The 72,089-nt window shown below is 39.5% G+C and overlaps 2 protein-coding genes across 2 annotated transcripts; both read left to right on the plus strand.

The window, feature by feature from the left end:
- The first annotated feature begins 10,140 nt into the window (after positions 1-10,140).
- Positions 10,141-19,451, plus strand: LOC109079962 (Fc receptor-like protein 5). Its single transcript, XM_042717948.1, has 9 exons — positions 10,141-10,427; positions 11,070-11,105; positions 13,245-13,319; positions 14,393-14,665; positions 14,736-14,867; positions 15,286-15,444; positions 15,541-15,822; positions 18,822-19,091; positions 19,168-19,451. Exons 1-9 carry the CDS (start codon positions 10,397-10,399, stop codon positions 19,296-19,298), a joined length of 1,389 nt encoding a protein of 462 aa, XP_042573882.1. The 5' UTR covers positions 10,141-10,396; the 3' UTR covers positions 19,299-19,451.
- A 3,877-nt stretch (positions 19,452-23,328) lies between these two features.
- Positions 23,329-48,923, plus strand: LOC122136163 (B-cell receptor CD22-like). The gene is made up of 3 exons (XM_042717915.1): positions 23,329-24,354; positions 47,862-47,897; positions 48,558-48,923. Exons 1-3 carry the CDS (start codon positions 24,324-24,326, stop codon positions 48,887-48,889), a joined length of 399 nt encoding a protein of 132 aa, XP_042573849.1. The 5' UTR covers positions 23,329-24,323; the 3' UTR covers positions 48,890-48,923.
- The last annotated feature ends 23,166 nt before the right edge of the window (positions 48,924-72,089 follow it).

A 72,089-nucleotide genomic window follows, 5' to 3' on the forward strand; every position in this document is an offset into this window, starting at 1 on the left:
CAACCAGGTAAGGAATCCAAAACTGAACTGCATACAGGAACTGGGTACATCAAAAAGAAAAAAACAAGATTAAATAAACTAAGCACGACTAGAGCAAAAGAGTCTTAAGGGCAGTGAAACGGATGGTAGCCAAGACACACTGACCGAGAAGCAAGAGAGAAGCATAAGTAGTGAAGAAAATCAATGTGAAATTGAGAGACAGGTGTGTGTGAGGAGAGCTGGAGCACTAATTAGAATAGGGTGCAGCTGTGAAGGCAGAGTGAGTGGAATTAACAACTTAAGACATAACACAACAGAAGGGCTGATGATCAAACCAGCATCCTGACAGTAGTATTTAATGGTTTGTTAAAAGCAAGAATTGAACCTTAAAATTAAATGTGATCCATTTCTATATTTTCAGGTTCTGGATCTAATGAAATTGATTTCTTTTCTTTTAGATTCGGTTCAGGATGATGAGGTTTCTGAATGTTTTATCATCTTTGTGATACTTAGCACTTCATGGCAATAGATTTATCAGTAGGCTACTTATTAGTGATGCAATCCTTCCTGTGCTTCAGAGACTTTGCATGCTAATCTTTGAAAAGCAATGAGCTGATTATACATTGGAGAAAAAAAAAATAGGAAAGATGTATTATCATTTACTTCTGCACAGTGTGTATTCTTATTGCACTCCAAAAAGTCCATTAAAAACAGGCTCTAATGTACTAACTCTTTTCTTTAGGGTTAAAGGAAATGTCCTTAAAATGGAAAATCTCCTTGCAGAAAATTGCTTAAATTAAAGGCTTTAGTTAAAACATGATTGTAGTTCACAAAAGTGATAAATGCAGAGATAAGTTTAAGTTTGCTGACTTGTATTGCTGCAGTGCAATACTTTTTAGAGTAAGTAATAAAGAAATTTAATAGGATTAAAGGTTTTTCATAAATCTCTAACCTTAAGTATGAGCAACAGTAATATTTCCTCTTAGTAGACCTTTTATTGTTTAGTGTTAGTAACATTCTCATTTTGCATGAAACGTGAATAAAATAAGACCAAAAGACTACTGATATGTGCTTCCTTTTCTTCCTTCTGTGCTTTATATTGCATCATGGCACCAGGTTTTTTTTATTTATTTTTTATTTTTAAGTACTCTTCCTCTTTCACCCGCAGTCTCTCAGTTATACATTGACTCATGTCAGATGCAGCCTACTTTTTTTCTGATAAAAACATCTAATTATAGTCATTGTCCTCAGAATTTATTTTTTTGCCTCTTATCCGACTGTGCCATTATTAAATTACAATTGTGAACACAGCAGTGTAGTCCAATTCCCAAACTAATAACATACATAACTTCACCTTTGGCTGGGAGACTGTATTGTGCATCTTTTAGGAAAATGTTTGCCTTGTCATCAACGCTTGAATATGATTTATAACAACATTTCTGTAGAATTTACTTGCACGTTAGTGTGACAATTTCTGAAATTTTACAAGATTATCAGCATTAACTAAAAATGTTCTGTAAGACATGAAGGTACATTTGCATGTCTTTAATCTGTCATGATGTTCCTAAAGATCTGACTGTAGGTTTCAGGAAGTCTTGAGGCTTTAACACAGTCTGTGTCTTTAACCGTCTGTCATCATTCAGTCAGTATGGAGCTCAGTCAACTTCCTCTTGTGCTCTGAGAGTATTATTTTATCTGGATGCATTTCAGTGGATGTTAATTGCTCTTATTTTTCATGCTCCTTTCAGAGTTTCAAATTAAGTTCTAGTCCATGTTATATGAGTGAAAGATAAGCATGAGAGAGAGCAAGTGTGCAGTGCTGCCTATGAAAGTGAAATACACTCTGTTGTGCTGTATGTCATGTTTTTGTCGGTTTAGTTTTGTGCTTTGTAATGGTGTTTTTCTAATTATCTCTTTTGCTTAGTTATTGTCTTTGTTGCCTTAAGTAGATATTCACTAGTACTTTTAATAAGTGTGTCTTTATTCCTCTGCTTCCTCTGTTCAGACTGTTAAAGTTCCCTAAACACAGGGTTTCTGCAGGTCTTAAAAAGTCTTAATTTTCTTAAATGAAGGCCTTAAAAGGTCTTACATTGGAGAAGAAAGTATGAAATTCATAAAGTCATGGCATTAAATGTTGCATAAGAAAGAAAGAAAGAAAGAGAAAAAGAAAGAAAGAAAGAAAAAGAAAGAAAAAGAAAGAAAGAAAGAAAGAAAGAAAGAAAGAAAAAGAAAGAAAGAATTTTTGGACCGTTGCACTGGAGAACAAGACAACTGACTTTCCTTGATTTTTCTTTACTTTGCATGACTCATACGGGCATGGTGAGTGCGTCACTTGTCTGAGCAGCACTCAAGCTGAGACTGTGCTTACCGGCACAGACTGCTCTCACTGCAAGAGCACGAGTCTGGCCTTGCTTCACTTACGGATCACCTTCTTTCATGAAGGTGGTCCTCCCCTGTCTGCTCTCCCATGTCTCCCCTCCCGGGAGCCTCGGCAGAAGAAACCGCAGGAAAACGGGACTGACTTATTGGGCTTGAGTGAACTCTTGCTGGCTTGATTTCCATTGGCAGATCTGAGGAGGAAGCTGTCGCCAGTGACTCTATGTTGCTGATAGCTTCAGATACAGAGGAGTGGGTGTGTTCTGGTGAGGACCCTGGCACCCTTCCTCCCAAGGATTCAACATGGGTCCGCAAGCTAATTCGCATCCTCATGAAAGCCATGGAGATTCTCGGCTTGGACTGCTTTCTGAATAGCCCGCCCGCAGCTGCTTAAACAAGTGATATCTGCAGACAGGATGCCGTCAATGATTCTCCTGCCAAAGGCTGGCCCCATTCTTCCTAGAAGTTCACGACTAACTCACCAGGATGTGGTGCACCCCCTACTTGTTCATTCCTTCACTTCTGCCATTCTCACTACTGTTGACGGCGCTGAAGAAAAAGGTTATGGCCAGGGGCAGAGTCATGGTAGGAACACGGCTTTAACAAAAGTTTAGACAAGAAATGGAGCAAAATTTTTCAGAACCAATCATCACACAAACAGCTTGCAGCACTAATTTCTTCCCAATGTCCATTTTCAAATAAACAACTCCTGATTCACTTGTTGTTTCGTGTCATTCTCGTTCAACTTCTCGCATGTGTTTTCAAGATCAAAATGTGGTTTGGGGATAGGACAGAGTCGTTGGGTGACAGAATTGTTGTCAGCACATGTAGTGTGTGACCCCATGTTGCGGATCATTTACGTAGTGTTGAGTAGTGTGAACACCACAACGACTTCAAGTCAGACAACAAGTCATGTCTGAACAGCACAGTGAACTGCCGATGTGTTAAGTCATGTAGTGTGAACTAGGCTTTAGTGGAACTGAAGGTGTCAGAATAAACCCGAAACACATGTCATCGTTGTCATGTGGTTAGTTCAGGAAATCATGAAACGTGTTGTCATCAGTGCTCCTGCAGTTGCTCTGCATTAGCAACTGTTTCTATTGGCCGATATATGTAAGCTGTCCTCAATATCGTAATGGTCAACTTGACGTCATTCACCATAATAATCAATGAATATTCAAAGATGCCACAAATACTGCACAGCCAATGGTTATAAAAACTGCCAGGATTTAAATTACAGAAATAAAATAAAAAATCACAATCCAACGCATTCTTACCTGTGAAAGCTTATCCCATTTCTTTGGGAATTTAAAGAATTTAAATTTAAGAATGAAAATTTACTGTTAATAGTCTCACCCTCAGGCCATCCAAGATATAGGTGACCTTTTTTACTAACCATTGTCCTTGGCAATTCATACACTTCACGTCTGTGGCTGCCAGTTTTTGAGAGTCAAAACAAACAAACAAACAAAAAAATTCTTTTTAAGCAAAAGTATTGGTCTGTGCAAGAACATGAACATTATTTACTACACTATTACCTGGCAAACGGTTCTCAGCACATTCACGACTGTCTGGAGTTTGAACTTCCTCTGTCACATACTGACATATGCGCGGGCATACTCACACAATGTAAGCTGACGCTGTTTGTTTAAAACGATGAGTGAGGACTCGTGTGCATCAGTAGCTCTTGAATAAAGAAGACAGGAGGAGCTCCAGCCTGGTGCACCAGGCATGCTAAAAGATGTTCCAAAAGGTGAATCAGTATAACAGTAAACTATCCCTAACCCAGCCCTAACCATACCCCCACACCCTGACAGACAGCTTTGTCGACCAATCATGAAGACCTTTCTCCATGTCCCTACCTTTCAACACACCATAACATTTCGCTATGCTCATGGCTCCAGCCTTCTGTTATCCCTACTTGGATTACACCTACCGCTGCCGCTTCTGCAGCAAATGCATTTGCAGGTTTTGAAGGCTAGGTGGCGATTTAACCTTCTACAAGTTATCAGGTGAAAGTGTCAAAGCACATTTTTGCGAGTAGCAGTCAGCCTTGCCTTGCCAATGAGCTAGACTTGATAGTTATGGTTACAACCCAGAAAACCACAGAAATCACATAGCAACACTAAAAACCACTTGAACACCAGTGATCAGTTTGTTTGCACAAAGTCAGTTTGTAAAAAAAATACTCATTAAGCAGGCAGAAAATGTAAAAATCTATTATTATTATTATTATTATTATTATTATTACTTTTATTATTAATTTTGTTTTGTTGGGTGTATTCTTGCTATTCATACGCACACACACACACACACACACACACACACACACACACACAACAGTATCAGATTAGTTGTTTGACAAATGGCTTGTTTTGTAAATAAATTTATGTTGTACCAATAATATGTCCAATTTATTTATTTATTTAATTATTTATTTTCATTGTAGAAAATTCAAATACAATTATAATTTGCATGTAAGCCGGTGCACAAGATAGTACCAGCACTTTTTTTCCCACTTCAAGCACATATTTGCTTTGTTTAGTTCCTTTTTCCAGTCTTGCTTAGGTTTCCAGTTCTTCCAGTGGTTACTGATTAACTACCACCTATTCCTTGTTCAGTTCCTTATTCTCTCTCAGTAGTTAGATCTGAGTTTTAGTTCCCTGTTCTGTCCGTTCTCATTCATGGGCTGCATCCGAAAACTTAGGCAGGTGACTTGCTGCCTCGCTGCCGTATGAGGCAATGACTCTACAGGCACCGTTTTTGCACGAAGGCACCTCATGAAACTGATTTTGGAAAGGCTTCTGAGGCAGAGTAATGGTTTAATGATCTACAGCAAAATATAGAAAGCTTTGGTGATAACTAAGTGGATATTTCATTACTGCAATATTAATTTCTCGCTAGAAATGACATAAAGAGTGGAAACGTTGACCACTGACCACCGACCGCAACTTTCAGACGTCATCTTTATTTTTTGGTTTAACTGTCACAGAATGGAACGCACAGGATTGTGGGATATCAAAGGCAGTGAAGGATACATCTATGCTGCCTTTCAAAAATTGGCCAGATGAAGGCATCTCAGGAGACAGGAACTGAAGCTAACATTGAATTTGGACGTGCCTTGATGCCTTCCTACCTTGGAATGCGTCCTTCAAATTCAGCATTTTTCAGTTTTCCAATGCAGCCATGGTATATTTGCACGGGGTTAGTATTATCTAGGGATCTCAAGTGATTTAGAAATTACCCCGCATTCGCACAGGATAAACAAAGCCTGTGATTTTACTCAAATTTACAGACTTATCTCCCGGATATGATGTCAAGGCTTTGCATAACATGATATATTATAAACAGAACAATGTTCCTTACCACATCCTGCTATGTCATCCATCTCCATCTAATCATTCTTGATTCGCACAGCACTAATATTATCACAGGACCTCAGTGTTCGGCGAAATATGGTAGGTCATTTGCAGGGGAATTTTTACTTTACAAATTACATACATGGCTGATCTGCATGGGATTAAGATCACAGACAACCTCTGCAATTATTACAAATGACTAGAAGTCACTAGGTAATACTAATTCCGGTCGAATAGGGCTTTTGTCTCCAAGTTTGCCTTTGATGTGGAGTTCCTTGTGTTATAAAATTATTATTATTATTTTTTTTTACAGTACAGCAAGCAATTAAGACTTAAACTTCAATCTGACATGAATCTGTTGTGACAGTGAGAAAACTTCAGCAACACCCTGAAATCTCTCAGTATCTCATTCACAAGCTCAGTCTAAGCTTACTTACTATAAAAGTCACATTTTGAGCAGGAATGAATCCTTTGCTGATCGTTCTGAATACAGGAGTCACTCCTGATTCACAATGACTATCCTTTGGGCATAATAATTTACACCAATCATTCTGTTCAGTAGTTTAATTCCCCTGGCTCTTAATGTAGTGTGTTTCCTTCTTGAGCACCAGTGAATATTTACAGCTTTTGAAATAGTTTGTATATATCCCTAAATTATCCTCAGAGTGTAAATATGGATCTCAAAATCATGTAGCCACTGTTGGAAAATATTCAAATTCGCAGAAAATGCTGGAATAGAAAGGAACATGCGGGACATTTGACAGTTTAACTGTTTAGGACAGGGGTGTCCAATCCTGCTGGATTCAGAGTTGTCAGAGGATGTCAGAGCTTACCCTCCACCCAAGTGGACCGTGTTCCAGTAGAGAAATCAGAAAACCAAGATGGACGCATCCATTGTTAGCAATACCAGTTGATTAAAAACACATAAAAAGCAGTATTGTGCATAGATAACGCCATGGTATCATGTCCACGAGTAGAGGTTGGATAGTACTGTGTGCACAGAGTTTATTGAGATACAGGCAAACAGTGCTAATAAATAATATATTATTGTTTCTCTTCTGTTAATGTACTTAGCAGCCATATTGGATTCTGAAGTTGGAGTGTCTTGGTAGTAATGTTTGATCAGAAGTCAGAACTCCATACTTAGCAGCCATATTGGATTCTGAAGTTGGAGGAAGACTTGAAATTTCCAACTTCTGAGTACAAATGGAACTCCGCATTAGCTCCAAATCCAATTAAACACACCTGAACCAGCTAATCAAGATCTTACTAAATCTTACTGTTTAGTACTAAACTTTAGAACTATGGCCCTGTCCACATGAACACAGGTATTTTCAAAACTGCAGCTTTTTCTGTGTGGTTTGGCTGATCGCCCACACACAACGGCAGTATCAGGGGCCTATTCTTCATAGCTCGCTTTGATTTAAATATCTGGATTAAATTGATTACTGCGCATTCGTGTTCCCCGTAAAGGGCAGATGTATCCATACTCAAAACCACGATCAGCGATCCAGTGCAACGTAATGACATCATATGATTAAAAAAGACACCTGACAAAAAACATAAAAAGTTACTGTTACTTTTTTATGGAACTTTATAGTGAAAAAAACTACATATGTTTTTATAATAGATAAATGAAATGTGCACTTCTTTTATTTAATTAATTAATTAAATTTTAACAAGATTCCAAATTATTTATATTCACGATTTCTACTATTTGTGCAGGCTTTACACTTTTATTTCAATGTTGTAATTTGCAATTCATGTAATTTTATCTTTGAAGCAGATTTGTTAGGTGACAGCATTAATTAAAGTTTCTTGGGGGTCAAGATCATGTTATCTGCATCTCCTGCGCTCCATCAAGCCACTCCCATAATAGCTGTCAACACTCAAATTAATGCACGACTCAGATTAACTGTATGTGTGTAAGACTCAAATACATTTATAAAGTAGTTATTTTATCACAAATAAATCTTTCAATGAGTAAAACTGGCTGCGTCTATAGTATTATAGATTACACAACATTATAATATTATTTTCAAATAAATTTTTTAATTATTATTATTTTAAATTATTGTCCCCAAATTAGTAGGGTACTCTTGTAATAAAATAGCAGTGGCTGGGACAGATTTTAAATATCAATTCCACTTTAAAAGATGCAATCTAATCGTGTTCACATGAAATAAGCCTATTCCCGAGCAGGTTTAAATTTACGGACTTGTTGCTATGACAGTAAGTCCAGGATGAGCTTCGAAAAACCAAATAATCCAAGATCATGCCAAATCGTCAATAATCAAATCTAGCTAACTGAGTTAGCGATGTACAAACAATGGGCCCCAGGTCACTGAAACCAAACCTTTTTTGAAAACTTCTGCCAGGGTAAAGATTTTCAGAAACTCTGGTTGCAGTGTTATCGTGTAGCTGATGAAACCGGAGATTGTGTCTTGTGACGGCAGAGTGTGCGCTGTTATCTCCTTTGTTTGATGTCAGATTGTGCGCTTCTATCTCCTCTGTTTACATGAGGCGAGTCTGTGATTGGCCAACATGGCTTTACAGTTAGGGTTACATCGCCACTTGTTTGTTTGGCTCTTGACAGCCCTTCATAGCGTGTTTTTGCATTTTCATGTTTTTTATTTATTTTTTATTTTTTTTAAAGAAGGAGGAAAGACTTGGTTTATAAAAATCCCAGTGTACATGTGGACTAGGCCTAAAAGTGTTCAAGTATAAATTTATTTACTGTTTTATTGATTATATATGAACATCTGTTAATGTTGTTAAAAACATTAACAGATAAATAAAAAACATAAGATTTTGCATGATGTATTTAAACAAAAGTTTAACATCAAATGTGCATTTCATTACTTGTGTTTATTAGCTTCTTTGAAGAGCTTTTCTGTGTGATTTATCAAATTAAAATGTATATTTTTAATTTGCTCTCCATGAATGTTGTAATATAGTGCAAACATACAGTATATAATATATATCTATGTGATTAAGGCTCTGTGATGTGTGTATAATGTGAGGCAGGCAAACATGAACACACATTGTAATTTATTCTTAATTTTATTGTAAGTCTCATGAATTGTTGAAGGCTGTTCCAGTAAAGGAAAAAAAAAAACACACACACATTGCTGCAGTGTCACATTATGTTATTTGTACATTAAAAAGCAAAATAACTATGACCTTTTACTATATCATTCAGGTTTTAAAGGTCAACTTTTAAAAACTTCTACTCTGCACAAATTATTACAGTTAGTGTGCAGATAAAAAGAATACTATCAATTTTTAAACAACCCCTGACATGCATCTCTTGTACAGCCAGTTCACACATGCTTATTTTTACACATCCTGTTTTTCTGTCTGATGTGTAATAATGTTGCATACTAAAGTTCACATGGTAAGAACTGTGGACTGTGGTTACATTTATAATAGATTTTGAATGCTACTGAACATGAACGTATGGTGTCACATACTGCATATGTGTGAAAAGAGTTGTGAAACATAAAGATAGATTTAGTTATGGTTTTGTGTATTGCACTAATAGAAATTACACAGTGGGAATAAATGTTACATTTTATTGTATAGTAAATTCATCAAATCCTTCAACATTGGGATTTGAAATGAGTATGGCATCAACAGACATATTGACTGCACTAAATTGAACCTTGTGCACAATTTTAGAGATTCATAGAGGACAAAAATGTCAGAGAAAATTATTTTTATTTTTTATTTTATTAATTTATATATATGTATGTATATATATATATATATATATATATATATATATATATATATATATATATATATATATATATATACTGAATATCAAAAATATAAAACAAATCAGTATGTTTAACATATTCAACAAACATTGTTTATCCACATAAGGATGCAGTTACTGCTGTTACTAGTTTACACCGTTTTCCTTACCAACTTTCAGTTCTGCACAACAGTAAATGTCACATTCAAAATGGAATAAGACTACCAAAATACTTAATACTCTGTAACACTAGCAAAGCCAGTCAGCCAACAAGCTCACTTTGGTGCTGATAAAACAATAAAAACACTTTTATATAGATGGTAATATTTTAATATGTGAGGAGGAAATTAAATTTTTTATTCATATTATTAGTAGTTTAATTTGCTTCACTCTATTAAGGAGTTTCCTTTCTTTATTGAATGTCTAATTAATCTGCTTAAGTTTGTCATGAGATAGATGAGACCTAACAGGAAATCTACTGTAAGTGCAAGACAAGTGTTGAAAGAGACTAAAAAAAAAATAATGCTACCTTCTTAGACGTCCTGGCTTCTTAGAAACACACCTGAAGGGCATAATTAGGCTCCTTAAATGGACATATATGTTGAATATGCATTATGATTGGATGAGATCAAAGCATCCGGATTTGATGAAAGCATGTTGAGTTGGGTGTTGCCTCTTTGTCACACTCTGCAGCCAATCTGTATCCCTGCTGACCTTTATTGCAAGAAAATAAATCTTCAAAAGACTTTTGTCTCATACCTTTATTCAAATATAAAATTGCCACAACAATATGGTATTACTGTAGAGGGGTAGCAAATTGATGGTTTATTCATTTTTTTAGTATGTCTCTATATAGGTTTCAGGAAGTCTTGAGGCTTTAAAACAGTCTGTGTATTTAACCGTCTGTCATCATTCAGTCAGTATGGAGCTTAATCAACTTCCTCTTGTGCTCTGTGAGTATTTTCCTCTGGATATGTATGTAAATGTTATTATATTAAGAATTTTTTTATTTTTTTTTCATGCTGCTCAGAGTTTCAAATCCAGCTCTAGATGATGATATGAAAGATGAGTTTGAGAGTAAGTGTGCAGTTAGTGCTGTTTATGAAATGTAGTCTGTGTTGTAGATCAGTGTGTGTTTTAGTCATTCAGGTTTTGTGTGTTAGTGTAGTGTGTGTGTAGGTTTGTGTTTTGTAGTGTGTGTGTGTGTGTGTGTGTGTGTGTGTCGGTGAAACGTGTTTTGCTTAGCATAGTGTCTGATTTAAGTAGATATTCACCAGATACTTGACATTAAGTAAGTGTGGTTTTATTCTTCTGCTTGTGATCAGACTGTTGGCTTCAAATTCACAAAACTCTTAAAAATTGTTTGAGACACATGTATACTGTATATGCATAAAATATAACATTATGAATTATTCTTTATAATCAGTTTAATCATATGTTAACCAGATCATCATCTGCACTCAAGTTTGTTTGATAAACAAAGAAATAATAATCTTTATATAGTAATAAATATCTTTATAATATGGCTAATCTAAAATGCACATTATCAGCTCCATGTTCATACTGTAATTTTTTTCTTCTTCTTCTCTTTTTAGTGCTGATTTCAAACATTCATTCTGGACACACTGAAGGTGAGTAAATTTCATCATATTCACACTTACATATTCATCAATATTCACATGAGTGTACACCAATCTGAGAGGATTTATTTATTTATTTATTTTTACTTATTTTTTTGATGAGTAAACGGCTTGGTGAAAATAAAGGTGCATCACTGTGTGAACATCATGACACCTGCTGTGTTTACTAAGCTTTGAAGTTTCACAACACATTTACAATTAATCTTTGTTGCATTCTTATTATTTTAAAATATTTGTAAAAATTCTGATAGGTGAGATTGGTGGGATTTATACTTGGTTTTAATGAATAGAATGTTAACTACACTGTTAATGTGAAGAAGAAAAACACAATAGAATTTTATTGTTTTTTTTTTTTTTGTTATTTTATTTTGGTTGATGTTTGTTTAACCTGGAAAATGTCAACATTAAGTCTAACTGGAACATTAATTAAGCTTAGCTAAATTAAGCTTAGCGTGGTCTTGTATTATTCATCTTATTCATTTATGGTGTAATTCATCTCCCTATTTTCATTATGAATTGTTGTGAATTGGGCCACTTTAACTCTGTTGCTGCGGGTTGTTTTTCATGTCTGTGGGTTGAAGTGACCCCAATAACATGATATTTAGCCACTGGAATGTAAATTTTACCAGGGGAGCCCCCTCGAAATGCCTTTGGGCTAGTATTGAGTAGCAATTGGGTGGGTTTTGTTGTGAAAACCTGGCAACCCTGGCCCCAAACCAGTGTGTGTCATCAGTTTACCTGGCAAGTGTTTGTGCAACTGTGGTGCCCTGTGCAATTCTTACCAATACTGAAGTTTGTGTGTTCTATTGAAAGTGGAAAAAGAGTGAAGTGACATGTGGCCAAACATGGTGAACTCTGAATTTGTGCTCTGCATTTCACCCATCTAAGTACACACACACAGTAGTAAACACACACACACACACACACACACACACACCCAGAGCCTTATTGTTGCAGCACCCGGGGAACTGTTGGGGGGTCGGTGCCTTGCTCAAGGGTCTCAGCTCAGTTGTGGTATTGAGGGTGGAAAAGAGCACTGGTAATTCACTTCTGACAATTCCTGCCAGACCTGATAATCAAACCCACAACCTTCAGGTTACAAGTCAGACTCTCTAACCATTAGGTCACGACTGCGTAATATATTTATCTCTCTCTGTTTGTTTGTTGCTTTTTACACTTTTCTTTGCTACTTTGTATATTGGTAATTTTTCTACGTGGACTGTTTCAACTCATGAGCACTGTAAATAGTGAGGTGTTCACATTGACGCATTACGTGAAAAAGTGAAAGTGAAAAAGTGAAAAAAGTGAAATTCCCAAAGTGCACACACACAGCAGTGAACAGTGCACACACACCGTGAACACACACCCGGAGCGGTGGGCAGTTTTTTCTTTGTGTGGCGGAGGGAGTTCTTTTGGGTTGTTGGTTTGTTGATGGGGGGCTCATTAGTGGTGTTGTTGGCCCGAGACTCGAACCCACAACTTTAGGATTAAGAATCAAACTCTCTAACCATTAGGCCTCGACTTCCCCAAAATAAACCATCACTTTACACTATAACAGCTCTGTGAGTAATCCCATCATTTTTGGAAATTATTTTATTTGTGTGTGTGTGTTTGTGAACCCATTTTTTCACCTGACATTGGGCCTGCGAAGATCCATTGCCTCACAGGTACAAAAGGTTGTAGGTTTGAACCCTACCAAGGGTGGTCTTTGCACCTTTTGTTGTCCTTTAACTCCATGCATTATACTCTAAGTCTGAATGAATGTTGACCTAACTTGTCCATGTAATTGCAGCTAGCAGATTATACTCTAAGTCTGAATGAATGTTGACCTAACTTGTCCATGTAATTGCAGCTAGCAGCTGTATTTCTTACATTGTTTGTGAAATCACTAATGTGGCTAATGATAGTGTTCTTACATTGTTTGTGAAATCAAGATGCGCTAATGATAGTGAGAGGAAGAGACCTTCTGAAAAACTTTAACTTCTGTTTTTGCTGGAGACTCAGTTACTCTGAGATGTGAATTGGATCAAACTGGGGTTAGTTGGGAGTTTCTCTGGATAAAAGACTCAAAAACTGAATTGACTGAAGCTGCATCTAAAACAATCGATTCAGTGAAAGTCTCTGATGGAGGAGAGTACAAGTGCAGAGCACGAAGAGAAGGACATTACACAAATTACAGTGAACCAGTAACTGTGACAATATATGGCAAGTATATTTCCTTTTCGAAGATTAGAATGTTTCAATGTTTGCAGTGAATTAGTAACTGTGTCTGTTTAAGGTAAATATATTTTATTAGAATATTTTTAATTTTGTAATTATTATGTGTGATTCTTCTGTAATATACATGGTATAACAAAGGTGAATGACAGCCCTAATGCCAGCAGGTGTTGCTCAATTAAATAATAAATAAACAGTTAATATTACTGAAATACAAAATACATGGAACTGTTTTAAATAGCCTAAATTTTGCCTACATCAGTATGTATTAGTATGTATTAAAACCAGATCAGAATGCAGATTTCGGTGCCTAATTTCAGTGCCACTTAAATGCACACTGTGTGATTTAGGGATAAAGCCAACTTGATCATGTCAGATCACACATCATTACAACACTTATATTATCGCATTTACAGTATACTGTATATCGCACACCCCAGCCTCAACTTGAGTGGAAAATTAAATCATCCGCAGTTGTGCGCGCACTTGTTTGCACATGAGCAAAGGTGTTTTTAGGAGTCTAACTTGCAGATGCAAGACCACTGATTTATCAAACCTGTTTGCTTACAGTTAGTGTTCTTCTGACTATTTCATCGTAAGTAACGAATATGCTTTGGGTAAATGTATCAGAGTAAAAGTATAATTTTTTATTAGGAAATGTAGTGGAGTAAAAGTAAAAGTTGGCTGATATATAAAAACTTAAGTAAAGTACAGATACTCCCAAAAAAATACTTGTAAATAATTACCAAGATCGTGAAATACATTTATTACCTTAAGGGAAGCACAACTCGGGAAATGAGAGCATCCGAGAAGCATGTGAATGCTATGTATATTTATTTTTAAATATTTTAAATGTTCTTCAATGTTATCCATCATTTTTTATTTTTTATTTTATTTTCTTTTTGTCTTTTATGTATCGGTTCAGGCACCGTTTTAAGAGTATCGATTTGGTACCAGTAGCATCTTTTTTTTTTTTTTTTAAATCAGTTTTATGAAATCATTTAACTGGTTATACAGTAAAACAAAACCTTTTTTCAGTGTGAATTTTTGTCATTATACAGAAAGACCAAAAGCCAAAGTGACCATTAAACCAGATCAACATGTATTGAGAGGAGAGACAGTCACTTTCAGATGTGACACATATTCTGAAGGAGTCCCTGGCTGGCAGTACAGCTGGTATAAAGAAGGTTCTGTTAGTGTTTTCAGTGAACTACAGGAACACATATTCAGTCCTGTTGCTGAGTCTGATGCAGGTAAATACTTCTGTTATGGAGCAGAGAGAGGAGGATCACGCAGATCACAAAACAGTGATGCAGTTACTCTGACAGTATCAGGTGAGTTTAATCATCTCTTCATATACACGAACATTTGACATGTTATTAACGAGCTATTTCTCAATTCCAGAACTCAGGGCAGTTTTAAGTGTTTCTCCACAGAAGTGGTTGACCGAAGGAGATCCAGTGACTCTGATCTGTGAGGTTAACAGCTCCTCTACAGATTGGACATTGACCTGGTACACTGTAACAATTTCATCTGGTATGACAGAATGTGCTTCATTTGTTAATATTATTAATACTTAATGTCAAAAATGTTATTTTATATGACTCAGTCAGCAGTATTACGTTGGGTTCATGAAGTGTCATTTAAGTGCCACAAGTCTTTAAAAACAAACAAACAAAAAGTCAAGGGCAAAAGTTTCCCAAACGAGTAGTCCCATCCTAAATGCATGCAGTTAGCCGACAATACTGTGTCTGACTGGTCCACACAAATGGAGCAATATTTTGATAGAATCAGTGGATTTTTTTTTTTTTCTCAGAAAAATCAACCTATGAATGGCTTGCATATAGTCATCACTGCATATTAGACTGGGTTAGGAGACAGTATTTTAAGCTTATATTTAAAGGGCAAATCAGGTAGACATATGTGTTTATGGTGACATTCTCACTTCATGCAGACTACAGCATTCATCATTATAAGCTGCTCTCAGACAGCAGGAACTACACTGTCAGTTCTGCTGCTCTAAATCACACAGGAGTTTATGTGTGCAGAGCAGAGAGAATAAAACCAGCTTATTATACAACAATCAGCGACACGCAACCACTTTGGGTCACTGGTGAGTTCAAACAGAATTTCAAATATTGGTTCAGATTTAGTAAAGAGAAATTTCATGCACAAATCTGCAACATTGTAGCTGTAACTTTTTTCTCAGGTTGTTCTCCTCCAGTGTCTCTGGTCATCAATCCCAGCAGAACTCAACACTTCACATCTGTCTCTCTCTCTCTGAGCTGTGAGGACCAGAGTAACTCTGGTAAATGGAGAGTGAGAAGATACACAGAGAGTTGGGGGCTGCAAGATTGTTCGTCATCAGTGTGGGGATCACAATCAGGATCTACATGTACAATCAGCTCCACCATCACATCAGACACTGGAGTGTACTGGTGTCAGTCTGAATCTGGAGAAAAATATCATCCTGTTAATATCACTGTACACTGTGAGTCTGTTTCTGTATTTATTCACTTCACTGGCAGTTTACAATCAATGCATAAAGCAAGTTGATTAAACACAAAATATTAGATCGGTGTCTTCAACCATTGTGAATCAAAGGACCAACTGCTGCTATACATATACTGTGTGAAACTGAATAGCTTTTTAAGCCTGGCTTAAAATAACTTTTGTATAGCAATGTATTAATGTATTCACATGCTCTGTGTCAGGAAATATACAGACACAGGATGGAGAGTGAATGCGATCACAGGTATTTATTGATAGAGAGAGTAATCAAAACTCTCAGCTTGTAATAACTTGCAATGTTTTTACAGGAATTTATCGGTGACAAGGGATATTACATAGGAGTGGGAACCAGTGGAGTAATCACTGGAGAAACAGGCAAGTATTAATACGTAAGGCAAAGTCTTAGTGTCCTTGTTTAAGCCCAGATGTTGACTGAGGGTCATTTACCTTCCGGAAACCCTGATGTCATGGCCAACGCTGTCTATGTCTTTTCTTTTGAGCCATACTCCTCCCAGTTAACCACTCCAACTTTGGCAATCAAGAATCACTTGGATTGTATACACCAGCCCATCATCCAGGAGCAGTGGAAAAGGACCATCAACTGTACTGGATTCTGAGGAGGGAGGAGATGAGAAGGTTGATGAAATTTTAAAAAAGTATACATGGAAGGTGGGATGAATTCTGGTAGTGAATGAGAAGCTGTTTTTGAAATGTGACTGCAAGATGGTGAAGGAGCCAACGAACCAGGGACTTTTCCCAAAGAACTTTCGGCTGGGCAGCCTGAATCTGATGTCTCGGGTGGAGGGCCAGACCAGACCATACGACACAACCCAATATTAGTAGGGGTCACAAAGGCTGTCTTCAACTCATCCCCCTTTCAAATTCAGACAGGTTGTATGTGCTGCGCAGGTAGAGCTTTATTAATTCTGTTGCTCATCTAAATAGTTCAAAGGCCACAGTGATGAGAAGGAGTGTATACCAGAACTTGGTGGTGACTTGGTTAAGGGCTCGGTAATCAATGCAGAGCTTCAAGCCTTCCTCAGTTTTGGCAGTGAAGAAGCTCAAAGCGGAATGTGGCAGAGATGTATCCTTGGCATAGAGCCTCTTCCATATACTCCTCCATGACCTTTTGTTCAGATAGAAAAAAGGGGCTTACCTGGTTACAGCTTACAGCTCAATGGCATATTCTCATGGTCTATGAGGGAGAGGTTGTAAGGCCCGTTGTGTACAGAAGACATCCAAGTAGCAATGATGGCTGGCTTTCAATGGAGCAATCACTGGCTGGACTTTTGGCTGTGGTGGCTTTAATCTTGATGAGTGGCTTGAGAGACTGATGTGGAGTAGTGTTCGGAGAAGGTCTAAGAAGCGGGGTGATACAGTCCTGGAAACAGTTCCTCCCCCACGTCAGTATCTCAACAGTCAACCAGGAGAAGATGGGAGAGTTTTGTGACAGCTAGGGACGCCCCAGATTTATATCTGCTGAGGAGCCCTCCAGAACCAGAATAATTTTTTGTGGTAAAAATCCAATTTTTGTAGTTTGACTGGGATCATGTGGTAACTGAAACAACAACTAGAAAATCAAGGGATTTTCTAGTTGTTGATTGAATTAGGAGTGCTGTACTACAGAGGACCTTGAAGATGCGGACCTGGCAGCAGAGGGCCTGGGAGATACATTTACCGGCACAATTGGACTCGAACAGGTCCGTTACTGTTAAGGAGATATAGCCATAAGTAACTTACTTTATTATGAAGAGGTGAGTGGATAACCAGGGAACCATTGATGGGACTCACCATGGGGCATGGAGGTCTAACAGGGCACTCTGCAATAATATGTTCGCCAGCTTCACAGTACAAGTATAAAAGATTAGTTAAGCAGAGCAAGCACTCAGCAGGGGTTAATTGAACATCCATGTACATAGACTCATCCATGGGTTCTGGAGGGTGAGTTGATGATGGGCAGGACCTCAATATAGATTGCAGGGTAGAATGGCCATGGAGGCATGATCTCATGATGTGACAATTGATTGAACAACTTGGACGAATCTCTCCAACCCCATAGTGTTGTCATTCAAAGAGAGATGCAGCCTGACTGTTTGTTTGAGTCCTTGGTGATATTTGGTTAGGAGGGCGAGCTCATTCCAATTGTTCATATCCTGCAGGACCAGGACTGACAGATCAGAGGGTTGTGGCGGTGATGGTGAAGTGGTGGGGCTAGTGAGACCTTTTACAGAGTTGTTGGACCAGGATCCTTGTGAGCATTAAAATCCATTTCTGCTGGGTTCATGTATTTGGAAATCGCTGGAGAATGCAGGTAAATTATTGTGATAAAGTGTGTTAGTATAGGTATGTATGGTTGTCGAGGATAGTTTTTTGGGGTGTGTGTGATAAACAGGTATTTGACCCCCTAAAGAGTTGTTGGACCAGTGTGATCTCTGTTGTGCCCTGCCCCACTTGAAGAGGTGGGCTTGGGAATGGTTCAAATTCTGCATGGGTTCATAGCGTGCACTCGGGCTTGGAACAAGACAGCCGTGTCTAGTGTGAGTATGCCCTTAGTGTCCTTGTTTAAGGCCAGATGCCGACTAAGGGTTTGTGGTGAGTAATTTTTGCTGTCCTTGATTTCATCAGAATTGATTATGAGGTGAGATTGATCAGAAGTCTTGTGAGATGTACCTGGGGCTCACAGACCTCCTGTTGAAGACCCCCCTAATCAAACAAAGCTCATATTTTGTATTTGATTTTACGTGACAGTGCCTATATATATATATAAGGGCTGCACGATAAATCGCATGCAATTTTTAATGCGCATCATGTCAGTAAAGCCGGTTCTGTAATCAGTGGAATATCTCCATCATGTGCGTGCTTTCGCATGGAGCAGCATTTACTACACAGAGCCGTTGCTCACTGACAAGCTGCGCAAAACCACAATCATATTTTGCGCAGCAAAACAAAACGTGTGTGTTTGTTTGTTTGCTTCTGTAGTTTTTGTGATTCTGGAGAGTCCTGTTCATCCTGTGACTGAAGGAGATAGTCTGACTCTACGCTGTTTATATAAACATTCAACAACACAAAACCTCAGAGCTAATTTCTACAAAGATGGATCACTCATCCAGAATCAAACTACAGAGATGATCATCTCTACTGTTTCAAAGTCACATGAGGGTTTCTACTACTGCAAACACCCAGAGAGGGGAGAGTCACCCAAGAGCTGGATCTCAGTCAGAGGAGTCTCAAATAAATGCTGCTGTATATGTAAGCTGATCTATTTCTTCATATGCTCTCATTCAGATATAGTACATGATAAAGTGCTTGTGTGTCTGTTTTTCAGCGTCTCATTCAGAATCTCAGATCTCTGTCCTCCGCACACTCAGTTCTGTACTGGCAGTTTGTCCATATCTGCTAGTGACAGTTGTGCTGATTTTCAAATGCTGCAGGATGAGAGGTAAAACGTCTGACTGATTTATTAGATGTTATAATAATTATATTTAATTCTAATAATCATTATATTTAAACCATGCAGAAAAGAACTCCCTTACTGATCGCTCTGTGTGTGTGTGTGTGTGTGTGTGTGTGTGTGTGTGTGTGTGTGTGTGTGTGTGTGTGTGTGTGTGTGTGTGTGTGTGTTTGTGTATGAAATACAGGAGTTACTCCTGATTCACGATGACTAACCTTTTGGCATCTCATGGATGTTAAGTCAACATGAACCAGAATTACCAGCCCACTTGACCTCCATTGATTTCTTTCTCATTTGATTTTATCCATGATGAACTGACTGTAAAAAGTAGGTTAAACTTTGGAATAGATAGGAATAAGGGTCCATTTTTTATGTAATATTGACTTTAACCAGAAACATGGATGTTAAACTGTTTAACCCAGGGGTTCTCGACTCTGGCCCTCGAGGTCCACTTTCCTGAAGAGTTATATAGTAATACTGTCTGCAAGTTTGATCAAGGCTTAACAGATTTATACCAGGTTTAACCCATTTGGTTTTTGTTATTTTTGACCAATAAAATATTGGTAATGTGGATGAAACTTCTCTGCACATTCCTGAACTTCACAATCTTTAGCATCACAAGTAAATCCCCATCAGTTCAGTTTATATCATCCCAATTTCCGTTTTTATTTTTATCTTTTAATATTTTATGTTTTTATGTTTTGACATTTTCATTGATTTATCACTTAAATGAGTTTAATGTTTCCTTTTTGTTCTACTTTAATATTAAAACACATTATAACCACATTAAAGGGGTCATATGATGTGATTTCAAGGATTCCTTTCTATTTGGAGTGTTACATACAGTGGCCCAGTAGTGCACAACACAACGACATTACAAAATCAAACATAAGCTCACAACACAACGACATCAAGACACAACACAACAACATTCTCACAACACAACGACATTAAGCCACAACGAAAAATGCTCCCGACCACTAGTGTTGACAGTTAAACACAGATATTTCCTCGAGACGCCACTAGAAATTCTCAAAGTAAGTGATTAATATGTGTAATCGATTTTTAAATGAACAATGTGTTTTTATTGAATGTTTTGATTTTGATAATGTATCGATTCATGAATTGAGCAGAAAATAAATCAATATTTTCAGTTTGGACAGTTTAGCTCTGCTCTTGTACACAATGGACTCTATGCACAGTCACAGCCATTGCTCTTTCCGTAGAGCTTTTAAAATGACAAGAGGCGAAGATGATTTTTCATCTTAAAAGAACTTCCCTGGATTACTGTAAATTAATTTCATGGCACGGAGAAGGTATTAAATGTTTCAAGTTACATCAACAACTTTAGGGTGAGTATTGTTCTAGCGTCTTTTAGCAAATCTAGCTAATAAGGCTGGATAACGCTGCTGCACCGATTTGATCAGCACTAAAGTAGCAGGGCTAAGTTAGAGTTTAGCTTTAAACTCATCCACCTCAGCTTTTTATAACTTGTAAGAGTAGAAATAACAGGAGGGCTCCCGGTAATCCACGCTTATTTGCATAGGTGGCTCTGATAGGTGTTTGCTGTAATAGGAACTTCTTCACTTGATATGAAGTATTTTAAATACTGTTGCCATTTTTAGATTGCCATGTATCGTAATAAACCTTAAAGGCCTGTTCACACCATGAATATAAAGACAACAATAAAGATATAGTTTTAAAACTGAGTATAGTTCTCAGTATTAAAAAAAATAGCAGAGTCCACACCAACGCTATAATGATAAAGGCACAGAGAAACGATGTCATTGGAATCACTTTCAGAATTTTTTTTTTTTTTTTTTCAGCTGATGAATAATTAAAAACATTAACAGCCAATCAGAATCCTGCTATAACAAGCTTGAGAATTTAAAGCAGCAGACAAGCGTGCGCTTAGAATAAACAGATTATATCGTTCGCTGGTGTGGACTCTAATATCGTTATGTTAATAGTTATCTTTCTTTAGTCTGACAGATTCTGGCAGTTATTGTTATATTTTAAATTTTTATTATCTGTAACGTGAAGCTTGAATTAATTATTACCATTTAATATAGCAGTTTTCCAGGGATCCCTAACACAAACATGATGAAGCTATTCAGTAAAAAGCAAACAAGATCAGAAATGGTTAAGAGGGATATGGACATCCTTTGAAATATTACTGATCTCTTTACAGTCTATTGGCATGTTTGTAACATTATATAGAATATTAATTATTCTTCATAATTTATTTTAAATATAGTTTAATTTACAATATAACAATTTAAAATGCAACTGAAAGTAATTCAAAATGTATCTGAAATCAATTAAATATGTAACCCAATGTAATTATCTTCACAGATTGTTTTAAAGGACTCCCATCCATACTTTGGTGGTCCTGTTTGCAAGAGAGGAAACTCACTGAGTGGTTAAGGTAGGAGTAGAGTGTCTAATATTGTTACATCATCTTTTCATATCTTGCTCTATTCATAATGTATAACATGCCTATTTGATTAGCCCTAGCAGAAAAAAGACAAAAACACAATCATATTGAATATGGCTCCATTCATAATGTATGCAACATGTAGTGACTGGTGGAATCAATTGTTTTTTTGTTTTTTTGTTTTTTCTTGGTCAATTTACACTATACCTTTGTTTTTCATCTCAGGAGAATGTTTACGGGGTGTCACCAGCGATCTGCCTGACCTATCAGTCCTCCAAGTGGCAGGAGTGTTAAAAAACATAGTAACATACTATCAACAACACTATCACAGTTATTAGTATTTGTATTTTACATAACTATTACACTGTATCAAAGTTTCTAAAATGTATGTGTGGATATTTACACGTTTACATTACACTGGTGAGCAAGAAACCGTATTAAAGTTATACAGGTGCTGGTCATATAATTAGAATATCATCAAAAAGTTGATTTACAGCATTTCACTAATTCCATTCAAAAAGTGAAACTTGTATATTATATTTATTCATTACAGACAGACTGATATATTTCAAATGTTTATTTCTTTTAATTTTGATATTTATAATTGACAACTAAGGAAAATCCCAAATTCAGTATCTCAGAAAATTAGAATATTGTGAAAAGGTTCAATATTGAAGACACCTGGTGCCACACTCTAATCAGTTATTTAACTCAAAACACCTGCAAAGCCTTTAAATGGTCTCTCAGTCTTGTTCTGTAGGCTACACAATCATGGGGAAGATTGCTGAATTGACAGTTGTCCAAAAGACGACCATTGACACCTTGCACAAGGAGGGCAAGACACAAAAGGTCATTGCAAAAGAGACTGGCTGTTCACAGAGCTCTGTGTCCAAGCACATTAATAGAGAGGCAAAGGGAAGGAAAAGATGTAATAGAAAAAAGTGTGCAAGCAAAAGGGATAACCGCACCCTGGAGAGGTTTGTGAAACAAAACCCATTCAAAAATGTGGGGGAGATTCACAAAGATTCACAAAGAGTGGGCTGCAGCTGGAGTCAGTGCTTCAAGAACCACTACACAAAGACGTATGTAAGACATGGGTTTTAGCTGTCGCATTCCTTGTGTCAAGCCACTCTTGAACAACAGACAGCGTCAGAAGCATCTCGCTTCAAAAAGGACTGGACTGCTGCTGAGTAGTATAAAGTTGTGTGCTCTGATGGAAGTAAATTTTGCATTTCCTTTGGATATCAGGGTCCCAGAGGAAGAGAGGAGAGGCACACAATCCACATTTCTTGAGGTCCAGTGTAAAGTTTCCACAGTCAGTGATGGTTTGCAGGGCCATGTCATCCACTGTTGGTCCACTGTGTTTTCTGAGGTCCAAGGTCAACACAGCCGTATACGTTGTGTTGTGAGAATGCCGTTGTGTTGTGGCTTAATTTTGTTGTGTTGTGAGCTTATGTTTGCTTTTTTAATGTCGTTGTGTTTTGCACTACTGGGCCACCATGATTTTCACTGTCAGTAATGGCAGTAATGACCTGCTAACTACATTTTATATATATATGTATATTATGGCTTAATTATATGTTATATATATATATATCAGTTATAAGAGTTTCAGATATATGTTTTGATCACACCTGTTTCCCATTTCTATAAGTATTAATGTTTGAGGCTTAAGTTGCTATGTGCTTTGTTTATTTAGATGGTGGGAAGGAAGTGACTGCATCTTACAAAAAACTTGTGAGATGGAATCTCTATCTAGCCGTACTAATTTTACTATATCTGTATACAAGTGTGACTTTTGTGGTTGAGACCATGTATAATTATAGCTATGCTTCACATGTGTTATAAATATTTTTGTAGGCTAAAATTAATATAAACATCTACATGTGTTATTAATAGCCCCTGCAGTTCTTCCATTTCTTCCACTTTTGATGCTCTGTGCTAAATGTGATAAAGGTCATATACTCTGTCTGTGTATGAATGTACGAGGCTACCAAAGGAGGAATTAATGAAGTTAATGCAAATTTTATGCAAGGCTATAAAAGGCCAAGAAGAGCTTTATGTGGGGCTGCACTCCGATGGTGAAGTCTTACTCGCTGTTACTTTCCTTTTTACTACTTATGAGTTATTGTCTACTAATAAAGCGAAGCCATTACAAATGGTGATGCGTTAAAACTTTATTAAAAGAAATGCTCTGAGTAATTTATTGAAGGATTACATATTATTCTGAAACTGAACAATTCCTTTGAGCCTCAAGAAGCCCGAACTCAGCTGAGCAGACTCTGACGGTATGGAGGATTCCAGGTCTTTTTGCCTCATATCCAGATCTCAGAGGTAAGGGCAAATGAATTGTAGCTTTTGATGAGAATAAGGGATGTGCATTAGATGTTATATCGATTTCCCTCTGGATATGAAACTTAACAAAACGTCACAAGATTATCAACAATATCAAAAGATTTTCTGTAACACATGAGGTACATCTGCATGTCTTTAATCTGTCATGATGTTCCTAAAGATCTGACTGCATGTTTCAGGAAGTCTTGGGGCTTTAATACAGTCTGTGTCTTTAACCGTCTGTCATCATTCAGTCAGTATGGAGATCGGTCAACTTCCTCTTGTGCTCTGTAAGTATTATTTTCTCTCTGTGTATTTCACTAGATGATAATTGCTCTTATTTTTATGAATAGGATAAAGTGATTTTAGTGTTCCTTAATTTTTTGCTTTTTTTTCTTGCTGACATCAGAGTTTAAAATCCAGCTCTAGTTTGTGATATATGAGTGAAAGATGAGTTTGCGAGAGGAAGTGTGCAGTTAGTGCTGTTTGTGAAAGAGAAATGCACTCTGTTGTAATGTAGATCAGTGTGTTTGTTCAGTCATTCAGTTTTGTGTTTTGTAATGGTGTTGAAACAGTTACAAAGATTTGTTATTATTTATTGTCTCTGTTGCTATATTTAGACATTACTATTAGTGGTAACACTTTAGAATACCGTTCCATTGTTAATGAATTACTACACAGGAACAAATGACTAATGTTCAATTAACATTCTAGTTACTACTATTAACTAACAAGAAAAGTATAGAGCTCAGTTAAAAGTGGTAGTTCACTATTAACTAATCAGTAACTACTTTTTTTCATATATCCTGGAAAACTACTAAGAACTACTGTATAATTAATGTGAATTATGAATAAAGTATAATTCATTCTACAGTAAAGATCATGGTAACTCACTAGTAATGACTCAAGTGTTACTATCCTGCTAAAGGAATTACTAATTATTTGGATCAGTATTCTAAAGAAGATCATGGTAACCTATTAGTAATAACTTATTTGTTACCCAATCTAGCAAAAAAAAAAGGAATTACTATCCAGAACCTTACAAAAACCTCAAAAGCTATAATGACTAATTTCTAGGGAGTTATCATGATGTGGCTTGGTGTGGTTGGTTGGTGGTAAAAGTAGTCCAGTGCCCAAAGTAGCGCAATGACCATATCCCAAATATTAAAACTCAAAATATGTCATTACCATATCTAAAATACATATTTATAGTCACAGCTAAAAAGCTTCCAGTTGCCCTCCATCACAAAACCTTACATCTAGTGCATTTGTTTCATAGATAGAATGCAAAATGTTTCAGTACAAGCATTTCAGTCAACTGTAATTTATGCAACATTTCAAACCTTTAAAGGAGTAGTTCACTTTCAAATTTAAATTTCCTGATAATTTACTCATCCCCATGTCATCCAAGATGTTCATGTCTTTCTTTCTTCAGTCAAAAAGAAATTAAGGTTGAGGAAAACATCCCAGGATTTTGTCCATGTAATGAATTTCAACAGTTACCAAACGGTTGAAGGTCCAAATTGCAGTTTCAGAGCAGCTTCAAAGGGTTCTACACGGTACCAGATGAGGAAGGAATAAGGGTGTTATCTAGCGAAACGATCTGGCATTTTCTAAAAAAATAAAAAATAAAATGTATATGCTTTGTCCACCTTATTTTTTCAACGCAGAAATAAGCCATTTTCTGTCAATGTGCGAGAAACACCAGTTTGCAATATCAAGTAGCAAAATGAGCTGTTTTGTACAGCTAAAGCTGAAAGCGGATGGGAACCGGAAGCCAGACACATTACATTCACAAATAGCTGTGCCCACTCTCATGGGAAAAATAAGGTGGATAAACACAAATGCTAGTTGTGCACTAGCTCGACTTCATGCATTACGTAATGACATTGGAAAGGTCACGCATGACGTAGGCGAAAGCACCAACCCAGCGTTTACAAAGCGAACGTGCAAAGAAAGTCAAAAACTTGAGTAAAATAACAATGTCAGTTGATTTTGAAGTTGGAGGTGAAAATAAGATGGAGTTTTTTTGCCCCACCCTACCTTTCTGAACCAGAGTACACAGATGAAGAGCTAACCGCACATGACCTTTCGAATGGGATTACATAATACGTGAAGACAAGCATGTGCAAGCAGAGCTAGAGCAGGATGAGCATTTGTGGTTAAAAAGTATAGAAATGTTTATTGTTTTAAGAAAATGACCAATGGTTTGGATAAGACCTTTATTCGTTGGTTGGGATTGTGTAGAGCCCTTTGAAGCTGCACTAAAACTGCAATTTGGACCTTCAAATGTTTGGTAACTGTTGAAGTTCAACCCATGGCAACAGTTTAAAAGTAGCCCAATTCCATAAAAATAAATAAATAAATAAATATGCAGACTTGTTGACAAACCTGCATCCAACACGATCTGCAGTAGAAACAGATTTCACTGATCACAGGTTTAGAGGAGAGATGGCTGACAAGATCATGCTGACGATCTGCAGTAGAAACAGATTTCGTGGACTTCGGATTATACAAACAAATCATGCTGGCTGCTCAGCAGATCCTGAGCTCATTTACAAATATCTGCTCTTTCTTTACACAGAGCACGCATGATCATAAATTCAAAAGAGATGATTTTATAATAGGAATATTGGTAGTGGCTCCCTGATGCGCAGAAATTATATGCCAAAGAATGTTTGCGGGAGCGGGCAGGACTGGACACAAAAATTGCGGGAGCAGGCTATAAAGGTCAGAAATTCAGTGGGAGCGAGATTACTAAAACAGTCCCGCGCAGGACTGTAATACAAAACGCACACAATAAATGGCGACTTCAGAAAGCAAAAGCAGAATCCCAGACAATTTGGGCGATTTAGAAATCCCAGCCAGACACATTTTTTTGGGTCCAATAAAATAGACAAGTCCTGGAAAAAGAGGACGCATGGTCACCCTATCTTAAGCAGATATTCTCTAGTTTAACCGAGATGTACTTCACATTTAGGCCACGTTCACACAGCAGCAGAATATGGTTGTCAGTCCAGTATTTGAGTCCTTAATACAATTACATTCACACACAGTACTGTTATTTACAGGCGTGACAACCGCATTCTGTAACCAAACTCACACCCATAAATTTTCAGGAATCACAACCACATTCTTAGAAAACCCACACTGTGTAAACGGAGCAGGATTGGACAACTACTTGTTTGTCACATCAGACAGTGTGAGAGACAGTGTTGGGAAGGTTACTTTGGAAATGTAATAGGTTAATGTTACAAGTACAAGTCGATTGGAAAATGTAATAGTAGTGCTTCAGTACTGGAGGTTTTTCAATTACTTTATTAATAGGTAACTGATTAGGCCTTTCCGCCCTGCACGAGTTCTTCATGAATTTATTCATTGTGTTTACCTTTAAAAGGGTTTTGAGGGCTAAGGCTTTCCCGCCCTGCACGGTCCTTCATGGAATTTATTTCATGTGTAATAGTGAAGTTAACTTTTTCAATTACTTTATTAAGTAATGATTACTTCTGATTACTTTTTGATTACTTTTCAAAATTTCTATTGAATGTTTATTTTCAACTGTTAATCATTTTCAAACATTTACACCATGCAGGGTTAACCTTACAGTAGTGATCAACACTTGTCAGACTTCAAAATCCTTCATCCCTTGAATTAAGATAATCAAATTTGAACACATCCACCACAAAATCAGACTTTAGTACTGCCTTTTGCTTTGAGATTGATCTGAAGTTCAGTGCAGATTTAAAATCATAAGAAATAGTTTACTGATACTGTTTTTGAAACCAAATCTTTGCTATTTGAGTAAATACAGGATATAACAATTGTTTGGATGGTTTGAATAAAAATAAAATAAAAGCTTATACATCAACTCAAATACGGTTAACTAATAAGCATACGTCCTATTCTGTGTACTAAACTCCTGAAACATTGGTGTCTTTTTGAAACATTGCTGTCTCTTTATGATATGAGTATGACAATACCTTTCTCAAAAGAAGTAAAATGCTCATGTCAAATCAAGTCCCCTTTATTTATATAGCGCTTTAAACAAAAAAGATTGCGTCAAAGCAACTGAACAACATTAATTAGGAAAACAGTGTGTCAATAATGCAAAATGACAGTTAAAGGCAGTTCATCACTGAATTCAGTGATGTCATCATGCAGCCCAGTTCAGTTTAAATAGTATCTGTGCAATAATTTGCAATCAAGTCAACCTTATCGCTGTAAATGAAGTGTCCCCAACTAAGCAAGCCAGAGGCGACATCGGCAAGGAACCAAAACTCCATCGGTGACAGAATGGAGAAAAAACCTTGGGAGAAACCAGGCTCAGTTGGGGGGCCAGTTTTCCTCTGACCAAAGGAAACCAGCAGTTCAATTCCACGCTGCAGCAAAGTCAGATTGTGCAGAAGAATCCTCTGTTTCCTATGGTCTTGTCCCGGTGGTCGTCTGAGACAAGGTCTTTATAGGGGATCTGTCTCTGGGGCTCTAGTTGTCCTGGTCTCCGCTGTCTTTCAGGGCTGTAGAGGTCCTTTCTAGGTGCTGATACACCATCTGGGCTAGATACATACTGGATCCGAGTGACTGCAGTGACCCTCTGACTTGGATACAGACTGGATCTGGTGGCTGCGGTGACCTTGGAATAAGAGAGAAACAGACTAATATGAGCGTAGATACCATTCTTCTAATGATGTAACAAGTACATCGGGTGTTATGGGAAGTGTTCCCGGTACCAGTTTACCTAATTAATGCAGCCTAAAAATCCTTTAACGATTTGGATATTAGAAGTGTGTTAGTATGTTATGTGTAAACCAGGTTAAAGAGATGTGTCTTTAATCTAGATTTAAACTGCAAGAGTGTGTCTGCCTCCCGAACAATGTTAGGTAGTTTATTCCAGATTTTGGGTGCTAAATAGGAGAAGGATCTGCCGCCCGCAGTTGACTTTGATATTATAGGTATTATCAAATTGCCAGAGTTTTGAGAACGCAGCGGATGTGGAGGACTATAATGTAACAAGAGCTCATCCAAATACTGAGGTGCTAAACCATTCAGGGCTTTATAAGTAATAAGCAAGATTTTAAAATCATACTTCCTGGTTCTAGTAAGAACTCTAGCTGCTGCATTTTGGACTAACTGGAGTTTGTTTACTAAGCGTGCAGATCAACCACCCAATAGAGCATTACAATAGTCTAACCTTGAGGTCATAAACGCATGGATTAACATTTCTGCATTTGACATTGAGAGCATAGGCCGTAATTTAGATATATTTTTGAGATGGAAAAAGGCAGTTTTACAAATGCTAGAAATGTGGCTTTCTAAGGAAAGGTTGCTATCAAATAGCACACCTAGGTTCCTTACTGATGACGAAGAATTGACAGAGCAGCCATCAAATCTTAGACAGCGTTCTAGGTCATTACATGCAGAGCTTTTAGGTCCTATAATTAACACCTCTGTTTTTTCAGAATTTAGCAAAAAATAAAAAATTACTCGTCATCCAGTTTTTTATATCGACTATGCATTCCGTTTGTTTTTCAAATTGGTATTTTTCACCGGGCCACGAAGAAATATAGAGCTGAGTATCATCAGCATAACAGTGAAAGCTAACACTGTGTTTCCTGATGATATTTCCCAAGGGTAACATGTAAAGCTTGAAGAGTAACGGACCTAGTACTGAGCCTTAAGGTACTCCATACTGCACTTGTGAACGATATGAAACCTCTTCATTCACTGCTACGAATTGATGGCAGTCATATAAGTACGATGCTAGTGCACTTCCATTAATGGCAACAAAGTGTTCTAGTCTATGCAAAAGAATAGTGTGGTCAATAGTGTCGAACTCAGCACTAAGATCCAATAGCACTAATAGAGAGATACAACCACGATCAGATGATAAGAGCAGGTCATTTGTAACTCTAAGGAGAGCAGTCTCAGTACTATGATACGGTCTAAATCCTGACTGGAAATCCTCACAGGTGCCATTTTTTTCTAAGAAGGAATATAATTGTGAGGATACTACCTTTTCTAGTATCTTGGACAGAAAAGGGATATTCGAGATCGGTCTGTAATTAACTAGTTCTTTGGGGTCAAGTTGTGGTTTTTTGATGAGAGGCTTAATAACAGCCAGTTTGAAGGTTTTGGGGACATATCCTAATAACAATGAGGGAATTAATAATAGTCAGAAGAGGATCTATGACTTCTGGAAGCACCTCTTTTAGGAGTTTAGATGGAATAGGGTCTAACATACATGTTATTGGTTTAGATGATTTAACAAGTTTATACAATTCTTCCTCTCCTATAGTAGAGAATGAGTGGAACTGTTCCTCAGGGGATCTATAGTGCATTGTCTGATTTGATACTGTAGCTGATGGCTGCATGGTTACAATTTTATCTCTAATAGTATCAACTTTGGAAGTAAAGTAGTTCATAAAGTCATTACTGCTGTGATGTTGGGAAATGTCAACACTTGTTGATGCTTTATTTTTCATCAATTTTGCCACTGTATTGAATAAATACCTGGGGTTATGTTTGTTTTCTTCTAAAAGAGGCGAAAAGTAATCAGATTTAGCAGTTTTTAATGGTTTTCTGTAAGATAGGTTACTTTCCCTCCAAGCAATACGAAATACCTCTAGTTTTGTTTTCCTCCAGCTGCGCTCCATTTTCTGGGCTGCTCTCTTTAGGGTGCAAGTGTGCTCATTATAGACTGTTTTCCTTAACCTTCTTTAAGCGTAAAGGAGCAACTGTATTTAAAATGCTAGAAAAGAGGGAGTCCATAGTTTCTGTTACATCATCAAGTTGTTCTGAGGTTTTGGATATGCTAAGGAATTGGGATACATCAGGAAGATTACTTACAAAGCAGTCTTTTGTGGTAGAAGTGATGGTTCTACCATACTTGTAACAAGAAGTAGAATTTACAGTTTTAGCTATATGAAGTTTGGACAAAACTAAATAATGATCTGAGATATCATCCCTTGGCTGCATAATTTCAACACCATCAACATCAATTCCATGTGACAGTATTAAATCTAGAGTATGATTTTGACAATGAGTAGGTCCTGAGACGTGTTGTCTAACCCCAATAGAGTTCAGAATGTCTATAAATGCTGATCCCAATGCATCTTTTTCATTATCAACATGGATATATTAAAATCACCAACAATTAAAACTTTATCTGCAGCCAGCACTAACTCGGATGTAAAATCAGCAAACTCTTTAATAAAGTCTGTATGGTGCCCAGGTGGCCAGTATACAGTAGTCAGCACAAACATCACAGGGGATTTATCATTAACATTTGTTTCTCTGGATAATGTTATATTAAGCACCAATACTTCAAACGAGTTATACTTGAAGCCTGCCCTATGAGAAATCCTGAAAACATTGTTATAAATTGTAGCAACACCTCCCCCTTTACCTTTTGGACGTGGCTCATGTTTATAACCGTAATCTTGGGGTGTAGACTCATTTAAAATAATGTAATCATCAGGTTTTAGCCAGGTTTCTGTCAAACAGAGTGCATCTAGATTATGATCAGTGATCATGTTATTTTCAAAAAGTGCTTTTGTAGAAAGGGACCTGATATTCAATAAGCCAAGCATTATCATTTATTTATCCGCATTACATCTGTTTTTTTTATTTGTTGAACCTCAATTAAATTGTTGCTCTTAAATTGGTTTGGTACGTTTTTTGTATTTTCTAGCCCGGGGAACAGACACAGTCTCTATAGTGTGATATCTAGGTGAAAGAGTCTCTATGTGCTAAGAATTAACTGACTTCTGTGACTGGAGGCAGCTAGCAGACGGTCGGTTTAGACGCTCTGTCTGCTTCCTGACCTGGGCCCCAGTTAGTCAAGTACAAACTCTAAGACTATGTGCCATATTTCTAGAGAGAAGAGCGGCACCACCCCAGGATGGATGAAGACCATCTCTTTTCAACAGGTCAGATCTGCCCCAAAAGCTTTTCCAATTGTCTATGAAACCTATGTTATTCTGTGGGCACCACTTAGACATCCAGCCATTGAGTGAGGACAGTCTGCTATGTATCTCATCACCACAGTAAGCAGGGAGGGGACCAGAGCATATTACAGTGTATGACATCATGCTTGCAAGTTCACACACCTCTTTAATGTTATTTTTAGTGATCTCCGACTGGCGAAGTCGAACATCATTAGCGCCGGCGTGAATAACAATCTTACTGTATTTACGTTTAGCATTAGCCAGCACTTTTAAATTTGCTAAAACATTGGACTATGGTTGCTGGTGTCTCTATTTTCACGTTCCGTACAATAGAATCGCCAATAACTAGAGCACTTTGATCAGGTTTCTCAGTGGGTGCATCACTGAGTGGCGAGAACCTGTTTAATGTTTTGATCGTGAAGTGAGTCAGGAGACTCAGGAAAGTGACTCAGAGCAGTTCTAGAGATTATGTTTATGTGTTCATGTACTCATATATTGAGGCAGAAGAGGCTGAAAACACCGCGAGCTTCAGTAGACCTATGTGTAGTAAATGAAACCACATATCTGTGCCATTAATTTCCACGAGGGGTGGACTGGGGAATAATTTCAGACCGGGAAATCTCAAACTCATACAAACAAATTCTGAAACATTGACAACCCTATTTTTTGTATGGACCTGACATAAAAAAGGTTTAAATCTTTAGGTTGGGGACATGCAAAATAATTAAAAGTTCTCTCCTGAACTGCACCTTCACTTCAATTTTCCTTTTCAGTCTCTTTATTTTGCCCTGATATCCATCTCTCTCATGACTTTAATACTCAAGATGTAACAAAACTATACTTTCTAAATTGCCTTCATGTCAAAATTAGTACATCACTACAATATCTTTACAGAAAAATCCTAATACTGAACGAGTCATGTTTTTCCCTTACAATTTTTTTTTTTTTTTTTTTTTTTTTTGTGGTTGTTGTTGTTTTGGCAGATTACCATTTGTATTTATTTTTTAAATAAATTAATTTGTAAATGAATTTTTCATTTGTGGTCACCATGGTTTAACAATAGTACCCATTATCTTTGGATTTATAGTAAAATCGTGTTCATTTTCATAAGGGTTATGTTATTCTCTGTCCTAGCTCCCCCTAAACCTATCATAAAATATAATTATTTTTCTGCTAAATTACTACTGTAACATTACAATAGATAATAATGATGTCCTTTTGTACAGTATTTTGTGATGACTGATGAGCAATGGGCTGCTGCTTGACTAAGTAAACCAAAGACAAAACTACAATAGCATATTTACAGATGAAACTGACCTGACCCCTTAAAAACCCTGAACAGCTTCTCTGCTCCACGTGTGCGCTTCCACAGCCACACCATTCTCTCTCTCGCATTGATAACTCTGATCCAAACCGTTTGGCGGAGGCGCGGAGAGCGCGCCAGCCCAAGCATTGCCAGTCACGACTAACCAGTTCATAATTTATTAGAGATTTAATTATCGAATGGCGGATTCGGAAATAATCGCTTTAGTACATTCGGCAGGCAATTATATAATAATAATATTAAAATAGCGGGCCAAATCGCCTGCCAGGCCACCGGGAATTGTCCCGGTTCTCCCGATGGCCAGTCCGCGGCTTTTCCACAGACACGTGCAGGATTCATATTATTGTCTTTTTGCGGCTTAATATTCACAGACACTAGTCCATATCGCGTTTTGATTCAAGTGTACTGACCAACTTTTGATTTATTCGTCCAAATTGTGGCGGATTCCGTCCACGTTAGGCTATAGGAGTTCTGTTTTTATGACTGGATTCTACGAACCAGTCTGTGTTTTCCGGATCGCAGAAATTATAAGGCCATATGTCTCAGAATAGTAAGTGCAATGTGGGAAAGAAATCAATTAAATCTGTATGTGGATGTGTGTAAATATTCAAATGTAATCCCCTTTGTAATCGTTAACATTTTCATAACTGTAATTTAATTTTTCTTAGTAACTGTAACTGATTACAGTTACATTTATTTTGTAATTAAATTACGTAATGCCGTTACATGTAACTACTCCCCAACACTGGTGAGAAAGAGCCGCTCTGTGTGATATTTGAAAATTTCAAGACTCACACCTGTAAGTAAATGCGATTGTCAATACCATTATCAGCATATGAAGTAGATTTGTCTTTCGTCATCTCTGTGCGCTTTTAATGCAGTGTCAGATGCCGAAAGCGCTGTCAGTTTTTACTTTCACTTTCTAGTGAATGGACTGAGATTAAGAGGTTCACTGCATAATTCTTGTGCAAAGTTTGCACGTCACACCTGTAAGTAAATGCGGTTGTCAATCCCAAAAACAGTGTGAACATAACAGTGTATCTTTATTCTTCTGCTTGTGATCAGACGGTTGGCTTTAAGTTCCCTAAAACGTTCTTGCGATGACAAGTTATAGATGTGAAGTCATCCGCAATTTTTTTCCAAAAATATTTTCTGTTTTCAGAGTATCACACACTCTCTCACTCTCTGAGGTTCCTTAAACTGAAACCCACTCAAAACTCAAAACAGACAGTTCCTTATAATTTTGAGCAAATCCTTTAAATCTTCTTTAACACTAGAACCGCCAAAGGTCGCTGTATACCTAAAACCGCCAGCGTGTAAATTTTACCCATGCACATTACAACTGTATCTATATGGCTAAAGAACATATTATTGCACTGCCACTGTCTTCACAAATAAGTGTCTAGAGTCATGAAATGATTATGTCTGGTCATCAACTATATTTTTATTCTGTTGTTTTATGTTCAAGACTTTTTTTTACATTAACAAAACATCATCAATCCAAACCAACAAACAAGCAGGGAAGGGGGAGCAACAGACACATTATCAATAATTTACAATTGGAAAGAGACGAAAAAAAAAAAGTTACATTGACATTCCTTTACATATTCCAAAATGTCAGAAGAAAAACATTGCCATGCATCAATAGTCCCAGGTTTAGCTCCGTTAATTCGTGCCGTTGTACATTCACTGGCCACTATCCCAAGGTATGAATCCAAAATGTTTTTGCGCACATGTTCAGAGTAAACCAGTTTTGTATTATTGTCTTTGTAGCCGTAAAACCAGCAAACAACTTTTTCTCTTCTTTAATGAACTTATACAGGGATTGGAATCGTCATTGAGAAGACATAAAACTGGATTAGACGTGTAATCATTTTGTAGTAAAAAGGATAAAACAGAATTCACATGTGTCCATAGGTTGACAACAATTGGACATTCCCAAAACGTGGAGAAAAGTACCTAATGATACAGTGGTACAGATATGGCAGTTATAGGTCGATTGCAGTTTCATTTTAAACCTCTTGTAAGGAGTTATGTATGCTCTCTGGATGACTATGAAATGGATAAGACAATGAGCCAAGTTTTTAGAAGTTAAGATTAGATTAGACGCCTTGAGAGCAGAGCGTAACTGAAAAAAGACCTGACTTTACGGTATAAGACTTAGTTCCACACGAGCAAGCCGGGAAACATATATGTCACTGCCGATTATGAATGTCATTTGAGTTTCAGACAGTGCTTTCAAAGTCGCGTTCAAACTCATTTGCTGTGCGGTGTCCTAAAGAATTTAAGACCAAATGTTGCAGTCGTCCTCTCGAAGATTAATTTATATTAAATTAATAAATTTAGTGACTGACGCCGGCGATTAACTGCACCTGTTTCCCTTATTTGTAGACCATTTACATAAACGAATTGAAAAAAATAATAATAATTCCAGAAAATAATAAATAAATAACTTTAACAAACATGACATTTCTGGTGGATGAAAATTATGGAATACACTTTAGTTATATCTAATTTGTACAGCCATTTTCAATTAATGCAGGCCTGTTACAATCTTCTGATTATTAGGCCTATTCATATTATTAAGTTACTTTTATTCTTAAATTAATATTAAAATTATTTTCCTTAAAGCCCCACAATAATTTCATAGCGGCATCACCGCAAAAACTGAACGCCTGCGAGGTAAAAAATCATTTTGACGGTGGAGACTCCTCACTTTAAGATTATTCCCTTTTGAAAATCACTCTAATTCTAAACTAAAATATTAATTTAAATTATTTTCACTGCAATCATCAAAAAAAAAAAAAAAAAAAAAAAAATCAAGTTCAAGGTTTTTTTTAATTTTTTTACACTTCCATTCAGTTGCACCAGCCTAAATGTTCGGGCCACAAGAGAAATATTAAGGGAGTAAATTAGCCTAAAATGTCATTAATCAGTATACTGTATATACCATTATATTTATATGAAGTAGATTAGCCTTTCGACATCTAATGTGCGCTTTTAATTCAGTGTCAGATGCCGAAAGCGCGATGCGATGACAAATTGAAGCTTTCACTTTCTAGTGAATGGACTGAGTATTAAGAGGTTACACTTATAATTGAATTGTGCAACAGTTTTAAACGTCACACCTGTAAGTAAATGCGGTTGTCAATCCCAAAAAACTGACAGTGTGAACATATAGACAGTGTATTCTTTATTTTTTCTTCAGCAATCGTGCCAGACGGTTGGCTTTACAGTTCCCAATAAACGTTGTTGCGATGACAAGTATATAGATGTGAAGGCATCCGTAATTTTTCCAAAATAAATGTTTCTGTAATTTTACAGTTATAAGAAAAAACTCTCTCACTAAATTGAGGTTCCTTATGAAACTGTTAAGGATTCCAAAAGGGATAAAACTCAAAACAGACAGTTCCTTACAATTTTGAGCAAAATCCTTTAAAAATTTTAACACTAGAACCGCCTAACTACCGCTGTATACCTAGTAGCTGCCAGCGTGTATCTTCTTTTAGTGCATCGGCCATGCCAAAAACCCGATTTGATGGCCACTCATGGACAAAGTGTGGGCAGTGTATTATGCCACTGTCCATCGCCCCAATAGGAAATAGAGTCATGCAAACATTATGTTTATTCATCACATCAATATTTCAAGTCAAGTTGTTTTATTGTCAATTCTTTTTCCACATGTACAGCAAATACATACAGAGAATTGACATTGTGTTACAAGCTCAGAAGGGGGTGCATACACATAACAATAACAGTACAATTGGAAAAATACAGATAGATACAGATTAAATATAAACTATAAAATACAACTATACAAATAAGGGCATGTAAAAAAAATAAAAAGGCCTACTGAAGCTCGCTGTAAACATAATCTCTAGAACTGCTCTGAGTCACTTCATGAGCATTTTACTTATTTTGAGAAACCTATTGTCATATATACAAAGTAAACCAATTTTGTACAAAGAGACACCAATGTTTCAGAAGTTTAGTATACAGAACACATACTTATTAGATAACAGTATTTATATGCTTTCATTTATTATTATTTTTAATTTTTTTCCCCAAACTATTGTTAGATGCTGTGTTTCCTTTTGCAAAGATTTGGTTTCAAAAACAGTATCAGTAAACAATTTCTTATGATTTTAAATCTGCATTTAACTCCAGATCAATCTCAAAGTGAAAGGCAGTACTAAAGTCTGATTTTGTGGTGGATGTGTTCAAATTTGATCCTCTTAATTCTATGGAGACAGATTAATCTCAAATATAATTCACGCAAAAAACACGATTCACACATGCGTAAACAATTTCACATGCATGAAACCTAATCCACGTACACACAAAAAAAATTCAACGTGCGTGAAAAAAAAAAATATATTCACAAAAAGCAATTCACATGCGCAAAATAAAATTATATATTCATGAAATACATTTCACAAATGCAAAAACACAATTCGTAGATATACAACTGTGCACAAAAACCTTTGAATGTTTAAAATGTACGAGTGTCTGAATGTACAAATCGTCATTTACTACGAATCCACTCGGATTTGTGTGTGTGTGTGTTTTTGAGACTTTCCTGGCAGAGCTCTCTCTTACGTGGGTCTGGTCGTACTCTTTAGCCAATCAGATGCGAGCTTACCATTCAACCAATCATATCATAGCCACCTGAGAGTGCATCAGAAGCTCGCAGGCAATCGGGGAGACGTCAAGAGAGAAGCCCATAGAAGCCCTGGCGTTACATTTTAAAATACTATACAAAATAATTAATCAGCGCCGCTCAAGCTCGCAGTCTCTGCAAGATTAACGATGGCAGTTTGCACGCACAGCTACTAGAAGATTTACATCTGTCAGACAGGTTGCTGACGTCATCAAGCTTAGTTTGAGTCTGCACGTCAGAAACGGAAGTTCTAAAAATCGCTAAAAATGGGCTTCACTTGTCTCAATTGAGTTCCAATTGGGTCGCTGTGTCCATTTCTTTTACTGTCTATGGGATTACTGATGTAAAGGCTTAATTTCTGTGTTATTTAATTCATATTGCGCAAAAGGTGCGCAGAATTGTGCTCCTTGAATGCACTCTCGGTGGCTTATGATATGATTGGTTGAATGGTTAAGCTCGCATCTGATTGGCTAAAGAGTACGACAGCCCGCGTGGGAAGAGAGCTCTGCCAGGAAAGTCTCAAAAACACAACACACACAAATCCGAGTGGATACGTAGTAAATGACGATTTGTACATTCAGACACTCGTACATTTTAAACATTCAAAGGTTTTTGTGCACAGTTGTATATCTACGAATTGTGTTTTGCATTTGTGAAATGTATTTTATGAATATATAATTTTATTTTGGGCATGTGAATTGCTTTTTGTGAATATATTTTTTTTCACGCACGTGAATTTTTTTTGTGTGTACGTGAATTAGGTTTCATGCATGTGAAATTGTCTACGCATGTGTGAATCGTGTTTTTTGCGTGAATTATATTTGAGACTAATCTGTCTCCATATAATTCAAGTGATGAAGGATTTTGAAAGTCTGACAGTGTTGAGCACTACTGTAAGGTTAACCCTGCATGGTGTAAATATTTGTTAATGATTAACAGTTGCAAATAAACATTCATTAGAAATTTAGAAAAGTAATCAAAAGTAATCAGTTACATTAATTTAATAAAGTAAATGAAAAAGTTACACTACTATTACGTTTTAAATAGGGTAACTTGTAATCTGTAACCCATTACATTTCCAAAGTAACCCTCCCAACACTGACAATATGCAAAGACAAAAATTAAATTATTAAACCAAGATTTGACCAATAAGAGTAACATTAGGCTAAAGCATGTAAATATGATATCTGGATCACTGTCGGTCAGGGGTGTAGATAGCGGAGGGCCTGACGGGTAACGGTGTGACGGTTGAAAGTTCGAAACGGTTAATTCTTTGATTCCGGGAAACATACTGTCAGTCCGATTATGAATGTCATTTGAGCTCAGTCAGTGTTTTCAGTCGGCGTTCAAAGTCTTTTGGTGTGCGGTGTTTAAAGAATTTAAGACCAGCTGTTGCAGTCGTCCTCTCGAAGATTAATTTATATTAAATTATATAAATTTTGTGACTGACGCCGGCGATTAACTGCACCTGTTCCCTTATTTGTAGACCATTTAAATAACGAATTGAAAAAATAATAATAATTAAAAATAAATAAATAAATAAATAAATAAATAAATAAATAAATAAAAATAACAAACATGACATTTCTGGATAAAATTATTTTATACCCTTTAGTTATATATAATTTGGCATTTTCAATTAATGTAGGCCTGTTACATTCTTCTGATTATTAGGCCTATTCATATTAGTAAGTTACTTTTATTCTTAAATTTATATTACAATTATTTTGCAGCATAATAATTTCATAGTGCATCCCCGCAAAACTGACACGCTGCGAGGTAAAGATTAGGCTAGCTTACTCCTTATTGAAAATGTTTTTTAAAAAGGTATTTCAAAACATTATGATTAATTATAAATTATTAACACTGCAATCATAAAAAAAAAAAAAAAAAATTCAAGCACAGACTTTTTTTTTTTTTTTTTTTTTGCACCAGCCTGTATGTTCGGGCCACAAGAGAAATATTAAGGGAGTAAATTAGCCTAAAACATTTAGCTACTGTATATACCATTATCAGCATATGTAGTAGACTTGTCTTTCGTCGTCTCTGTGCGCTTTCAATGCAGTGTCAGATGCCGAAAGCGCCGTCAGTTTTTACTTTCACTTTCTAGTGAATGGACTCAGATTAAGAAGTTCACCACATAATTCTTGCACAAGGTTTGCCCGTTGCTTGTGTGATATCCATTGGCTCACCTTCCTGGTTTAAAACAAATATTTACAATGTTGCGACATAACCAGCCCCCCTCCCTGGAGTTCGCGGTTGGGGGCCGTGGATTTGCGCTATGCCACTGGACTCCGTCCATTAGTTAGCATATTGCCCGTTCTCTTTTGCCCAGGCCCGCCCAAAAATAAAATGCTGGCTACTCCACTGCTGTCAGATGAGCCGTCAGATGCTGAGCCGGCCCAGGACGCATCAGACTCTCCATCACTCATGGCATTTAGTGTTTCTAATAGGCCTACCTACCTTCCATAAATCGCCTTTTTTGTCATTTTGACTTAATTTATTAACCTGATAACTGCTAAATCAGTGAGTGAAAGGCGTTGCCTAGAAATGTACAACATAAGCGGCAAGAAAATGACAGCATGAAAATACATGCATTATAGCGGGTAAATTTGACCCGCTGGCGCTTATAGGTAAATGCCCCGTTTTTTTTAAATGGTTTTATCTAAATAATTTTTGACAACATTGGATTGTAAATTACATCATTTTAGTAAAAGTAAATGACTGGGAGACTTGAATGTTTTATTTTATATCTGTTATGCACGTTTGAAAAAAGCCACGGGTAAAATTTACCCCTTGGCGGTTCTAGCATTAAAACTTCACAATCATATTAACACATGAGCATAAAATTCTGGTGCTTGATAATAGTGATGGGAATTCTGGCACTTTTTAGGGATCCGGATCATTTGGCTCAGCTCAGCAAAAAGAACCATCTCTTTTTGCTCCCAAACAGTTCAAATTTAGTTCCAATTCTGGCTTTTAATAATTCAGCCAGATTGGTCAATGTTTTGACCCATTACTGGTATGTGTGCACAAATATAAAGGAAAATGCTACCAAACGGCTTGCTCTGAAAAGAGTTGCTTTTGACAGAGTGCTCTGAAAAGTTTTTACACTACTATTGAGAAATTTTAACCAAACTATGTTGCAGACTTTTATTAAGACCCTAAAGGATCATATCAACTTGTGGAAAATGGGCATCCGATGACCCATTTAATCATAAAAAAAAAAAAAAAAAAAAAAAAAAAAAAAAATTCAAAACTACACTAAACAAAATTAAAATCCAGTCAGTATCTGTTGTGACCACCATTTGCCTCACGCAGTGCAACATCTCCTTCGCATAGAGTTGATCAGGTTGTTGATTGCGGCCTGTGGAGTGTTGGTCCACTCCTCTTCAATGGCTTTGCGAAGTTGCTGGATATTGGCACGAACTGGAACACTCTGGTATACTCTGATCCAGAGCATCCCAAACATGCTCAATGGGTGACATGTCTGGTGAGTATGCTGGCCATACAAGAACTGGGATGATTTCAGCTTCCAGGAATTGTGTACAGATCCTTGCAACATGGGCCATGCATTATCATGCTGCAACATGAGGTGATGGTCGTGGATGAATGGCACAACAATGGGCCTCAGGATCTCGTCACGGTATCTCTGTGCATTCAAAATGCCATCAATAAAATGCACCTGTGTTCGTTGTCCATAACATATGCCTGCCCATACCATAACCCCACTGCCACCATGGGCCACTCGGTCTACAATGTTGACATCAACAAACCACTCACCCACATAATGCCATACATGCTGTCTGCCATCTGCTCTGTACAGTGAAAACTGGGATTCATCCATGTAGAGAACACCTCTCCAAAGTGCCAGATGCCATTGAATGAGAGCATTTGCCTACTCAAGTCGGTTATGGCGACGGATTGCAGTCAGGTCAAGACCCCAGTGAGGACAACGAGCATGCAGATGAGCTTCCCTGAGACGGTTTCTGACAGTTTGTGCAGAAATTCTATGGTTATGCAAACAGATTGTTGCAGCAGTTGTCCAGGTGGCTGGTCTCGGACGATCTTGGAGGTGAAGATGCTGGATGTGGAGGTCCTGGGCTGGTGTGGTTACACGTGGTCTGCGGTTGTGAGGCTGGTTGGATGCACTGCCAAATTCTCTGAAACTCCTTTGGAGACAGCTTATGGTAGAGAAATGAACATTAAATTCATGGGCAACAGCTCTGGTGGACATTCCTGCATTTAACATGCCAATTGGATGCCCCCTCAAAACTTGCGACATCTGTGGCATTGTGCTGTGTGATAAAACTGCACATTTTAGAGTGGCCTTTTATTGTGGCCAGCCTAAGGCACACCTGTGCATCATGTCTAATCAGCATCTTGATATGCCCACACCTGTGAGGTGGATGGATTATCTCGGCAAAGGAGAAGTGCTCACTAACTAAGATTTAGACAGATTTGTGAACAATATTTGAGAGAAACAGGCCTATTGTATACATAGAAAAAGTCTTAGATCTTTGAGTTCATCTCATGAAAAATGGGGGCAAAAACAAAAGTGTTTTGTTCAGTGTACATGCCACATAATATTCAGTTTTTTGTTAAATAATTCAGATTTACACAATTTAAATTCAAATTATTTTGTGTTACATTTCTGTCTCCATAAACCTTTCTGAAATACAATAATTGTATTTTTTTGGGTATAAAAATTGGGATCTCGCTTAGAGAGACCAATCTACTTCGAATGAAAACTAAATGAGCCAATGCACATTGGCTTGCGATTATTGCATCCAGCTGCCGCTGATCACACTGTGAGTATAAGTAGGCAGCATACACAGCGCATATTCAGATTTTCGCTGAGGAGCCGAGCCGGTGACCTGGCCACTCAGCGGTGGTACAGGAGCTGTGGCAACGGGACGTGACATCTCCATTCCCTCCTTCAAGGAGCGAGGGTTACCATACGTAACCGAGATGTTCCCGCCCAAATTGGGATCTCTACCAAAAGGCCACAGCTACTGCCCCTGCGAACCCTTCCAGTGTCCCATGGAAGCTACCTGCGCCCCTACTTTTTGGCGTAGGCCAGGACTTACCTCAAGAGGACCAGCTACTGCTGTTATGGCACTACCCAATCAGTAAGACTGGATAACACTGGGAAAACGTACCCGTTCCATTTGGAACAGGGACATTGCGGAATTTCCACTCTTCCCGAAGGAGGTTTCAGAAGAAATACACATATGAACATCAGTTTAGGTGCATATGGAAGATTGGAGGTGATTGTAACCCTCTTGGAATGGCAGAAGTCTGCCGGGGAAAACACGGGCTCTGAGGCCATACTGTGGACTTTACACATATTGGATCCACTTAGGTCTCTACATATGGAACCCAGCCCTCTACCAGTTCTCACAAATTCATAGAGAGAGGGCCTGGCACCGGATGCTCCACCATTTTTAGCAAGCTGACCAAAGCCGGGGCCACTCAGTGCTTCTACCCATTTGAGGTGAGAAACACAGGAGGATACTGGCTCCACACAAAAGCTGTAGAATCTAACGAACATGTTAGGGGTCGCCCAGGCCCGCAGCTCTACAGATATCTGCCAGTGAGGCTTCACGGGCCAGTGCCCAGGAGGATGCAACACTTCTAGTTGAGTGAGCTCACAACCTGAATGGGCAGGGCACACCCTGTGCCTGATAAGCCAGGGTGATGGCATCCACAATCCAGTTGGCCATCATCTGCTTGGAGATAGCATTCCCCTTCTGCCGGCCTCTGTGACAGACAAAGAGCTGGTCTGAGGTCCTGAAGCTTTGTGTCAAGTCAACTTAGCATCTTAAGGCTCGGACAGGACAGAGCAAAGCTAGGGCTGGGTCTGCCTCCTCTGGGGGGAGCGCTTGCAGGCTCACCACCTGATCCCTGAGGGGAGTAGTGGGAACCTTGGGCACATAGCGGGGATCGGCCAAGGAGTGGCTGTCACGAGGAGCATTAGTTCCAGGAACCAGGTCCGGGTGGGCCAATAGGGCACCACTAACAGGACCTGCTCCTCGTCCTCCCTGACCTGGGGGAAATGCATATTTGTGAAGGCCCCACAGCCAACTCTGTGCCAGTGCATCCGTGCCGAGTGTTAGTTAGTCAGTAGGTTAGTTGTGTATAGGTTTATACTGTTTTACTTCATTGTTGTATGTCTGTATTTATGTTGCACTGTGCTCCTGTGAGGCATGACATTTCGTTCCACTGTATGTCCACACATGTAGCGGAATGACAATAAAGCTCAACTTGAACTTGAACTTGAACTTGACGTGCCAGTGCAGGTGGGGCACCGCCCAAACCCCGTGTGGACCACAGCATGCCTGGACCGTTTGCTCTTTTCACAGTTGACCCAAAGGCCCAACAGGCTGAGGTGTGAAAGCACCAAGTTCCTGTGTTCGCACAACTGATCCTGAGACTGAGAGAGTATGAGCCGGTCATCGAGGTAGTTGAGAATGTGTGTTGCATGTGCCCTGTTCTCTCAGGGGAACATGTGTGCAACTTTTGTGAAGACACGGGGTGACAAGGACAGCCCGAAGGGCAGGACCTTGTACTGATATGCCTTTCCTTCGAACGCAAACTGCAGGAATGGTCTGTGGCACGGAAGGATCTAGACATGGAAGTACGCATACTTCAGGTTGATAGCTGCGAACCAATCTTGGGGACAGATGCACTTGATGATGCACTTCTGCGTGAGCAACTTGAATGGGAGCCCATGAAGGGCCCGGTTCAAGACGTGCAGATCCAAGATGGGTACAATGAAGTAGGGGCTGTAAAACCCTGTCCTCATGTCAGCTGGAGGAACCGGCTCTATTGCATCCTTCACCAGCAGGACTGCAATCTCTGCATGTAAGACAGGCTGCCCTGTTTTGCATAGACTGAATTGCATAGCCGAGCCTGACAGTCCAAAGAAGCCATCGAGATGGACTGGGTAGTGCTAGCCAGGCTCCCAGATGCCGTGCAAGTGGCACCAACAGAACTACAGGCGTAGCCGCAGTGGGGCAGCAAGGAAGGACGCAGGGACCCGGCCCGGTCGTCTCGTTGCCAGTCCGAGGCGGGGTCTGAGTGTGTGTAACTCTTACCCGCGTTCGAGCAGAGGGTGCGTGGGTAGTCCATTGGTTCGTCCTCCCAATCTGCCCACTGCTGCTCACTGGCGAGAGAGGAGGGTGAGTGTGATACGACACTGGATCGTCCACAACCCCCCGTCCCCTCTGGGGACCCAGAGGCAGAGGAAATTGCTCTTTTGTCGAGAATTTGGGTATCACTGACCGTGAGGTCAGTGGTGGGGAAAAAAGAATCAAAAGATTCTCCGCCCGGGCCCTCCTCTGGGGGAGGGAGTGGTGCGGACACCATCTCTCGGAGAGCAGATCCTCCCATCTCTGGGTCGCCCGTCTCAGGGGTCACTTGCTCTTGCGCTTGCCACCAGGTTTGGTGGGGGGCCTGGACGGGTGGGAGGGCTGGATCCATGGGGTGGGGCGGATCTTCCTCCCCAGAAAAGTCTGCCTCACCCTCCGATGCAGCGATCGACGTCCGATTGTTGGGGGAAGCCATGTTAGATACAGGTGGTAGCCACTTGGAGGGTCCAGCCTGCTCTCTCGACAGCTCCACTGGCTTAAAGAGCCAGCGGAATGAGGAGCCCTCCTCAGAGGGGACCTCACCATCACCGTGAGACCAGTCCGGCCAGTGACAGAAGTAGGGCACCCACGGATGCCTCCAGAGGGAACCCTAGATCTAGGCACTGGCATGGGCACTCCGCGCCTTTGCAGGAGACGGAGTCTGGTCCGCCCCTTTCGAGATGGTCATCCTCCTGCAATAGGAGTATGACTCGTCCACGAAAGCTACCTCAGCGTGCTTAAAGGGATAGTTCACCCAAAAATGAAAATTTGATGTTTATCTGCTTACCCCCAGGACATCCAAGATGTAGGTGATTTTGTTTCTTCAGTAGAACACAAATCATGATTTTTTAAATTCAACCGTGCAGTCTCTCAGTTGTTTAATGCATGGCAATGGTAACAAAATCTATGAGAGTAAAAAAACATTCACAGACAAATCCAACTTAAACCCTGCGGCTCGTAACGCGTATTCTCACATCACAGACTTATAATTGCATTACCACCACCTAGCTCTCAATTGGACCATTGACACTCTATCTACAATCTCAATTAGTGTAGGTGGCTGTAATGCACTTATAAGTCTGTGATCTGCCATAAGGCAAGAAGAAGATGCCTCACACACCTGCTGTGGTGAATGCGCATTCACAAGAGTTCTAACAGCTCGGACATTGCGTTAATCAGAGGTAAAAAACTATATAAATACTGTTTAGTTTCCTGCAAAGACCGATCGTTTTGTGTCTTTGCACATCAATGTATCGTCACAAGCCGCAGGGTTTAATTTGGATTTGTCTGTGCATTTTTTTTATTCTCATAGATTTTGTTACCATTGCCATGCATTAAACGACTGACAGACTGCAATGGTTGAATTTAAAAATCAGGATTTGTGTTCTACTGAAGAAACAAAGTCACCTACATCTTGGATGCCCTGGGAGTAAGCAGATAAACATCACATTTTCATTTTTGGGTGAACTATCCTTTTTAATGCCCAGACACGAGAGGCAGCGATCGTGACCATCACCCAGCACCAGGTAATGACCGCATCCAGAAACGCACTGATGTAAGGGCATCTTTAAAAAAACACGTCTTTAAAAAGACGTTCCACCCGTGAATGCTCTTTAGAAATGTTCTTTTAATGTGCTGAAGCGCGCAGGGCAAATGGCCGCCTGCACCACACACATGGGGGGGGGGAGTGCAGCCTGCTGTGTGCAACCCCCACTTGTCATGAGAAAACCAGCACTGCTGAAGCGCCATAACCGCCAGCACAAGAGCCTTCGAAGAGCGTGCTTGACTCGTCTTGCAGACTCAAAGCAGGAGATCAGGAGCAGAACGATAGAACCGTTCGGCTCCAAAATGAAAAGCTGAATATGCAGTACACCTGCTGCCTACTTATAGTCACACTGTGATCAGCGGCAGCTGGATGCAATAATCGCATGTCAATGTGCATTGGCTCATTTCGTTTACACTCGAAGTACATTGGTCTCTCTAAGTGAGATCCCAATTCGTCGGTCATCCAATGTGACGTTGAGAGTGACCGACTGAAAGGGAACCTAATTTATGTAAAAATAACACTATTAAAGAACGTTATTACCCAGATTTCATAGGTACATATTTAAGAAGTCTGCTTAAGAGCATTTGCTCCTATGAAGCATCTGCTGTGTAAAAACATCTGATAAATGTTTTAGAAAAAGCAGATTTACATACATTCTAAATCATAAATATCTTCAAGACATTTTCTAAACATCAATTTAACATTTGTATGAAATGTCTAAGAGACATATTGCAGATGAAATATATCTTGCAGATGTAAATGCAAACATTAAACAGGTGTGATGTATCAGGGTATATGTGCTCTCAGGGTAGTGAACTATCCAAAACACAAACTATCACAAACAAATCTTACTCAAATTGTAACATGTTGTGCCATATAACAGATAAAAACTAAATTACAGTGTGCAAAACAGAAGCGTCCAACACAGTTGTATCATTATATATATTAACACTGTCACATTGTGCAGGTATGTTGAATATGTTGTGTTTGTGTGAGCAAGAATCATCATCTACACATTAACAAAAAAAAGCAAAATCCCTTTGACATAAGTCAGTACATGAAATGCACGTGGCTAACAAGCAATGTGGCAAAAATCATCCCATTTTTTGTTATATTAAGAAAGTAAAAAAAAAGGGGAAAAAAAGACGACAATTCACACTGTAATTAATTTTTTTCTCTTTTTGTTTTTAGTGCTGATTTCAAACATCCACTCTGGACACTCTGAAGGTGAGTGAATTTGATTTATATACACACACACACACACACACACACACACACACACACACACACACACACACACTATAGTATACACACACACACACACACACTACACACACACACTATGTATATATATATGCACACACACACACACACAAATCCATACATAGGGGTGATTCTACACTGTGTTACAATATAATAGCCCTATTAGTAATCATGATGAGAAGACTCATTTAGGTAAAAACAAACAAACAAAAAAAAACACCTAGGTTCAAATGATTTATACTGTATATTAGCCAGCATTATCAAATTACATGCTAATAAAGGCATAGTAAAGTCATGATGTATCTCAGCAATCCTTTTTCCTGTTAAAATAAACTCTGTTTGGTGACCGCATTACCTATTGGTCCGAAATCATACCCAATTTATCCAGTGTGAACCCCTTCATCATTTTGAATTTTATTGTAAACTGCTGTAAACTTTGGTGAATGTTATGTCTCTTTGACTGCTGATATAGATGTAGGTGGTCTGACACAGAGTGTTAAGCTCTAGACTATTAACCCAGTTAAAGTTGTACCACTGAAGTTGATTAAAGCTGTGTATTTTATTATTTTTGTTTATTGAATAAGCACATTATTTTCATTGTGGAATTTTTGTCATTGTACACAGAAAAACCAAAACCCAAAGTGAGCATTAAACCTGCTCAACATGTATTCAGAGGAGAGACAGTCACTCTCAGATGTGACATTGATGGTGAAGGAGTCACTAGCTGGCAGTACAGCTGGTATAAAGACGGTTCAGGCAGTGTTTTCAGTGAACTACAGGAACACACATTCAGTTCTGTTACTGAGTCTGATGCAGGTAAATACTCCTGTTATGGAGCAGAGAGAGGAGGATCACGCAGCTCAAACATCAGTGATGCAGTTACATTGACAGTATCAGGTGAGTTTGAACATCTCTTCATATACACACATTTAACATGTTTCTTTAATGTGTTGTAGGCCTCCTTGGCCAATTTATCTGAGCATAGGTACTGTACCAGGTTTAGTTACAGCACCACCTACTGGTAAAAAAAAAATTATAACATTTTATCCATGCTGTCCTCTATTTTAAAAGTGTAAACTGCTGTACCTGCGCAAAATTTTATTTAATAGTCTGTCTATTTAACTGATGGTATAGATGTTGGTTGGTGTGACATTGTTAAAGGTTCAGGTTACTTTATTTGAACCCAAAAGTAGAATTGTTCGTAGTGTACAAGTTCATACACTTGACACACTTTTTACAAAAAACACAGACATTAAATAGCTTAATAAATAAATGTGGTAAGTAAAATAAAGTGCTCTGCATTCCCATCATCACTTGCCCTATTGCTATGAATTATTCAACAGAATAATAGCTGCTAGAACAAAGCTGGTTTTACAACGTTTTGTTCTGCACTGTGGGAATATAAAGCTTAAATTTGTGGGGTAAAGCCACTGTGCTATTAACCTAAAGTTTGTAGGTTTATGACCTTTGTTGTCTTTTTAGTCTTTGCATTGTGCCAAGTAAATGTTGGCCTTAATTGGCCTTATAATTTCTGCTAGCAGTTCTGTGTCTTTCATTTTCTATGAAATAATGCACTAATGATTTACCATTACCATTGACTGAGGATGAGATCTTCTGCTGAAAAACTTCACAAAGTTATGTTATTAATGATTTTATACTGACAGATATTCCCAAACAAAGTCTGACTGTGCTGCCACAGAGTTCATTGTTCACTGGAGACTCATGTTACTCTGAGATGTGAAATGGATCAGTCATGGGATGGATGGAAGTTTCTTTGGAGTAAAAACTCAAACACTGAATCTACTGAAGCTGCAGCTAAAACAATTGATTCAGTGAAAGTCTCTGATGGAGGAGAGTACAGGTTGCAGAGCACGAAGAGGAGGATCTTACACACATTACAGTGACCCAGTTACAGTGACAATTTACGGCAAGTATTTTTCCACATATACAGTTTTTTCTCATTGCTAACACACTATAACTGAGTCAGCTGGCCTAATTTTCGCAACCCATTTTCTTACAAAGATGCATTTCTCCAAAATGTTTAACACATTCACCTGCTTTCCACACACATTTTTCCCATTCTCTCCAATGATTTCCCGCCGCAAAACTCTACACACAATGCCCCCCTTTACATTGGTTTAACCATGTTCTCATTAGCCCCCCCAAGACAAACACAAGTACACAAGATCCCACTCTGCCTCCCTCGCCCTACTTTCCACCTGTACCCTCCGTCGCCCCGCTGCGCCACCCGTCGACTTCGGCTATCTCCACAGGCGACACCTGCTTGTGTGCTTTGCCCGACCTTACCCCGCATATCGTTGACATGTTACTGCTGCCCCTGATCCGAGGGACGTGTCCTCCCGTTTTCTTCCTCCTCCCGTTCCCCGGCCGTCCTTCGCTTGCGCCCCTTTCTTTGTCTATGTCCACGTCCATCCTTGTCGCCCATGTTGTTACCCCCCTTCCCTCCTAACTGTTTGCATTAATTGTATTGTTGTGTGCCACAGGCCGGACGTGTCCTCGGGTCCTTTTGCCGCACTCGTGTCTAGAGCGAGGTGTGATGAAAGTCCCTTGTCTGACGCCTAACCTGAGATGCACGTCCGCCTCAGGCCATGTGGGTAAGAAAGGATCATTCCTAGGACCCTATAATGCCGTTTGGCAGCTGGACTGGTTATGGCTTGATTGTTACTATACAGTAATGCACGAGGTCTTTGTGTCCTATGTGTTTCGGGCACCTTGGAGTATAGGGTAGGGCCGAAGGGACACATCTTGTCCCCCCGTGTATCTTGCACCCACCTCTCTTAATGTTGCCCTTCTGTCACGACATTGACTTTGTGTCAAACTGATTTAGCGCGATTCACAAAACAATAGTGGGTCTTTTTTTTGTGATCAGCTTTTTATTGTTTTAATCCCGAAACTCCAAATGGGGCCTTTGTAACAGTGTTTTGAACTTATCTCACAAGATGTGTTCTCTAGCCGGTGGAAAAAGTTCTGTGCATTTTCAAGGTTATTGTGTGTCATGAGGACCAAAGTTGTTAATGAAAACAAAAAAAAATTCATAAGCCACTAAATAAGTGATTATAACAGCTATAGAGAACAACAGTTCAGTCTAACCTGATTAAACATTTTTTGTAATCAAGTACATATACCTGTGTTTCATAAAGTATAAAAACAGCATAATGTAATTTATTTATTTTTTATTTAATTATTTATCACACTATTTTCATTGTGATTTGTTGTCTGTGTACAGAAAAAAACCAAACCCCAAAGTTACCATCAAACCTGACTCAACCATGTCTATCAGAGGGAGACAGTCACTCTCATGATGTGGACATTGATGGTGAAGGGAGTCCCTAGCTGGCAGTACAGCTGGTATAAAAGACGGTTCAGTCCGTGTTTATCAGTGAACTACAGGGAATACACATTCAGTCCTGTTACTGAGTCTGACACAGGGAAATACTCCTGTTATGGAGCAGAGAGTCAAGGATCACGCAACATCCACACACAGTGATGCAGTTACACTTGACAGTATCAGGTGAGTTTTGAATCGACGTCTTCATACAACACACAAACACACACACTGTTCACATGTTATTACAGTTTTTTTGAATTGCTAAAACATTTCTTGAAACCAGAAAAAACCTTGCACATCATCGACCAGAGCGGAGGCGAGAATCTGTGCCGCATTAACGAGGCTTCATCCAGGCACTCGCTCACGCAAGCAGCTGCATGAGCAGGGGCTTCTTGGGAAGAATGTCTCCAAAGAAGTGGTGTGTTTGGTTTGTAAGGGAAAAGCTATAAACTTCCCAAGAACCAGTTTATGTAAAACAGTGGATGACAGTTTGTTTTTCCTGGGCCAGCAAGTGGTAGTTTCACAAGATATGTTTGTTGACAAAACGTTCATAGAAACAAGGCTCATTCGACGCTGGTGATTTGCACATCGTTGATACTGAAAGATGAACCTCTGGTGGGACAGTGGGTTGGTACCCCATAAAAACTAAATAATCACCTAAACTAATGCCATCGTTTGTAATCATTTGTGCTGATTCCGGTTTTTTAAAGATATAACCATTCTTTTTTTGGCCGTGTGACGGTCAATCTCCACCCATGTTTGGCCAAATCGCTAAAGTAAAACCATCGCAGTTCATTTGTGCTCGATTTTTTTCCATTTGTGCCATAAACCACTGTATCTATTTCCCTTCGAAGCTTCATAGATTCGGCGCTGCTCATCGCATTGGGAAACGTCTTGTTCGTGACAGCTGTGAATATGTGGTGTAACACAATCGATAGAATTGACCCGGCGGTAATATAGCCTCGGTTGATGACATCACTGAGCTGCGTGACCGCAACAACGGGGCTATAAAATAGATAAGCCACAGGTGCATCAACAGGTCTTTTGTCTTCAGATCATTCTGTGCATGTGTGCGTCAGGAAGATATCTTTTTGTCTACTACAAAAGATCGTTCGTACGATGACCCAACCGAAACAGTAAAGTGTTGTGTTTTCCTCCATAGCTCTCTCGTTCCTATGTATGAGCTGGATACGCATGATTTACTGTTTTTGGTTTGTTTGGGGGAAGAGTACGCGGTTCTTGCTTTAGAGACGGCGAGTGCGAGCATTGTGAAACTGCTCTCAGGTGAATATGGCTTCGTGCTCGTAACTGAACTATTTGCAGACCGCACCCACCTTTTCGTCGGAGGGCTCCTCCGTGCGGGTCTGCGTGAACGGCGATGGGGCGATCGTGGGCCCGTCCCTTTCTTTCCGCTTACAGTGTCAAACCAGATCCACTCGAATCCTCTCTCCGTGATCTTTCGACGCGCGCTCATTGAACCCCCGGTGGCTGTCTTTCTTTCTTGGTGTTCTCCGATTCACAGAGGATGAGTAATATTCTCTTGAGTCTTCGGCTTGACGATGAGCAGGTCCGCCTCTGAACTGCTCTCCTCTCGCGAGAGGAAATCGTTCGAGGAGGGCTGCTCGAGGTTGGTTACCCTCACACTTCGCGCGGGTGGAAACAGGCTGCAGCTTGACTGGCCACGCGTCACCAGGAGACCCCCCAAACGTAGTAAGCTCTGGAGGATCATTGTTTTTCTTTCTTTCGTTGTGGTATAGAGATGCCGTGACCATCATCAGTCCAGTCTCCTCCGCCTCCCTCCCCATTTTTCGAGGACCTCCATGATGAGAACTGTTCGAAGTCATGGAGCGAACCATATACTTTTTTTCTTCACCGCATCTTTGTAGCCCTCGATCGTTTTGACCTTTTTTTTCACATAGTTCGTGGATGCAAAGTCGCGGGATATTTCGGAGATGCCCTCGGGTTGAAGAGTCGCTTTGCGAGCTCTTCTCATCCGTCTGACTTCATCTCATATCCTCGGTGTAAGAAACCTAACTCTCTCTCCCCACTAAACCGTTGTAGAAATGTAATCATCGCCTAGGTTGGGTAACAGCTTTATCAAGCTGCAGGTCAGGCTGGTGCTGCTTGCTGCTCACACTATGGCAGTGTTTACAGGCATAGCCATTGCTGTACCTATTGAACGGACTTGAGTGGTGGGGCAGTACAAATCGACGAGTGAAAGCATGTTTCTCCTGATTTCTGTCGGGCCAACAATTATTTGTCTTCTTCTCTTCTTAACTCCGGGCCGACCAAGGCAGACGGCTCTCGTGCCATTGGCCGGTCGATGTGTCAAGCTTTTAGTCAGCACGTAAGGCCTCTGTGGGCTTATTTGAACGGTCAGTAAAGAGAAGGATCGTTTGTTTTCGTTTAGACTCTCCTATCTCTCCATCGTGGCCTGTTTGGCGATTCGGTTAATACGGTCGTACGACCGGTTAGGGGAGTAATCAAACATTAAGAAGTGTTTGTTCAGTTTTCTTCCTCCCGCACTCAAATGGGAGGCCTATCAGCCACCCAGGCCTCGCCCGGTCCTTCAAAAAACCAGAGGTTAAAAACTGCAGGCTTGGCATACCGCTGACAAGGCGAAAGGCACGGGCTCGTTCCATAGCCGCTCCAGCCGCCGGCGGGACACCCGCCAAAAGCCGTCCGCCCGGCGCCGCGTTCAGCGCTTCACTCGACGCACACGGGCAGCGCGCCTCGGCACGGTGTGCTCGTCGCCGCGCCGGGGCCGGCCAGAGCGAGCAATTACAGACCTTCGCTCGAGAGCTTTTCGCCCCGCCCCGTTACCCTCAGCCAAAAAACCCCTCCATCCCCGCCGCTTCTTGTGCCTCGGGGGGTGGGGGTTTTCCAGCGAGATATGAGATGTTCCAGTGCTTCCTTCCATCATTTGGACACGGAACATCAACTCCCTCAAAAGGAGTATTGAAATTGTACCTACTCTCAGAGAGTCCTGTGCAGCGTGGAAACTTCTGCCAGGCATTTCTGCATGGGGTGTGAGCACAGTACGGATGTATACAGATCCAATTTATTCCATCCTCCCCGTTTTCAACGGCATGGTTCAACTTCCGATGAAACCGGAGCGATGTGCAGGGTACTGTCTCAAGAGCTACAAACCTTCTGGGTCAAAGAGCCACGGTGATTCCTTTGGTTCTCTTAGCCATGAGACCATTTCAGTTAGGAGCTAAAAGCCAGAGGATTTCATCCAGGTTTCTCAATCCTCAGTTGGGCAAATAAAAGTGACGCTACCGCTGGCTTATGCATACACTATCTCTGTGCACTCAGACCGTGTCTCTGCCTTGTCCCACCTAGGGGCACCGTCGTCAGACTGCTAACCACAGATGCCTCCCCTGTTGGTTTATGGGGAGCAGCCCTGGATGGCCACCCAGCCTCAAGGGGAATGGCTCTAGAGATTTTCTCCATCAAACCAGGACAATTTCCTGGGTTTTCGCTTTCCGGGGGCGGCGAAGCATAACCAGTCACTCAGTTAGTTTACTTTCGCTACCTTATCACCCCGCACACTACACAAACAGACATGGATGAAGCGCTGGCCTCCATTACGACTTCCCATGGCACAAGGTTTTGAAAGCATATTCGCGAGAAATTTGATACATGAGAAAGCATCGATTGGACCCCTTCGGCCACCCATCAGACATAAGTCGCAACTAGCCTCCCTCTACTTTTCTCTCTGGGGTTGAACTCAACACCGAGAAGAGTGTCCCTTCTTCTCGTTCCCGACTCATGACGACTTATCTCGATCCGTTTGGGATTCGATTCACGATGCGGGCACAACTCCCACTCCCGCTCGGATCGAGACCATCGCCGCAACCAGGAGGCAAGCCTCTTGCTGATAGGGCCACATTGGTCCTAAGATGTTAGGTTTTTCTGAGCTTCAGCTCTCCACGACAGATTCCTTTGGTCGATTTCCGCTCATGAGTGACCATTTCAGTTTGTGGCTAGGGTGCATACGATATTTCATCGCGAGAGCCCGGCCTCACAGGCAAATAAAAAGTTTGTCGCCCCGCGGGCCTTCCTGTACACTATCAACTGTGTACTCAGACCCACGTTGATTTCCTTGCCTTGGTCCCTACAACTGTTAGGGCCTTCTTCCACAACGTCGCAGACATGCTAACGACAGATGGGTGTCCCTGTTGACAGGCTGGGGGGCAGTCTTGGATGGCCCACCCAGCTCAAGGGGAATGGGTGGTGTCGTCGCTCGATTGGCACATCATGCCCTCGGCTGATGGCCGTATTTCTGGCTCTGAAATGATTTCCTCCATCATTTTGAGAGACTGTCATTTCTAGTCCGGTTGGAAACACAATGGGAGCAACAGTCTCTCCGTCGCTTAATCACCTTCATGGGGCCAGATGACTGACGCAATCTGAACAGATAAGCGACCAAGAGCCTTTCTTTGGGACTTAGCTATGCTCCTGTCTCTCAGGTCTGGTTGAAACCCCCCTTTGAACGTTTAGAATGTGGGCGTCTGATAGACTGTCGACGCTAAAAATGGTTTACATTTTGACGAGAGGTGAGATGTAAGGGATTGTCGACCCAGATATAATGACGGGTGAAATGGGTCTCATGCATGGCACGGTACAGAAACAGTGAACAATACTGATCCATCAAGACAGGGTCAATGTCCCCTCTACTTCTCTAAAACAATGATATGCGGGGTGAAGCCCCCCTGGGTCGAGTCCAGCGACGCGGCACGTATGGAGTCAGAATGAAACCTTTATGCACGCGTCCATCGAACAGCTCCCGGAAAGATTAGCCAGAGGATAGCATAGTGGCAGGGTAATTGGCCTCTTCTTGATAGCGACCCAAGGTGAGGTGTGGGCGAAGAAGGCTGTCGAGATAATATCGAGACTCGACGGCTCGCCATAGGGATTCCGGAGAGAGGGAGACTTCTGTGAAAGATCAGGGGGTATAAAATTCCTCATCAGTCCTGACCTGTGGATATCACAGTTTGTAAGCTATAGAAGGGTAACCAGCTGTAGACACACGGGCTGTCTTCCGGTGTTGTGCTACCATCCGCAAGTGTATAGGACTCACTGTCCAACAGACAGAGTTTAGCTTTCCAGTACAACTGGGGTCCAGTCTTTGACAGGTGGTGTCTGTGGTACACAATGTCACAACGCCAGAGCACTGCCAGAATTGCTTATAGTTCTGCGCTTCTGCGCAAGTAGACAATTGTCACAGGCACATCCCTCTACTCTTAAGGTTTATGTGGCTGTTTGTTTGGACGGCTGGGAGCCACCGCTTGCACTATGTGGATGCTTCACTCGGTCGGACAACCCATTCACTCATGGGGACCGCCTTTCCGTCGTATGACCATACTAGGTGACGATCGTCGTAGGCCTACGAGTGCCGTTCGGAGACTCCTTCGCCACACTTGGCACTATCCAGTGTGTCGGTCGGAGGTTCTGTTTGACCGGCTGGTCCAAAGGAGCGTTATCCGAGTCTAGCGTATGATAGACTTCTAACTCTACAAAATCCGTTTTTTCTCTCATGGCACATAACTTCTTTGAAGAGAATTGGGGGACGGCAAAGGAAACTCTGTCTATTCACCATCATGCGTAGACGTGGCCCCAGGGAGCTGCAAAGTGATTCTGCATCCTCATCCTGATTACCTGCCTAAGGTTCCTTTTTCGGCCTGTACATCCGGTCATTTCTAGAAGGCGATGCTGTCCTCCGCCGTTCGCAACGCCGGAGCAGGAGAAATCTCTTAGAGTGTAGTCCGTCCGTCTGCTCTCGGATTTACATCCACTCGACTAGCCAGTGGCGTAAGTCGGAAGCAACTGGTCGTCTGTTATGGTGGCGGTTACGAAACAGGAGACGACTGCCACCAGTGAAGACCAGTGTCTTCACTCGCGGTCAGGGTTGTCTATTGCTTTGGCTTATGAGGCGCGCAGTTCAAGCTTCGCTCTATAGGTCTAACGCCGGAAGCTCACTCCACAGATTTTTGGAGGGTTCGCCTCCTCATAGTGCTTTTAGCAAGGGGTGGCCCCTTACAACAGTTTGTGATGCGGCAGGTTGGTCCTCTCCCCGCACACATTCATAAGATTTTATAAAGTTTGGAGGCGTCTCGGCTACGTACTCCGGGCCTCTCATGTGTCCTTGAGTCAACACACTCACAAGCTAATGTCTGAGGCCTTTCTTGTGGTTTTTGGTAGCACACCGTCACCTGCACAACCTTAGGGGGTCCAGAATTTTGACATTTCAAAGCACGGCGGCGCGGGTATTCCTCCGTTCCCAATGCGCTGAGGGCAACTGCAGCATCGACTGAAGCTTTCGAAAGGGAACGTGGTGCCGTTCCCGGTACTTAACTGTAACCTTGTTCCCATGAGAAAGCCGGAACGAGATGCTGCGCTGTCATTGCCGTACTGAAAAATATGTCCCAGGACTGCTCTTCAGGAAGACAAATGTCCTTTGTGATGCACCTGTGGCTTAATCTATCTTATTAGCCCCGTGTTTGCGGGGCGCGCTCAGATTTTGACGTCAATCAACCGAGGCTATATTACCGCCGGGTCAATTCTAATCAACAGTGTTTATCACCCATTATCACAGCTGGTCACGAACAAGAACGTTTCCCCAATGCGCTGAGCTAGCGCAGCAATCTCGTTCCAGCTTTCTCGGTAAACAAGGTTACATGCTAAGTAACCGGGAACGGTTTCCTTCCGTAGATATAACCAAAATCTTTTCGGAGGCTGTGACATCACTCTCCACCCCCAGTTCATCTAAATCACGACCAAAACTGGTGTCATTCGTTTGTGCTCGATTTGTGCCAGGTTTGTGTTGTTTGAAATGAACATCAAAAATATTTCTCCTTCTTAGAAATAACAAAAACAATTCTGGGCAGTGACGTCACTCTCTCCCCCCATGGCGTCTAAACCTCTCCAAACCGTTTGCCATTACTTTGGGCTCAATTTGTGCTGTTAAAATAAAAAACCATGACCTCTTCTTAAATATAACAGAAACTTTAATCTCCACCCTGGTTAGCGTTGGCCACAGAGTTTGTGCTGGCGCCCACCCCACCTTAAAATTTTAAGTTTAGTCCGCTCCCAAGTTTTACTAACTTTATATTTTCAAAGTTGACTAAGCTTAAATTTCAAGGCAGCATTACGTTGACATTTGAGAACCCGGTTATTTTTTTGTGTTTTGTTTTTTTTGTTTGATTTGTTTGTTTTTTTACCCTGTGAGCCTAATCTTTCTCATTACATTTTGTGCTTGATTTGTTGCCATTGAATACTACATATATTTCACACCGGACTAACAATAATGCTAATTCAGGGAGCTCTCCACCCATGCCAACGGGCTCCGTTTGTTTGTGCTTAGAGGTTTTTGATTGCAAAATATTAAAACTATTTGTACCTTCGTTATTGATATACAGTTAGGCCTATCTATCGTAATTTTGGGTCTTTTTCCTTTTTTCTTCTTCACACGTTCAGTATAGCTTAAGGCTATTATAACTTTGAGCACTTTTTCTTTAGTCCATTATATCCTTTGTCTTATTATTCAGTGCGATAAATACATCGTTTGTAACGGGAACAGAAAAGGTTAACATAATCTTAAATATAATAATATTAGCTGTTAAATGCAGTAAAACCATGCCAATTACAGTTTTACATATAGGCCTATAGATAATGACATATTAAATGCTTCTGCCCCCCACCCCCCCAACCCCCGTTAAATAGGGCCTTTTTAAGAAGAATTTTTAGTTACACACCAGAATTTTTTTTCACGGGCACAAATCGCTCCACAAATAAACGCGGCATTTCGGTGAAGGACATCACCTGGCATCATGGCTATATGCTATATTGACCTAGGGTCCTAATTAATATTATTAATATTAATGAATAATTTGTGGGGAAGAGGCCTAGCATGTTTTTCATATTCTAACGGCAAGACAAATCAAACACACATGACAATAGAATGATTTAGACTCACTGTAAGATAATAAATAAATAAATAAATAAAATGGTCTGTCTTGAAATTTAAGCTAAGTCAACTTTAAATATAAAGTTAGTAAAACTTGGACAGCTGATAAAACTTAAAATTTTAAGGCAAGACATGAACACTTCTTTTAACGGCACAAAACCAGCACAAATCGAGCCCAAACGAACGGGCACCGTGTTTGGAGGTTTTCGGACAGCATGGGGTGGGAGAGTGACGTCACTGGCCTGTTTTGTATTTGTTATTTTTTGAGGACAGGAAATAGGTACATATGTAACTTTGAATGGCACAAAACCGCACAAATCGGAGCCACCAAGGAAATGGCAGTGTTTGCACCAATTTAGATTGCATGGGGTGGAGAGTGACGTCCACACGTTTCGGTAAAAATTTTATTTTTGTATATATAAAAGAAGTGGTCATATATTATAGGGTTTCTTTTAACAGCCACAAACCAGCACAAAATCGAGCACAAACGAATAATGGCAACAGTTGTGAGAGATTTAGACGCCATGGGGTGTAATAATTAGGACGTCACTGCCCAGAAGTGTGTTGGTTGATTCTCTATGAAGGAGAAATATATTTGACGTTTCACTCCAACAACCACAAACCTGCACAATGCGAGCACAACGCAATGACACCATTTTTGTGCCGATTTAGACGAACTGTGGGTGGAGAGTGAAGTCACAGCTCTCTAAAAACTAATTTTGAGGGTTTTGTTATCTAACGAGAAACGGTAGATACAGTGGGTTTATTTTTAACAGCACAAAATGGGCACAAATCGCAGTCACAAAACGAAACGCGCGGCTGGTCATGTGGGTCAGGACTGTGATTGATTGGGCAACACGTGAGTGGAAAGAATGTTTACATATCTCAAACACAAAACCGACCACAAGACATTCGTTTTTGCGGCCACAAATCAGCACAAACGTAGCACAAACACAATGGCATAGTTTTTGGTGATTATTTCTTTTTATGGGTGCCAACTTCAACAGAGGTAAAGAAATAGCAGTCCAGCATATAAAACATCCCCGGTCCATGATTCAGAACTGTAGACGATAAGTGCAAAATGGCCATCAAATGTTTGTGTTTTTGTTGGCATTCAGATCTCATGTGTTTAGTCACTCTTTAGCTCCGCCCACAGCATGCCTCCAGGAGCTCTGCGTTTTCCAGGAAAGAATACTAAATGACTGTATTCGTCTTTTATAAATATGATAAAACTAAAGACTTTTTTGGAGATATGAAGGATGCCATACTACTCTAATAGGTACTCAAGATTAACATGATAATTGGGTGAACACTGTGTGTGTTATGCCCCGCCTTAAACACAAATCCAAAACATTCAAAACTAAATTCACGAGACCCTGCCTCTCTGTGGCAAAATCAAACAATTGCTTCAAAACCATTTCAACTGTACTCAAAATCAACAAAAGCTTTCAAACACACAACACATTAGTCATATGTACACCTACGATCATTCATTAGACACTACCTCGTCCACAATCCTAGGCCTTTTATTTTGTTTTTTCTTCCCTCATGTTTTCACACTTGACCTAGTTTTCTGCCTTCCTTTGATTAGTTGTTTTTAGTTCCCCCTGTTAGTTATTTTAATCCTTATTTGGTCTGTGTATTTTAACCCTTTCGCATGTGGACTGTAATATATAATACTTTATGGATTGATATTTATGGTTTTTTGGCACACAAGGTTTATCACACAGTGCAAATTGTGTTTTAGTGAGTTTAGTAGTTTTGCAAAAAGAGTGCATGCCAGAATCTGCAACAGTGTCTAAACGGACTGAACATTTTCAGGTTTTGCAGAACGAGTGATTTTATTTGACAAATTGGTTTAGGCTTTTGAAAATTTATGTTCAGAGTATAGGGTTTTTAAGTGTCTTAGCAAATGTAAAAAAAAAAAAAAAAAATAAACTGTAATGAGTGATTTATTTCAGTTTTCAGTGTTTCTCAGAAGTTGTTGACTGAAGGAATTCAGTGATACTGCATCTGTGAGGTTAACAGCTTCCTCTGCAGTCTGGACTTCCGCTGTACACTCTAACTGCGTCATCAGTTAAGATATGCTGTCATTTGTTTTATAAAAGTCAAATCTATTATTTAAATTGTCTGAATCCTGTTAACACTGGAGAGTCAGAGACGTTTCGGATCCAATTCAGTATTTTATTAACAGAATGTTCAGACAGGTGGAAATCAGGAATGTGCGTCAGGTATGTCAGTGGTACCAGAATCGAACCAGAAACAAGCAGAGTCGGCAGGCAGCGAGAATCAGAGTCAGAAGACACCATCCAAGAGCCGACACGAAGAACCAAAAAAATGGAAAAACGCTCGGAAATGTTAACGGGCTAAACAGACTTCGCAGGGTGATGGTGTTGAGTGTGCTGCTTATAGGTGGTGTGTGGTTACTGCAAGTGCCGTGCGTGCCCGCTAGGGCATGTGTGTGTGTGCAATCAGGCCCGGAGTGAGTCGACAGGAATGTAAATGGATTCGACTGATTCCTAGTGGAGTGCCCGCTCTGACGCTCACCAGGCACTCCAGCAGAGATCGTGACATAATCCAGTCATTTACGAGCAGGTATGGGGGCACAGGCTAAATGCGAAGTTCTGTCAACTCTAGATGGCCCCCCGCAGGCTGTGGTCATTAATGCAAACCTGATGATATTCACAGCATTTAACTATTTGGCACAAGCTGATTGGTTCATGTTGCATACGCCAGCCAATGACCCTTTTCATTCAAAGACATTTCAACAATCATCAGCATCGAGTAAAATCGTCACTAATTCTGTTTTATACTTTCATTTCTTAAAAACTTCAGTTTCTTAAAAAAAATTGTGTACATTTTAACACTATTGTTTTTGTTATTTTAAATTGGTTTTTTGGATTATTTATAGGGATATTAAATTTTTGTATTTAATTTTTTTCATTAATGTTTTTCCAAACTGCCAAAGACTGCCAAATAAATAACAATGTAAGGTCCATAAAAGGTATGAAAGTCAATCGTCAGAATACTCCATCTGCCATCAGATGTGCAGTGTAGGTTATATGAAGCGATGGGACACTTTTTGTAAGCGAAGAAAACCAAAATAACGACTTTATACAAAAAATTCCCTTGTCAACGGTCTCATCTCAGTCTCTCATTATCACCGATGGTGTGTATGTTCTTTCTGTGTCATCCTTCTGTGTCATCCACGTGTTCCCGCTGCTTCATATAACCCAGATTGCACGTCTGATGGCAGATGGAGTATTCTGGACGGACGACTTTCATACCTTTTATGGACCTTTGACACTGTTATTTACTTGGCAGTCTATGGGACAGTCTTAAGCCTCCAGGTTTTTCATCCAAAATATCTTAAATTGTGTTCCAAAGACGAACTGAGCTTTGCCTCCAGATTTTCATCCAAAATATCTTAAATTGACAGCATCAATGGGAGTGAAGGTAAATTGTGACATTGTTCTATATTTTTAACTGTCGTTATCAGTCTCTCTCTATTTTATTCCCCTTTTTTGAAAGTCGGAAAACACTATCGTGGAGTTTTTTCTTTTTCTTTGCTATTTGAGCAAATGAGAATGCTATACAGCTATATATATATATTGTGGTAGTCTCCCATTCACTGCTATAGAAGATTCCCCAACTATGATGACTTCTACTGCTGAGAAACCTGGAAATATGAAAATGTTTTCATGTTCACAGCAGCATGCACATTTTGGCTATTTTGTTTATCTTCTCATTCCAGCTTTGTTTTGGGGGGGAAAAATATAAATGCTACTTGTGCAGCAGCAGTATGTCTTAAATACTCACAACACCATATACAAACAACCACTATGGGTCACTGGTGTGGTGAGTTCAAACAGAATCAGTGTGAATGACACAGTACTGAAACAAGCATGTGTAAGAGTGGGTTGTATGATACACTGATCGATGCATGTGGTCATACAGTAGCAGGAAGTATAAAAAATTTTCTTGGTGTTTTCAGAGCTCAATGTACTGTGAAAACAGTGTGTAAGTTTTGAAACTGAAAAAATCCTTCCATTTCACAATGTGTTTCTTCCCCAAAGTCCAGAGTAGATGGTCATTGAAATTTGAAGCTTGACTATTTATTATGGCAAACAAATGTTATTAATATTATAAGTGAACTTGAAGGAAAACAATTAAATAGGCCTGATCAAAATGTTCAACCCATTTAAAAAGGGAGATTTTATGCTTAGATGTATTTTGAAACATTTCTCAGGTGTTTCTCCTCCAGTCTCTCTATGATCATCAGTCCCAGCAGAACTCAACACTTCACATCTCTCTCTCTCTCTCTCTGAGCTGTGAGGACCAGAGTAACTCTGATAGATGGAGATTGAGAAGATACACAGACCATTGGGGGATGGAAGATTGTTCATCACGCTGGGCATCACAAACAGGATCTACATGTACATTCAGCTCCATCATCACATCAGACACTGGAGTGTACTGGTGTCAGTCTGAATCTGGAGAGAACTATCATCCTGTTAATGTCACTGTACACTGTGAGTCTGTGCGTCTGTATTTATTCATTTTACTGGCAGTTAACATATCAAAGGGAAGCTGCTTAAATACAATTCAATTCAATTAACTAGTTCACGCTTTTACTGAGTGTTAGGGGATTGTTCTACATTAAAGGAGGATCCCCCATATCTAGGACCGAAGATAAAGAATTGGGCTGTATTTGACTTGGGCCAGTAAGCAACTACCTTGTTATGCCCCTAGCACCCACCCAGAATACCATAGCAACACACTAAATACCACCTGGACACCAATGGGCAGTGTATAAAAAATGTAGTTCTGTCAGGAGAAAATAATATACTTGTTTTTATTGTAGTCACACACAAGCACCAAACGGTTTAATTATTTTTGGTTCCTTCTGCTTACTATTTCTTACTATTTGGCAATCACAATTCAGGAGCACACATTTTCGATTTTTGCTTTCTTTCTTTCTTGATCTATTGTTTTTCTGTAGCTGTTTGTGATGTCGGAAGGAGTCCTGTCAATGGGGTGGGTCCTGTTCCTGTGAGATAGAAACTCCTGGACACGTAGATGTAAAACTAAACTGCAAGAAACCACTACGCTGTTTTAATCAAACATTCAACTCCACCAAACCTCATAAGTGATTTCGTTTCTTCGATATAGATGAATCATAATTCATGATAACCAAACTACGAGAAGGTATGAGCCATCTCTACACTTCCTCAAGTGAGTTCCGACATGAGTGTGTTCAATTCTTCTTCTATAAATTAAGCTAACTACTAACTACTAACTACCTGCAAAACAACATCAGATAGAGGATAAGTCACCCAAGAGCTCAGGAATCTCAGCAGTCGAGGTGAGAGGTCGATAGAAACTGTGTGATTCTTATTTTTTTTAATTTCTTCTCTTATTTTTTCGCCTGGGGGATCCTACTAGACCTATCAACACCTCTGAGGTTCATTTTTTTTTTTCAAAAAATTGTAGATGTATCACAATCATCTGAAAGCTGAATAAATAAGCCTTTCCAAAATTGATGTGGTGGTTGAAAACTAAGAAAAATATCTCAACATCTCTGAAGGTGTCAAAAAAAAAATCTACATATTGAAATAAAAAAACAAAAAAAGACCGCCTTAAAGAGTGAAGTGAGAAGGGTGGAGGGGGGGGGGAGAGAAAAGAAGGGGCAAAAAGGGAAAGAGACAAAAGGGAAAAGGAGGGAGGGGGGGAGGGAGAGAAGAAAGAAAAAAAAAAGGGGGGGGGGGGGAAAAAGGGGGGGAACGGAGGAGAAGGGTAGGGGGGGAAGGGGTACAAAAAAGGTGAAAGAGGGCGAGAGAAAGAAGGAAAAGGGGGGAAAAAAAAAAGGTGAAAAAGATGAGGGGGACCAGGAGGAAGATGCAATGATTAAACAAAATAGCGGGGGGGGGGGGGGGGGGGATGGGGGAGGGGGGGGGGGAGGGTAGGGGGAATTATCTAAATAAAATACGATATCTATAAACCAGATACCAAACGACAAGAAAAAAAATATTGTTTCTCTTCATATAGAGATGGCTCATCCCTAATGTGCGGGGGGGTGGGGGGCTCCGGGGGTTCGGGGGGGGGGCGCGGGTTTGGTTGGTAGTGTGGGGGGCGGGGGAAAAAAAAAAACAAAAAAAAAAAAAGAGGAAAAAAGGAAATACAGTAACATGAAAGATAAAGTTGGTTTTGTTTCTGTATTTTTCTTCCAGCTTTCTCTCTCCCATCCCTTTCATAATCTCAGACCTCTGTCTTCTCCCCCCCACCTCAGGTTCCTCTTTCTTTCCCTTTCCCTTCTTCAATCTTTTTTCCCCTCTTTTGCTTTTCCCTTTTTTTCTTCTTTTTCCCCCTATCTTCTCTGCTTCTCTGTCTTCCTGAGAATCCTACTTACTTTAGCCTATCCTCCCACCTCTCCCTCCCCCTTCTTCCCTCCATCCTTGAAAAATAGTATTGTTTTTTTTTGGTGTCCATTTACATTTCCTTTCCTACTTCCCTCATCTTCTTTTTTTCTCTTCTCCCCTTTCCCTGTTCTAACTACTGTCTTTCCCATCCTCCCCCTTCCTCGTTCCCCATCTTTTCCCCCTCCTTTTGTCCCCTATCCTCGTTCATTTCCTCCCTTCCTCCTCCTCACTTCCTCTCCCTCTCTCTGTCTCTCCCTTTCCCTTCACTTCTTTCCCTTCCTTTCTCCTTCCTTTCCTTTTCATCCCTCTTCTTCTCTCCTCCCCCGTTTCTAGATTTTGTGATCTTCCCTCCACACCTTTTCTTTTCACCCCCCTCCTTCTCCATCCTCCAAGGATCTCCTACCCTTTTTTTTTCCTCTTCCCTTTTTTTTCCCTTCGCCCCTTCCTACACTCTCTTTTCCCCTCCTCCCCCTTGACTATCCATTGATTTCATTCTCTTAGTTTGATTTTATATGTCGCATCGAGGCATTGATTGTTAACAACAAGTAGGTTGAGCCTTGGGAATCAATAAGGTAAAGCGTAGCAATTTTAAATTTCATACTTCGACGAAAAGCGGCATAAACTTAGATAACCCATTTGGTTTTTGATAGTTTTAAAATTCATATTAAATTTATTGTGTATAGTAAAAAAATATGACCAAAGCCAACATTGTGTGGTGTATCTGGACTTCACTGAGCGTAACAAGGCATCAACGCAGTGCATCCTACTGAAGCAGTTAAGTTCATATAATATCCAATTGGCGTTTTATTTTCAATCTTTCAATTTCAATGGGTTTTGGTTTATTTAAAAATAAAATGCCTTTTCTGAGGGTCTTAAAAACACAGTGGACCGGTATGTTTTCAAAAAGTTTCAAAAAGGCTTACCTTACATTTATCATGACTGCTGCTTTAGTCAGCATAGATGCTGTAACTGTCTTATTCATTTACTTCATATGGGCTGCTGAAGGTATCGGAAGGAGGATTCCTCAAATGCAAACTTGTGGTGGGTTCGGGGCCAAAGAGAGCAATCATACATTTGTGTTTGTGGTTTACAATTACTCGTATGCGCATTGGATATTACGTTCGTTTAGACTCTCCGTTTCTTATTCATTCCCAATGTTATTTCTATCATTCATTATGACGATGTTTAAAACAATTTTAATTAATTCGCATTTAAATCATAATGGATCAGTTATAGAATAACTCAATAAGAATTAAATAGCGCAATTATCTACCTGACATTTCTTGATTATTTAATTCACTGATAAGTCATATTATTAGGTGTGTATGTATCATACTGTATAATATATAATTGTTCCATTTGTTGTTTAGGGAGGGGTCTTATGACTGTGTGTTGCCTCAACGAAAGTCTGTTTTTGTTCTTGTCATGAATAGGGTAGAGGTAAGAGGGATACATTCATGGGAAGTCAAGTTTAGTGATGTTTGTTTTAAAAGCATATTGGGGTGTTCGTCAGAAATATGTGACTACCAATCATACAATAACTCTGTGGCATTATCACTCTGTTCTGGCTCTCCGCTGGTCGTATGCTTCCATAAACTTCTTGGTGATAGAAGACTAGTGAATTACAGTTTTGGGCTACAGAAACTAAACACTGGTTGTTGGTGTACCAGACAAGACTGTGGCTTAGTGTACTGGGTTTTGGGTTATCAGACAACTTGCCTGACCTAGGATGTTGTCTGTTGACTGACAAACCGAATTTTTCTCTGACAGTACCTGGTATATTGGGCTCTTGGAATCTGATTGTTTTTCTGGTGTAGAGCTATGACCTAAGATTTTGGTGCGCAGACAGGATGGAATGAACACAGAGCGGTTATCCTCCATCAAAGTCTAAATTTGGGTGTGTTTCTTTGCATAACCCAGATGATTAATGTACCAGACCCACTGGACGACTGACTCGGCCACAAGTGAGGACAAGCTGATCCCTGGCAACCGTCTTCCCCTGTTAAAAACGAGCTGCAAGGCATTGTGAGTGTGTACTGTTTTTGACATTTCATGGAAATTCGGTACCGGGGGTTGGATACAAAGCTGGAAGTGGTCAGAACTCCATGCTTTTTTGCAATTTTATATGAGCAGACAATTGCATCCTTCCACTCTGACTGTGGCACCACTTAAACTACTGCACAAATTTCATACTGTGAGTATGTATTGTTTGATCAACTCTTCATACATCACACACACACTTTTCATGTACTGTGTGATGTTTCTATTCAGACAGACCCTGACAGTGCAAACTTGTTCTTTTTTGAAACAAGTGGTTTGCTTAAGGATATTGAGATGACGGTCTGATCTGTGAGGTATACAGCTCCATAATGTGCTTCATGTGGTAACATCTGAATGAACTGGTTTTATGAAAGTCAGAAGTATTGTTTATGGTATGTGGGGCACATAAATTGCCAGATTCACTGGATTCAAGGATTTGAGACCCACACGCATAGAAATAGAATGCCCACCGATGCACTGTCAGTCATTTTGCTCCTACTTCACAAAGTGTTCATGTTTGATTTTCATGTATCTGATGTATCTGGTATCCAGATATGACTGTAGGGGATCAGCAGATATGATTAAGATCGCTGGTATTAACAATCCTACATGGAAGTGGGTTATACACAAACAGTAGTAATCATAAGTGTAAAAATCATATCTTGTTTACAGACTGCAGCAATCATATCAGCTAGCTCTCTACAGGGAAGATTTGTCATTAACATCGTGAAGCATGGACCTGTTTATGTCCAAATGTTAATCATATTACCAGTTCACCTGATGAAGCATGAAGGTATAACTAAATTAAAAATGTCTCAGCCTGATTCACATCTATTTTATATATTTTATTATTAGTTATATGTTCTTAGCATTTCTTGGTAACATTTCTCAGGAACTTCTCCTCTAAGTCTCTCTGATCATCAGTCCACAGATCTCACAGTTCCATCTGCCTTCTCTATGTCTGAAGCTTGAGGACCAATGATTAACTTCCTGATAGATGAACAGTGACCAGATATGCAGTGAGTGCACAGTGGAAGATTGTCGCCCTCAAATGTTGGTTATGCACATACTTGGTCTTCAAGTAAGTGAGCCCCCAACACATCAGACACTGGATGTGCACTCATGGCCCTCAAGTCAGGCATCTGGTCATTCTATATTGCCTCGGTAAAAGCACTGTACGCATACTTGAGTCTGTGCTCTTGGTATTTATTTCACTGCAGTTTCCGTCACTAAAGCATGGTTAAGTAACTGGAGACAGATATGTAGCTGTAGGGCAGAAAAAAAAATCTAAAAAAGAGTTAAACGCTTGGGACAGGTCAGTACAAAAATCAGTCTTGGTCAATAAGAATACTAATCTAATGTAAGCCGGTATGTTTGTTCAATATAAAGCTAACTCTTTACCATGCTATTATCGTCAAGTGTCCTCCTTGTTTTCGGTATTTGGTGTGATTCTGGAGAGTCCTTTCTAGCTGTACTGCAGGAAATCACTTCATTGACTGTCAGCCTGCTGATATTCATAGGCACCTCACGCAAAACACCAGAGCTGAAGCCGCTAAAGATCCATTCACTCATTCCGGATAATGCAACCTACACAGATGATCATCTCTACGGTCTCAAATTCCATCAGGGTTTTCTACTACTGCTAGAACCTCAGAGAGAGGAGAGGTGACCATGAGCTGGATGACTGAGTCAGAGGTTCACACGTAAGAAATAAAAATTATTCATATTTCCGGTATCTATTTGCAGACAGTACCTCTGATCGCTGCCGTCTACAATCATGTAAACTGTTTCTGCGTCCTCAGCTGTCTCTTTCCATATTAATAAGTCTGGATATGTTGGCTAGTTATTCAGTAGATTTCTAGGTATATTTCAATCTCGTCAGGCTGAGAAATTGTATATTGAAATTACGAGTGTTGGAGGGGTCCATTTGTTGCTCCACTGATGCACATGTATAAGCCCATTCCCAAATAAGTCAATGTATCAATTCGGTTTCGGTTAGGATTTCTGTCTTGAAATGGCAGCTGAATTCTGACAAAGCCACGGCAGCAAGGGCGCTCACTACTGTTTTAAAACAGACACGCATACATGTTATATAAAAATAAATAACCAACTCAAAGCAACAATGATTCCTCAAACATGTTCTGGCTGAATGGTATAAAAGGTGGTTTCTTTCCCCCAGGTCCTATTCCCGCCCCCTGCCGCCAACTTCCTCAAAACCTGTTATACAGCTAACACGAACTGTTTATGTTTGATGCTAGGGTGTAAAGTTCTCCCTCTAGTGTCCAGTTCAACCGCAGAAGACAGCATCCTAGACATCAAGAAGTCAGAAAACCAGAGTAGATGCCGCCCAAGAAAGACAACAACACACGGCTGTCTGGTCAGATCTTTAAAACCTGTTTAAGCCATTAACCACGAAATGAGAAGCACCAAAACATCATAACAAGCTAAGATAAGAAGAAAACTTAGAAATAACTTTTAACTACCATTGAATGATGGCACATGCTAAGATACTATTTTCACATCACTCTAAAGATGAATATGGTATTTGTTGTGTCTGACATATATGTTTCAGTAGATGCATTTGGTTTTATTTTGTAAAAAGTTTATGTAAATATTTTGTCTAATGCTTTATTTTATTTATAAGTGAGTGTTAATTCAAAAGATGAATGACAAAAATAATATATATATATATAATGGAAAATTATTTAATGTATTACAGGAACTGCTCATATTTATGACTCTATTGATGCAACGGTTCAGAAAAAAGACAAGCACAGGTAACTAATGATGTAATTTAAAGTGTTTTTAAACTGAAACAGTAGTTCTTTTCTAAAGATATTATTAACTGAATCAATGTTTTTGATCACTGTATGTTTACAGAGGAAACCCAGTGTCTTATTCCTTTCTTTCTTTTTTCATTTTAAGACAGCGCGTGACCTGAACTCTCACCTATGCTGAGATTGAACTCAAATCTACAAAGAAACTGAAGAAAAATTAAGAAAACAAAGGTAAACCAAAACAAAAAGATCTATTTTTATGATTTTCTAATTGTATTCATAAGAATAGTGGCTCTGATTTTGATTTAATTCTTAAATAACTCTAAAAAGAAAAAAAATCATGGCAGTATTTTCCTAAACACCTGTTTATAGATGTGCGTTGTGAATCTCACCTGATCCATAAGTTAATTTTGTTTAACTTGCAATCATTCTAAAATGAAATAATTATACATACAGTGCCCTGCGAAAAGTATTCATATCCCCTTCATTTTTTTCACATTTTGTTATGTTGGTGCCTTATGTTAAACTGCTTTAAATTACTTTCCCCCCACCATCATTCCTACACTCCATACAATCATATATATTGACAAAGCAAAAAACAGAATTGTCACAACTTCGTAAATTTATGAAAAAATAAAAAAACTGAAATAGGTTGATTGCATGAGTATTCATACATTCTTAACTAAAGATTATTTAGGCTGCAAGCACCTTTGCAACCCTCGCGGTCTTTTTTTGTTTGATGCAACAAGATTTGCTCATCAGCATTTGGAAATTATGCAATTCTTCCCCTCACCTCTTCACCTCTCAAACTCTGAGGTTGGATGGGGGCAGATGCACATTTTTAGAAATATTTGACTGGGTTCAAGCTCAGGCCATGGTTGGGCCACTATGCACATTCACAGAGTTGCCGCAGGCTTCTACTCTCTGATGCTGTGTGTTTAGGTTCATTGTGTGTTTGGGTTCATTGTAACTGAAGAGAGGACCACACCACCATGAAGACTGGATCGGCAGAGTGTTGGAGTGATGTTTGTCCCTCTGTAGATTTCTCCTATCTCCACATATGATCACGGAGCTCAACTAGAGTGACCATCATATTCTTGGTCACCACTCAAACCAAAGCCCTTCTCCATCAGCTGTTCAGTTTGCTGTTTCAAACTTCTTCCATTAAGAGTAACAGAGACTACATGCTTCTGTGAACCTTCAATGAAGCACAAATTTTTTTCTGAACTCTTCCACAGATGTGGCTTTTTCGCAAACCTGTTTCTGAACCTGTTTCTTTTTATCGTAAAGAAAGTGCTATACAAATCAAACTTGAAATGATAATGTATGGATTTGAATTGAATAGATTGTTGTGGGGGGGTGGACTAATTCAAAGCAGTTTAAAACCATAAGGCAGCAACAAAAAACAAAATGTGAAAAAATGAAGTGGTATGAATACATTCACAAGGCACTGTGTTAACTGTTTGCATATTCTATAGGGAACAGCACTGAGAGTTGTGACAACGTTTACTCTAAACAGAAGTTGAAACAGATCAAGGTGAGTGTCAGACTAAAAAAATCTGTCACAGATCACATGGAGTCACTGAAAACTGTATCTAC

Source organism: Cyprinus carpio, chromosome A3 (assembly GCF_018340385.1).
Source record: "Cyprinus carpio isolate SPL01 chromosome A3, ASM1834038v1, whole genome shotgun sequence".
NCBI lineage: Eukaryota > Metazoa > Chordata > Actinopteri > Cypriniformes > Cyprinidae > Cyprinus > Cyprinus carpio.

What these genes read in the sequence shown, in the direction of transcription:
- LOC109079962 (XM_042717948.1), top strand. Translation starts at nt 10,397, where the DNA reads ATGGAGCTTAATCAACTTCCTCTTGTGCTCT. An exon ending in TCATTCTGGACACACTGAAG is followed by an intron (nt 11,106 to 13,244) that starts GTGAGTAAATTT and finishes TCTCTGATGGAG; the next exon opens with GAGAGTACAAGTGCAGAGCA. An exon ending in TGTTAATATCACTGTACACT is followed by an intron (nt 15,823 to 18,821) that starts GTGAGTCTGTTT and finishes TTGCTTCTGTAG; the next exon opens with TTTTTGTGATTCTGGAGAGT.
- LOC122136163 (XM_042717915.1), top strand. Translation starts at nt 24,324, where the DNA reads ATGGAGATCGGTCAACTTCCTCTTGTGCTCT. An exon ending in TCAACTTCCTCTTGTGCTCT is followed by an intron (nt 24,355 to 47,861) that starts GTAAGTATTATT and finishes TTTTGTTTTTAG; the next exon opens with TGCTGATTTCAAACATCCAC. An exon ending in CCACTCTGGACACTCTGAAG is followed by an intron (nt 47,898 to 48,557) that starts GTGAGTGAATTT and finishes CATTGTACACAG; the next exon opens with AAAAACCAAAACCCAAAGTG.